Source organism: Eumetopias jubatus, unplaced genomic scaffold, assembly GCF_037043125.1.
Source record: "Eumetopias jubatus isolate StellerSeaLion01/CBP00866 unplaced genomic scaffold, mEumJub1_p1.0 scaffold_8, whole genome shotgun sequence".
Taxonomy (NCBI): domain Eukaryota; kingdom Metazoa; phylum Chordata; class Mammalia; order Carnivora; family Otariidae; genus Eumetopias; species Eumetopias jubatus.
Genome location: NW_028274814.1, coordinates 75793794 through 75865882, shown reverse-complemented (window position 1 = coordinate 75865882; position 72089 = coordinate 75793794). Strand labels below are relative to the sequence as shown.

General features: G+C 41.0%; 1 protein-coding gene across 1 annotated transcript; it reads left to right on the top strand.

The window, feature by feature from the left end:
- The first annotated feature begins 53191 nt into the window (after window positions 1–53191).
- SLC38A2 (solute carrier family 38 member 2) lies at window positions 53192–67124 on the top strand. The gene is made up of 16 exons (XM_028123090.2): window positions 53192–53469; window positions 54572–54770; window positions 55051–55132; window positions 55280–55395; window positions 58258–58331; window positions 58421–58513; window positions 58644–58725; window positions 60136–60218; window positions 60635–60693; window positions 60784–60951; window positions 61353–61432; window positions 61547–61647; window positions 62221–62345; window positions 62718–62862; window positions 62975–63072; window positions 64126–67124. The coding sequence occupies exons 2-16, from the start codon at window positions 54655–54657 to the stop codon at window positions 64231–64233; spliced, it is 1530 nt and encodes a 509-aa protein (XP_027978891.2). The 5' UTR covers window positions 53192–53469; window positions 54572–54654; the 3' UTR covers window positions 64234–67124.
- The last annotated feature ends 4965 nt before the right edge of the window (window positions 67125–72089 follow it).

Below are 72089 nucleotides of genomic sequence, written 5' to 3'. Positions count from 1 at the left end.
ACATTCTTTTTTTTTTTAACGTTTTATTTATTTATTCATGAGAGTCAGAGAGAGAGAGAGACAGGCAGAGGGAGAAGCAGGCTCCCCGCCTAGCAGGGAGCCTGATGCGGGACTCGATCCCAGGACCCTGGGATCATGACCTGAGCCGAAGGCAGGTGCTTAACCATCTGAGCCACCCAGGCGCCCACGTTTAACATTCTTCATAAATAATATTTGACCAAAAAAAATCTCAACAGTAAAACTATTTTTTAGAAAAGCTAAATATCACCATAAATCCTCATCTTACTTATTTCAGTCAATTGGGGGGCTTGAATCAAACCTGAAAGGAAAAGACTTTATGAAATACTGTATAAATAGAAAGTGATTTTGTTTGAAATGCCTCAGTGAACCGAAGTCCTGAGTCATGTTCAAATACTACAGGAGGGGCCTCAACCTGAGGGTCACAGATGGACCATCATCACATCCAGCAGAGTGCCAAAAATATGGGTATACCCATACAGGGACATTTTTTTGATTGCAGGAGCCATAGTTTTCATGAGATTTTCCAAAGGATCTTTAGTTCCACACTTACTTCTCATCCCCCTCCCCCAAAAGTTAAGTGTAATCATTCTCAAGATGTTTGGTATCTTGACTGAACTATGTATCACACCTTTTGTAAATTGAATAGCAACTTCTAATGTGTATAAATTCAGATTTCTATTTTAGGACTTTTTTCATAAAGGCATCAGGTACATTTGGAAAATTTTAAGGTTAGAAAGAACACTTGACTCTAAATTGTTCAATGCATTGTTTCCATGCAAACAGGGATGGGATTAAACCATTTTTCATCTTAAGGACTTAGTTATCTAGTTTGCCACTTACTTGAAGTGATGCTTTTGAATCACCTTAGAAATGCCCTTGGCCCTGAAATAATCAGGATATAATACCTTTATAAAATATCGTTCACTGCAATGTTGTTTATAACATCAAAACGTGAAAAAAAATTTCAGTAAGTGATAGGATTTCTTAGGATAGATTACTATGCAACATTTTTTTAAATGATGCTTTCAAAGGATTTTCACAGCATGGTAAACCTTAATAGGAGTAAAGTAAGCTTAAAACAAAGGGAACAAGGGGCGCCTGGGTGGCTCAGTCATTAAGCATCTGCCTTCAGCTCAGGTCATGATCCCAGGGTCCTGGGATCGAGCCCCACGTCCGTCTGGCTCAGTGGGGAGCCTGCTTCTCCCTCTCCCTCTGCCTCTCTCCCTGCTCATGCTCTCTCTCTCTCTGTATCTCTGTGTCTCGAATGAATAAATAAAATCTTAAAAAAAAAAACAAAGGGAACAAAATTATATATATATATAAAGTATAAATATGTTGCAAAATTACCCGTAATGTTTGTATCTGTATATATTTCACAAGATAAATATGTTATTATAAATAGCCTGAAGGGACAGATAACAAAATGTTAAAGTGGTTATCTCTAGATGGTAGGATCATAGATCCTTTGTTGGTGGTGGTGGTGTTCTCTTCTTTTTTCTTTTTTTTTTTTAAGATTTTATCTATTTATTTGAGAGAGCACGAGCCAGGGGGAGGGGCAGAGGGAGAAGCAGACTCCCCACTGAGCAGGGAGCCCAGTGCAGGACTCCATCCCAGAACCCTGAGATCATGACCTGAGCCAAAGTCAGATGATGCTTAACCGACTGAGCCACCCAGGAGCCCCGTGTTCTCTTCAACTGTTGTTGTCGTCTTTTTTTTTTTTTAAACAACAATACTTTTTTATTCCTGGTTATCAAACAACCATAAAATATTTAGATAGTGCAGAAAGACACCAGTTAAAAAGCGAAAATCACTTACAGTCCCGACACTGGAAAATGCTACTATTAACATTTTGATGTAACCCTCCTGAGTATTTCCACACAGGTCCCCCTATACTCTCAGACTCATGTGCAAACACACACACACACACACACACACACACAGGAAAGAGAATTGTACATACATGATCTTTATAGTCTGTTTTTTTTAAACTAATACACCATTTCTTAGAGCAGTTTTAGGTTTACAGAAACACTGAACAGAAAGTAAGAACAGAGAGTTTATATATATTCATTCCTCACCCTTCACCACCCAGTCCCCCTATAATGAACATCTTGCATTGGTGTGGTACATTTGTTACAACCGATGGACCAATATTCATTATTATTATTATTATTATTATTAACAACTAATGTTTATCTTAGGATTCACTTTTCTATGGGTTTTCCCAAATGCATTAGGTGTCATACAGAATAGCTGTCCTGTCCTGAAAGTCACCTGTGCCCCATCTATTCGTCCCTCCCTTAATTTCCCCCAGCCCCCAGCAACCCCTGGTCTTTTTACTGTCTCCATGGTTTTGCTTCTTCTAGAATGTCATAGAATGTCATACAGTTGGAATGACACATTATGTGGCCTTTTGGACCAGCTTCTTTCCCTTAGCAACATGCACTGATGGTTCCTCTGGGTCTTTTCTGTTTTCCTGATGTGATAGCTCATTTCTTTTTTCTTTTTTTTTTTTAAAGATTTTATTTATTTGTCAGAGAGAGAGTGTGCACACAAGCAGGGGGAGCGGCAGGCAGAGGGAGAAGCAGGCTCCCCACTGAGCAAGGAGCCCGATGTGGGAATCGATCCCAGGACCCTGGGATCATGACCTGAGCCAAAGGCAGAGGCTTAACCAACTGAGCCACCCAGGTGTCCTGATAACTCATTTCTTTTTATCACTAAATAATATTTCATTGTCTGGATATACCACACAGTTTACTTATCTATCCACCTACTGAAGAATTGGTTGTTTACAATTGTGGGCAATTATAAATAAAGTTGCAATAAATATCCATGTGCGGGTTTTTGTGTGGACATCAGTTTTCAACTCCTTTGGATAAATACCAAGAACTGTGACTACTGGTAAGACTATGTTTGTTTGGCTTTATAAGAAACTGCCAAACTGTCTTCCAAAATGACTGCTGTAGTCTGCTTTTTAATTAGCAATTTATTGTAGACATCCTTTCATATAAATAAATAATAACTGCATAGTATTCCATAGTCCACAGATACTGTAGCTTAGCCATTCCCCTATTTATGGGCGTCGAGGTCACTTCCAGGTTTTTACTATTGCAAAGCTAGACTGACATCAACATTTATATATATATATATACATCTTTGATCCCTTGTTCAGTTATATCTGGAAAATAATCTGAAAAAATTTTAAAGGCTTGAACATATTTAGTTTTGATGAACGGCTATATAAACGTGCATTCCCATGAGTACTAACTGAGAATGCTGTACCACCTTTGCCTCTCATAGTTAGTCCAGCTCGACCTCACCAACCCAACTGGTAGGAAAGTGCATCTCAGTGTTGTTTTGGCTTATCTTTTTTTGATTACTCCCAAGATTAAACATGTTTTTACTTTTGTTGGTGATTTGTATTTCTTTCTTTGTGAATTATGTTCATATTCTTTTTACTTTTGTTACTGGAGTCTGCAAGAGAAATTTTTTTTTCTAAAACTCTTTGTCTACCTTATTTCTGGTTTCTAGCAGGCAGTTGACTAGAATGTGCATTATTAACATTTCTTTTTTTTTTTAAGATTTTATTTATTTATGTGACAGAGAGATAGCGAGAGCAGGAACACAAGCAGAGGGAGTGGGAGAGGGAGAAGCAGTCTTCCCGCTGACCAGGGAGCCCGATGCGGGGCTCGATCCCAGGACCCTGGGATCATGACCTGAGCCGAAGGCAGACGCTTAAGGACTGAGCCACCCAGGTGCCCCAATTATTAACATTTCTTAAGAGCAAAGGGAAAGAGACATTACCACATGAAATGTATACACTACCCTCGGAAAGCGTGAAAAAATTAGAATAAGGAAATACAGTGTTTCTGTGATATGTGTTGTATTTCAAAAAAAAATTTAACTTTTGTGGGTGGTGATTTTGATTTTTGTTTATTTTGTTTTATTTTTGCCATATTAAACTTCTATGGTCAGATTTGTGGGCCATTCGTTTGTGTTTTCTGGCCCTGTTATCACACTTTCAAAGCCTGTTCTAGTCACAGGGTATAAGTATAAAAATATTTACTTTAAGCGTCATGAGGCAGTTTAATGTGTGTTTTTTTAACATTACAATCTTTTATCCATTTGTAATCTCTGTCTATGTAAATTACGATCCCAACGTTTCTTTTCCCCCCATATGGCTAGTGAGTTGTCCCAGCACCATTTATAAAAAGTCCATCTTTGGGGCCACTTTATCACATGCTAAATCTCCATATATATTTGGGGCAATCTCTGAACTCAATATTTTGTTCCATCCTTCCATGGCTTTTTGGAGCTAGTGCCACACTGTTTTAATTACTGTAGCTTTTAATATCCCAGATAACCTCATGACTCACCTGCAAGTCTTTACTCCAATACCACCTGCTCTGTGAGAGTTGTCCTGAGCACCCTACTTTCAACCACAACTTCTGGCTACTTCCACCTTGCCCTTCACCCTCCCACTATAGAGTCCCTCCTTGGTTTCGTTCTTCTCCTGAACACACATGACCACTTTTTACTTACTGTCTACAACTCTAAACTAAGTTCTACAAGAACAAGGATTTTGTTCTGTTTTATGCACTTTTGCATCCTCAGTGCCTAGAACACTGCCAAGCACAGAGTAGACCCTCAAAAACAGTTGTTGAATGAATGAATATCTGGTAGAGAAAAAGCATCCTTTATACAACCACTACCTTTATTTGAGAATTCACCAGCCCTTTTTACACGGTGATTCTTCCATGAAATGCAGAATTCATTTGGCCAACTAAAAAAGAAAAATCCGTGGGATTTTGATAAGATTAATGTTGAATAAAGAGATTATTTTAGGAAGAACTGAAAACTTTATAGCATTCTTCCAAGTAAGAACCAGTTGTTTTTCTTTTTTTTTTCAAGTCTTCTATGTCCCTCAGTATACTTTAATGATTTTCTTTGTAAAGGCCCTATGTATTTCATTCATATTACAATGGTTCCTAGTCATTTGTGATTTTGGTTTGTTTTTTAAAGATTTTATCTATTTATGTGAGAGAGAGAGAGAGCACGCGCATACGTGCACAAGTGGGGGGAGGGGCAGAGGAGAGGGAGAAGCAGACTCCCCCACTAAGCAGGGAGCCTGACTCAGGGCTCTATTCCAGGACCCTGGGGTCATGACCTGAGCCGAAGGCTCAGGCTCCCCGTTTAAAGGACTGAGCCACCCAGACACCCCCATTTGTGATGTTTCTCTTACTATTCACTTATTCAATAAATGTTTATTATTGTTTACTATGTACCAGGCACGGTTCTAGGACCTAGGGAAGCAGCAGTAAGCAAGATGGTGTCTGCCCTCGTAGAGTTCCTGTTCTAGTGAAAATGGAACTCTTTTTTTCCTCTTACATTTTTTAATTTGGGGTATAAAAGAAAGCTATTGAATTTTGTGCATTTACTTTTAACCTGTCTTCTTACTAAATTCTCTTGTTGCTTCTAAAAGTATTATGATGGATTTTCCGGCTTTACCAAATAAATAATCACATCCCCTGCACATAGTGATAATTTTGTATCTCCTTTCCAAGGGTATGCATCTCTGGTTCATTTTTCTCCTTTTATCCATTAGCACAGTAAAGTTTTCCAATAGTCCCTGTATTTACCCACACTTGAATTTCTGGAAATTAACTCTATTTTTACAGTAAAAAAAAAAGCCATAAATTTTTTTAATCTTTAGGCCTGTATAATATACCAGAAATTTATTTCAGATGAATCAAAATATCGTATATGATAGAACTGACATCTGTTGTATGCAACTGGTATAAAGGTCATTTTGAGAAAATCTTAATTTTTTTTCTATTTGCTGGCAGATTGTTGATGTAAAATTGATAAAAAAGGAAAGAAGATTGAAGTTGGTTTATGTTTAGGTGGCTAATTAATTTATCGAATCAGCTACTGCTGAATCTAATTGTTTTTTAAATAAAACATAAAACAATGTTTCCCCATTGAAAGTTAAAAAATATTAAATCTACTTTTTTTTATATCACTTGCTATTTACTAATTCCTTGTACTAACTTTGCAATAGCCAAAGATTTAATCTGCATATCTAACCACATTGAAATAAGGCTGCACGAGTAAAGCTTTACGCCACATTTATAAACTAAGATTTTCTGGGGAGGTACAGTTGTCCTAATAAAATAAAAGAGATTCAGGGCCAGGAGACAGTGCCCATTTCTACAGCTGAAGAAAAGGAGTCTTGCCCCTGCTCACACAGTAGGTCACGGAGCTCAGACTCAAATTCTGATTTTCCATTACCCACCAAATGTTCTTTCTACATGCTCTTCTTTTCATTTGGCATTATTCATGTAATTAGAAACATTCAAATGTGTTTCCTCACCTACTTAGAAAATTTTCTCAACTGTTACCATTGCATATTATTTTAGTAGGAAGTTCTTTCTTTTTTTTTTAGATTTTATTTATTTATTTGAGAGAGAGAGACAGTGACAGAGATAGCAAGAGAGAGCACAAGCTGGGAGGAGAGGGAGAAGCAGGCTCCATCCCAGGACCCTGGGACCATGACCTGAGCCAAAGGCAGACGCTTAACCGACTGAGCCACCCAGGGGCCCCAGGGAGTTATTTCTTGTAAAATTCACATGCGGCTTTTGATTTTATGGCACCCATTTCCTGGAGATTCAAATAATGAATGTAGTTTGAAAAGAGTAAATTCTTACAACAGCCCTGTGTATGGGGAAACAGAAATGATGAGTCTTCTATGATATAAATCAACATTCTAATCATTAAAAAATAGATGCATTCATTCATAAGTGTCATAAAACACTCCAAACTGAGTAGGGAGGCATATCTGAGTGCAACTGATAACAGCCAAGCCTGAAGAGGAAGCGCAACAGCCCATTACAAGCTATTGAAAAATTCCATTAAAAAAAAAAAAAGAAAAGAAAAAAGACATACGGCAGGAAATTCCTAACCAGTAGTGTAATCTCTTACATAAATGTGCTGGCAGATAAATGGATTTTTATGATTTGCTTACACCTCTGCTTATTGCCCCGTTAGATATGTCACCTTGCAGATGTATTATAACTTCACTCTAGCCCTATTTAATGTTCAGATTCAATAAATTGTAAGTTCATCTTAATCCCTTCAAGAGACTCTTGGCCTTTAGCCCAAAAATGGGGGAAGGGGTCAGTAAACTAAAATACCAAAAGAAACTTGCTATAAGTCCAGGAAAAGCATTATATTGAGGATTCAATGCCCTAATTTACAATTATCATACATAAGGAATTAGGCAGCGGAAATCTTAACGTACTAATTAAGCCCACAGCTATAGAACTATAAACATGGCAATGAGAATAAAAAGCCAAAAAACAAATGACATAAATTTGTGCTAAGCTTCATGCATACGTTAAACACTGACCGGATGTTTTACCTACATTATCTCATTTCACTTTATAGCAATACTGCATGCAAAATGACTATTGTGCTCATTCAAATATCAAAAAACTGAGTTTCTAAAAGATGAAGTTATATAATCCATGCCCTCTCACTTCCTAGACAGACCTAGATTTAGTCATTGCTGGCTCTACCACTTTCTGCCTACACAACCCTGTCTTTTTTTTTTTTTAAGATTTTATTTATTTATTTGACAGAGAGAGAGAGAGAGCAGGAACACAAGCAGGGTGAGTGGGAGAGGGAGAAGCAGGCTTCCCGCGGAGCAGGGAGCCTAATGTGGGGCTTGATCCCAGGATCATGACCTGAGCCGAAGGCAGATGCTTAACGACTGAGCCACCCAGGCGCCCTGGATGAGTCTTGAACCTCTGTGAGCCTCCCTCTCCTCACTTGTTAAATGAGGGGATGAGACCCACTCAGCACCTCAGGAGGCTACCTCGAAAACACCAAACTGCAAAACAAAGCAGGGGGGTAGTTACTACTATGGACACTAGCAAACAATAGTTAAGCTAAAAAGAGAAAATGATGGGAATTGATTTCCAAACTATTTTCTCGGATACTTTGTTTTCAAACTCTTGATTATGCAATACTGCGCTGTGTTTTCCAGGCAAGGTCTTTTCGGTTGAATATCAATGAATCATTTCCTTCATATTCAGATGAAAGATATGCCTGGATGGGTCAGGTTCCCACCCTGCTTTATCTTAACAGTCCATACATTGCAGGTAAGCAAACAATTAGTATTGTTAAGAATTTCACTTATGGGAATCTAAGATTCCCTCTCTACAGATATTTCCAGCATAAAAGACAAGGACTATTGTATTGGGCCATTGACCTACTGACTCTTGGTCTACAATGACAAGCTCTAGGCCAGCAAAGTGAGAGAGGCAAGAGAACTAAATCCGGAGTTTTCCATTTTCCTTGTCAACCAAATTCAGTTTTCATATTAAATCCTGTGTGGATCTACAAGATAAAAAATAGACAATAAAAGTAATATTTTATTAGAATGTTTTATCAGTCCAAATTTGTCACGTGTTTAAGATAAGATTAATAAAATGAGAACAATGAGTTTTAAGGAACACAAAAAAATTTGAAATTATAGGTTATTTATGGTGGTGATACAGATCTTAACCTCAGTATCCAAATGTCTGATTTTGTTGTTTGGTTTTTACTTAAGTGAGATAAGCCTGATTCACAAGATTGCATATGAGAACAGTTTTTGTTGGCTGGTTGTTTTGTTTTGTTTTTGTGGTTGACTGTAGATTTGGTTGTCTTGTTTATGTTCATATTTAATAGCTTATATTGCTTTTCAGTTAAGCAGTTTGCCAGACTTTGTTGGAAACTATGCACCTAAGTAAGTTAACCTAACCATACAACTTAACATCATCAATAATTTAATATTGTTCTGCAAGTATGTGCAAATAAAGTGATTGCTTAGCTGGAGAACTCAAGAGAATCAGCTGAACAACTATTACAAACAGTGAAAAAATCCAGTATAATAAAAAACATAATATGGAAAAGCAGTAGTCTTCATATATACGAACAGCAACCAGAAGATATAATAGAAGGAATCACTACCCCCCAAAATTAATAAAAAGATAAAAACTCCTCAAGATAAACTTGAGTCATTTTTTATTTTTTTTTATTTTTTAAAATGTTTTATTTATTCATGAGAGTCAGAGAGAGAGAGAGAGAGAGGCAGAGGCAGAGGGAGAAGCAGGCTCCCCGCCTAGCAGGGAGCCCGGTGCGGGGCTCGATCCCAGGACCCTGGGATCACGACCTGAGCCGAAGGTAGACGCTTAACCATCTGAGCCACCCAGGCGCCCTTGAGTCATTTTTTAAAAGACTGAAACAAAAATATTATGTTTTTTTGGCTTAAAAGACTCAGCATCTTAAGATGTCAATTCTTTCAAAGTGAATTTATAAATATTGTGCATCCCACTCCCAAAATTATTAGAAGGAATTTTTTTCAATCTAGACAAGTTGATTTTAAGGTTCTGGTATAAAACTAAATGAGCAATAAGAGCCAGGAAAAAGCATTTAGGGAAAGATAAAAAGAAGAATTAGGAAGGACTGATCATACAATTATTAAAGAGGGAGAGTAGAAGGGTGGGAAGGACCCGAGGTGGAAATGTAAGCCTACATAACTTCTTCTGTCTGCACTGAATGTCTCAGAAGAAATTGGCTATATTGGTTGGCTCCATAGATGTCTTTTGCACCATTTTAAAATTTTATATTATATTCATGTATAAACCATCTAAAAATCAAAAGATAAAACAACTTTAACATGTAGATGTTAATTGGATAAATATAATAATAACTTCCTGTTCTATCAAACCAAGGGAAACATATCAATTGCATTTACATGTCTGGAATCCATTTATATGTAGTAGGTTTACAATCTTAATCAGAGATTAAGATTAAGATTAAGATTAAGATTAAGATTGTTACCTCTATAACAGAAAATAGCTTATAATATGGTATATTTTAAAAATTTCATCCTAGAATCTAGGACAGTTGAGGCTTCCAAAACCATTTAACATTAAGCCTTAGCATTCAGAATAGTCATTAAAAAAAATGGAAAAAGAAAAAGAAAAAGGAAAATACCTGTTTCTATAACTGCTACCTAGAAGATACATTAAAATACAATTTTTAATACAAATGTATTACTTTTCTCCTCCTTTCCACCTCACTAGTGTACAAATGTCTTGTTAGAGACTTCATGGAATAAATGAGTAATTATCTTATAACTAGTTCTTAGTCTTGAATTTCAGCCAAATTTCAATGATACTATGGGGCATAAAATCTATTAAAAGCCTTAATATTGTTCCTGGTACATAGAGACCCTCAAGAAATATTCGTTGAATAAACACTAACTACTAAAGATACTTGGTAAGTTGTCTTTTGGGATCCTAATGCCATTAAATGGATTTTAAAACTATGCTGATTAGGATTTTTTTCAGGTGTAATTGATATTTTTTAAACTCCACTTTGAAAAGTTGAAATCACAGGACTTAGTACCAAAACAATATCAATACAAAAGTAACCAGAAAAGAAAACAAAGCCCATATTTTCCAATATATATAGCAAAAGTATTCTAATTATTCTCCTATGATCATTTGGTCATTCAAGATCCCTGAAATGTATTATTATCAAAAGACACATCACTCCTTGCAGCATTATAATAGTAGTAGCAAAAGTCTGAACACAATCTAAATATCCATCAGTAGAGAACTGGTTTTGAACAAATTCTAGTACCTTCATGTAATGGAATACTATGTAACTATTTAAAAGAATAAGTTAGGTTTCTATGTGCTGGTGTAGAACAAACAAGATATTCTGTTAATTTTGTTAAAAGCACGGAACTGAGCAAGGAACCCTGGGTTCTCAAGTCAGTGGGTAAGCCTGGAATTGCACACAGTTCAAACATCGTCCCTGGAAGATCCCTTGGAGCAGTGCCAGTTTGGAGGCTCACAAACCCTCTCTCAGCAAAGCCCCAAACCCTCTCTCGGTAAATCCTGCATTGAGCTGGTTTCCTTTGGCACCAAAAGGCATTTTAGCTCCTCAGTGACACATCAGATGAAGCTGGCTTCCATGTAGGGGCCATGTTGTGTGATAAACACAGTCTTTAAAAGCTAGCCTCTCTTCAGCCATAAACAAGAAGGAAGTCCGGCAGTATGCAACAACATGGACGAATCTTGAGGGCATTATACTAAGCAAAATAAGCCAGTCACAGAGAGACAAATGCTGCATGATTCCACTTAGAGAAGGTCTCTAAAGTAGTCAAATTCATAGAAGCAAAGAATGGTGGTTGCCCGGGGCAGCGAGGAGAGGAAAGGAAGAGTTGCTAATCACGGGGTATAAAGTCTCAGTGATGCAAGAGGAGGAAGTTCTAGAGATGCGCACTGTACAACAGGGCACCTGTACTTAAGAGTATTGTATTGTGCCCATTAAAATCTGTTGAGAGGGTAGATCTCATATGAAGTGTCCTTACCACAGTCCAATAGAGAGAAAAAGTTAGCCTCAACCTTGGCTCAGGCTGTGCACACTTGGAGGGCAAGCCCAGCTGAAGGAGCAGGACGTTGGTATGTCTATCATGTGGCATGGCAGGTGTGATCACCGGCACTGATTCTCTCCTGCCTGGGTTTCTTTGTTTTGTCTTGTTTTTACTAGTATCGTGTTTGTTGCCTACTACACGCAATTGATTTTTTTCCACTTCAGATATTTGCAGTTGATCTAAAAAATCAAGTTCACCTATAACACACCTCCTCTGTAAAATTCTCCCACTTATATAAAATAATTAAAGTACACATATCCACATCTATACTTACCTGTACATTTAATCTAGAGGGATCGAGAACCTGGAAATGCAGGTTACTTTTGCCAAGAAGAACAGGAGACCTGAAGAACTGCAGTCCGAAGGATACTTTTTTGTATATTTTTGTATTATTTGAATGTTTTACCATGTATAGCATTACTTTAAAAAAAAAAAACCTACAAGTGAAAATACTGTGTTTAAAAATGCACATAACATCTAAGGGTGTAAGAAGATTTAAGATTTAAGCATAGACTGAATAACTATTAACCTCCTGCTAATAACAACTTACTCCTCTACCCCAATTCTTAACTTTTCGGGGGCTCATAGAATTTTTGGAAATTTGATAAGAACTAAAGCCCCTTTCCCAGTAGAATACAGATAGATACACACACATAAATCCATGAGGTTTAGGAACTCTAGATGCAAAGCTGTTATGCCGCAACATCTATCTGGGATTCTTGCCAAAAATGTTTAACCTGAATCTACCCATGAAGAAATAATCAAATAAATCCAACAAAGGGGACATTCTTCAAGATAACCATCCTAAATTCTTCAAAGATTCAATGTCACCAAACAAAGCAAAACAAAAATATAAATCCAAAGAGACAAAGAGACACAGCAACTAAATGGAATGTGGGAACCCCGATCAAATCATGAATTGGGGAGGGAAAAAATATCTGTAAAAGACATATTTTAGGACCACTAGGGAAATTGACATATGGATTCTATATTGGGTGATATTATAGAATCACTGTATATCTCAAGGGTGTGATCACGCCTATTATACTGAGATGCAATATGTCAAGAGGCCTGCAACCTACTTTTATGGTTCAAAAAAATACACACACAGATCGTGCAAATGAATGTGACAAAATGTTAATAATTGATAAATCGATGTAAAGGGTATATGGGTACTCATTGTACTATTTTTCTAACTTTCTATAAATCCGAAATTTTTCAGTTTAAAAAAATCGAAGGTGGGGGGTGGCACCTGGGTGGCTCAGTCGTTCAGCTTCTGCCTTCAGCTCAGGTCATGATCCCAGGGTCCTGGGATCGAGCCCCACATCGGGCTCCCTGCTCCGCGGGAAGCCTGCTTCTCCCTCTCCCACTCCCCCTGCTTGCGTTCCCTCTCTCGCTGTGTGTCTCTCTGTCAAATAAATAAATAAAATCTTAAAAAAAAAGAAAAAATCGAAGGGGGGGTGCCTGGCTGGCTCAGTCACTAGAGCACGCAACTTTTGGTCTCAGGGCTGTGAATTCAAAGCCCCACTATTGGGTGTACAGTGTCCTTAAAAATAAAATAAAATAGGGGCTTCTGGGTGGCTCATTCCATTAAGCATCTGCCTTAGGGACTGGTCGTGGTCTCGGGGTCCTGGGATCGAGCCCGGGGTCAGGGCTCCCTGCTCAGCGGGGAGCCTGCTTCTCCCTCTCCCTCTGCCCCTCCCCCAGCTCATGCACACCCTCTCTCCCTCAAATAAATAAAGAAATAATCTTTAAAATAAAATAAAATAAAAAGTTTAAAGATAAAAATACAAAAAAATTGAAGGGAAAAATTCCCTTCACTCTCTTCTAATACACGACCACCACCAAATTTCCCCTTCCCTCCTTCTTATCCATTTGACTTTCCATCTCCACCCTTCTTGCCAAAATGGATTGTCAGAGCTGTTCAAGAAATCTAGCACTTGATTCATTTTTTCCAAAAGTATTATGAAGCAGAGACAATGTCTCAACCAGAGCCCATGCTTCCTTTGCCTTCGTCTCTCTCGGCTCAACCTGTGAGCGTGGCGAAGTCAGGAAGTACGCTCTTCTCATCTTTATCACCCCTGTGTTGAAGCACAATAAGGGAAGGCAATAAACATGAACTGAACTGAGCCTCTGGACCAGTTCACTGATCTCTAGTACCTATTATGTTATCCTTTAGTACAGTGGGTAACAGATTGCATGAGAAGATGAAAAAAAATGCTGACACCAGATCATTAAAATGAGCTTCTAGGGTTGCCTCTCCTATGAGTACGGATAAAGAGAGCCATGCTTCTGGGAGCTTTGTGCCACCTTAGCAAGAATATGGAAAAACAAAGCAGGCCTGAAGTAGAATAAAGGTAAGGTTTTTGCACTGTCATCTGTGCACGCCGCTGGCTCGATCTGACCTCCACCTGTTAGCTTTTTATTCCCTAATACTGTCCCATTTTCTGTGCCGATGGGGGCTGCAGAGCCTGTCATTGGCAACAAAGCACCATCTTACTTTAGAGTAAATAAAACTATTTCAAGCAAATTGGAAACTAAATGACAGAAAGTGTCACAGATGGAACACACTGGTAACGCTGCATTGTTCATAGCCCCCACGGCCTGGGAATGGAGTGACTCCAAAATGCTGGCAGTGGACCCAAGCTGACTATCACCATGTGTACGTAGAACAAGCCAACAGAATCGTATTCATCTTTGGGAATAAAAAGAAGCTCCTTTATTCTCTGTTACAACAAGAATCAAATCTAACCGATGTGATCAGTTTTTCACTTTTTTCTTTAGAGAGGGGGAGGGGGAGAGGGAGAGGGAGAGAGAATCTCAAGCAGACTCCCCACTGAGCACCGAGCCCGATGTGGGGCTCCATCTCACGTCCCTGAGATCATGACCTGAGCCAAAATCAAGAGTCAGATGCTCAATCAACTGCACCACCCAGGTGCCCCCCCAAAAAGCTTCCCTCTTAACTGCACTCAATGCCCGTTATTTTTCCTTCTCCTATACCTTCTTTTCTCTTCAGAGATGTCTCTAGAAAGGAAGCACATGGCCCTCAACCAGTCGACATTTAAATTCTGCAGAACTCTCTGAAATGTATTTTGTTTACGGTAAGCTTTAAGAGACCCAAGGCAGCTTCTTTATGAAAGTCATGATGATTGGTTAAAAAACAAAATTAAATTTAAATAAAAGTATTGCTTAGGGTATCAGGAATGGCAAAAGTAGGTCTGAGGACTTTTTCTGGAAGAACCTAAGGCTAACACTATGTTACCTGGCTCTAGGAAATTGCTTATTCTTTTTACAACCAAGCACTCCCTTATTTCCTGTTCTCCATTTTTATCTATTAGTCCAAGAAGACATCAGAGGAGAATAAAAGAGGAAAAAGGGTTTATGAAAACAGAAAATGGAAGGCCATTTCTTTCCAAGTAGTGATCAGGCAAGACCAACCCCCTGAAATTCCTAGGAGATCTAGATCTACCAACGCAGGAGGTCTATTCCGCCTAGCTCTGCACAAAACATGTATAATTCCCCCACCCTGGTGTGTGACCTGTTGCGCCACCTACCCCTAATTACACAGTGGATCCTACCTCCTGCGCTTCCTCTCCCAATCGCTACTATCAGTTGTTCTGGGCCCAGGAGATCAGATATTCAGATTTACCATCTCCAGCTCCCTGCTATACCAGAATTCTTAGCCTGGCTAACGGAAGGAAAATAGTGGCCTACCTTTCACTGCTGAATAGTTTCAGCCCTGACTTCTTTCTGATTTGAGAGTCCAATAAAACCTAATCTCTTGATAAAGCTTTAAAAAAAATAAATGAAGGGTCGCCTGGGTGGCTCAGTTGATTAAGCACCTGCCTTCAGCTCAGGTCATGATTTCAGGATCCTGGGATCAAGCCCCACGTCGGGTTCTCTGCTCAGCAGGGAGTCTGCTTCTCCCTCTCCCTCTGCCCTTCCCCCTGCTAATGTTCTCTCTCTCTCTCAAATAAATAAAATCTTTAATAAACAAGCAAACAAATAAATAAAGATATTTATAATGGCAGAGCACACTGACTCAAGACAGGGGTTAGGAACTGTGACAAATAATTGGTGATGTAAAATATCTTCCCTACCCTAGCCTCTTTTGTATCTTCAGGTCCTTTCTTCTGCATCTACCTGCCCTCTCCTCCTTTTTAAAAAATTTTATTTTAATTCTAGTATAGTCAACATACAGTGTTAGATTAGTTTTGGGTGTACAATATAGTGATTCAACAATTCCATACATCACCCAGTGCTCATGATAAGTGTACTCTTAATCCCCTTCACCTAATTCACCCCTCTCCCCACCCACCTCCGCTCTGGTAACCAGCTCTTTGTTCTCTATAGTCAGGAGTCTGTTTCTTGGTTTGCCCCTCTCTCTTTTCTCCCCTTTGCTCGTTTGTTTTGTTTCTTGAATTCCACATTTGAGCATAGTCATATGGTTTGTCTTCTTCTGACTGATTTATTTTGCTTAGCATTATATTCTTTAGCTCCATACATGTTGTTGCAAATGGTAAGATTTCATTCTTTTTTTATGGCTTAATAATAGTTCATATTTTATATATATACATATCTCACATCTTCATTATCCATTCATCTCTCGATTTACATTTGGGCCGCTTCCATAACTTGGCTATTGTAAACAATGCTGCTATAAACATAGGGGTACATGTATCTTTCTGAAATAGCATTGTTGTATTCTTTGAGTAAATACCCAGTAGTGCAATTGCTGGATCATAAGGTAGCTCTATTTTCAACTGTTTGAGGAACCTCCATACTGTTTTCCAGAGTGGCTGCACCAGCTTGCATTCCCACCAAAAGTGTAGGAGGGTTCCCCCTTCTCCGCATCCCCGCCAACATCTCTCGTTTCCTGACTTGTTAATTTTAGCCATTCTGACAGGTGTGAGGTGATACCTCATTGTGGTTTTGATTTGTATCTCCCTGATGATGAGTGATGTTGTGCATCTTTTCATGTGTCTGTTGGCCATCTGGATGTCTTCTTTGGAGAAATGTCTGTTCATGTCTTCTGCCCATTTTTTAATTGGTTTATTTGGTTTTGGGGTGTTAAGTTGTATCAGTTCTTTACATATTTTGGATACCAGCCCTTTATCCAATATGTCATTTGCAAATATCTTCTCCCATTCAGTAGGCTGTCTTAGTTTTGTTGATGGTTTCCTTTGCTGTCCAGGATCTTTTTATTTCGATGTAGTCACCATAATTTATTTTTGCATTTGTTTCCCTTGCCTCAGAAGACTTATCTAGAAAAATGGTATTTGCCCTCTCCCCTTTTTCTCTTCCTTTTGACCTCTTCCCGACCTCATGCTGCTGTCAGTTAGTGACTGCCAAAGGCACCTGACTTGCTAAATTATTTGTCTCCTGGAGTCAAGACTATGAGCTCCCTTCTCCTTTTCACTCATTTGTCAGCTGAGCAGCCAGCAAGAAGGTTTAGCCCAAATTAGTACACACTGATCCACTAGCTCCCTGCACTCTGATGTTTATTGAGCAACCCTCTGTACCAGGTGCAAGGGAAGAGAAGAAAGCCTGTCCTTGTCTGCAAGAAGCCTGTGTCCCAACAAAGGAAAACAAACATACAAATAACTAAGTCTAACACAAAAGAGAATCACAGAGATGAAAATACAGTGGGGAAAGTGATCAGATACTAACGAACAGTGATTTCACCAATCCCTACCAGATTATATTGCAGAAAAAAATTTTTTTTCAGGGCACCTGGGTGGCTCAGTCGTTAAGCGTCTGCCTTCAGCTCAGGTCATGATCCCAGGGTCCTGGGATTGAGCCTCGAATTGGGCTCCCTGCTCAGTGGGGAGTCTGCTTCTCCCTCTCCCCCTCCCCCTGCTTGTGTTGCCTCTCTTGCTGTCTCTCTCTCTCTCTCTCTCTGTTAAATAAATAAATAAAATCTTTAAAAAAAAAAGAAAAAATTTTTTCCAAAAACACTCAAACAGACAAAAGTACAAAACAAAGACTTGTTGGATGTCATACAAAGAAATCTTCAACCTCAAAAAGCGCCTCTCCTCCCAAATTTTTGCAAGGGGTGAGGCATTGCATGGTACAAATGCTTATGCTTTACCAGAAAAGGAACTACATAGATAGAAGAACCAGGGTAACTTCTTGTAATGTTATGTTCCCACGTATAGGGACTCTTATACAAGATAAGCATTTATTTTGCTGCAAGATGCTACAAATAAAGCTGCTTAAATTGAGTAGCACAGTGCAGACAAGCAAAGCCCCCAGGTCTACACAACATATGAAGGGGGGGCGGGATGCCCCACTGGTAGGTTATTCCCCTTCCTTTCTTTTCATTATCCTTATCCGGGGAATTAAGGGAGTTCACAGAGAGTGGGCCTGAGTGAGTAACCTGATAAACATTTTCTAGTGTTGGGTAACAGGACACACGGAAAGGGCAGGACCACTGGGAGAAGACAGGAATGCAGGAGGGAGAAGGGCACCAGTCAGAGGCAGCATCTGAGGCCCCAGAGGCCCTGCCTATAAATAACTGCTTTTCCCCACGTCCTCTCACGTCTTCCCAAAGTTAGAGTCAGATTCCTGGCCAAAGGCTACATCGTACTCCCGCACTCCTGTGTTGTCCTTTCCCAAAAGGCGCCATTCTGACATTCCTGTAATGCAGTGGGGTGGGGGCTGTCTGTGACCAGCAGGGATTTGGGAGGGGTCTGGGAGTCCAGTCCCCCCTTGTTTGATTCCTGCCTCCCATTTGCCAGCTTTTTGAATCTCTGTGCTCGCGCTTCCTCATCTGAAAAATGGGGACAGTGATGATGATGGTAACTATCAATCATAATATAGACACTGTGCTAAGTGCTTACATGCATTACTCATGTACTCTTTTTTTTTTAAGATTTTATTTATTTGAGAGGGAGAGAATGAGAGAGGGCACGAGAGGGAAGAGGGTCAGAGGGAGAAGCAGACTCCCTGCTGAGCAAGGAACCTGATGCGGGACTCGATCCCGGGACTCCAGGATCATGACCTGAGCCGAAGGCAGTCGTTCAACCAACTGAGCCACCCAGGCACCCTACTCATGTACTCTTCAGAGAAAAACTTTGAGGCAGTATTAATCATTATTATAAGTACTAATAACACTTCCTCCTTTGCAGATGAAGAAGTTGCAACTCTGAGAGGGGTTAATTAACTTACCCAAGATCTAACCTCACTGCCTGAACCCTTGATCCCTTGCACTGTTGTGATAATACCTGTCTAAACAGGGTATTGAAGGGGTTAACATTAATGTACACGGACACCAATTAATGCTATTGTCATTATTTTTGGTGCTATTGCTGTAGACGGTGATATTGTTTTTGTTGCTTTTCTCTTTCCAGATGCTGAGAGTTCTGAAGTCTATTAAGCACAAATCATCAACCTCTACACTGGCAAGTCCAAACCAATGCCTTGGGGACATTTTCGAGCACCAAGAAACAAAACCAATATACCTGTTAGATGTTTCATTGTTAAAATATATCTACTGAGGATGAATAAGAGATCAAAAGACAAGGAAATGGGCTTCAGTACTAGTATTTCAACTTACTACCTAACATGGTCCCCAATGCTTATGTTTTCAAAAAGCTCAGAATGACAAAATGGAATGTACACTGTTCTTACACATTTCACTTAAATTTTCTAAGTTAAAACACTGTATCATATGCTAACTTTTGACTACCTAAACTGTACTATTGCTCCATCCTTATCTTTTAATTCACTTTTCATTATCATGAAATAACTACGATAAAGGTTTAAACCTCTGACGTGCTAACATGCCAGTCAGATTAAACATAGCAAGCATTTGGCATACACCTAGAGACTTCCTTAAGTAAAATAAAATTATTGCGTTTCATCATTTCCTTCCTCTTGCCAACTAATGTCCCCGTGTCTGAAAGGGTCATTTTCAAGGCACATATCTATTTATAATAGTGTATTCACTGTCTTCCTTCCTCTGGCACATTGTCTGTGACCTTGACCATTTCAGGACTGATAGAATAGTGCCATCAACATATGTCGATGAAGCTCCAGACATCTCATAAGAGATTTCATAGTTATTAAAGCAATAAAGAGTGACAAGGAGAGTTCTATACTACAATACTGCCTGTCAAGAGAAAAATGTCACACTTACCATAAAGTACCCAGAGGCATAATTAGGGGTAGAAAGAGGAGTGATTTCTTGAACACAGTAATGAGGGGCTAGGGTAAAACATGGCAGCAAGGGAAGATGCCTTCTGCCCAACACGCCCGAGTGGAATCTCCACCCACAAGAAAGGGTCCAGATAAAAGCAATGATTTCACGTCCAAAACGTGGAGCACCAGTGAATGCCCAAGTTAGCAGCACATGAAGACGTGCCAGTAAGAATTTCTGTGAAGAAATAAGATGTTCCAAATTGTCTAACTTTTCCCAACAGCATCAATATGAAAACTAAAATAATGAATCCTCCCAAGCACCTTCTAAGAACATTAAAGGAATTTAAATGTCACAGTTCCTGAATGCTCATACCCATAAACACAAATCCAAACACCCCATAGAGCTATAAATAAATTCTGCCTGAAGGTCTCCTTCTTGTTCACATATGTCTCCATAAAATCTGGTGGGATCTCCTCCCTTTTATCCTAGCCTTTATCCTTGCCATTCCTGTCTGTCAGGGACAGGAGGTTAAAAAAAAAAAAAAGACACAAATAAAATGGGCTCCAGATGCTTGTTCAGTTAACTGAAAAAGTCTGCTTACTTAGGACCAAAAAAAAAACAAAAAACAAAAAACAAAACCCAACGTGTCCCTGTAACCCAGCATTAAGTGCTTATGGCATTTCAGGGCCCCAGGCGAGCTTGGTGTCTCCTCAGCAGTCCTTCCAGTTCATTCTAAGATTCCGGGGCGCATGGAAGGGTCTCGGCAGCAGCCCCACACCCTCTATCCTGGTCCTCAGCCCTTCTTTTCGTGGCCGAGAGGAGCCCGGGGCAAGTCGACATCTCTCCCTCTCCTGTGTTAGCAGCGCTTCAAAGATGCAACAGCTTGTTTCCAAGTGACTTTTCTCACCTTCCAGAAAAATCATTTGTTCCTCACTTTTGCTATCAGTCTCATTCAGCTGTCGGCACCCACTCCTATCCCAGCTCCTCCACTTCTCAGCTGTGGGACCTCTCTGGGCCTCAGTTTCCCCATCTGCAAAAGGAGGATAGCCGCGGTGTCTACTGCTGCGGAGACAGTTAAGTCGGTCTGTGTAGGGAATGTGCTTAGAACCGTCCCTAGGACACAGTCAGTACCAAGTCATGACTCTAGCTTCTTTTTATTTTTTTTAATTTTATTTTACTATGTTATATTAGTCACCATACATTACATCATTAGTTTCTGATGTAGTGTTCCACGATTCATTGTTTTCGTATAACACCCAGTGCTCCACGCAGAACGTGCCCTCTTTAATACCCATCACCGGGCTAACCCATCTCCCCACTCCCCTCCCCTCTAGAACCCTCAGTTTGTTTCTCAGAGTCCATCGTCTCTAATAGTTCGTCTCCCCCTCCGACTTACTCCCCTTCATTCTTCCCCTCCTGCGAACTTCTTTTTTTTTTCTTAACATATATTGCATTATTTGTTTCAGAGGTACAGATCTGTGATTCAACAGTCTTGCACAATTCACAGCGCTCACCATAGCACATACCCTCCCCAATGTCTATCACCCAGCCACCCCATCCCTCCCACCCCCCACCACTCCAGCAACCCTCAGTTTGTTTCCTGAGGTTAAGAATTCCTCATATCAGTGAGGTCATATGATACATCCCTTTCTCTGATTGACTTATTTCACTCAGCATAACACCCTCCAGTTCCATCCACGTCGTTGCAAATGGCAAGATCTCATTCCTTTTGATGGCTGCATAATATTCCATTGTGTATATATACCACCTCTTCTTTATCCATTCATCTGTCGATGGACATCTTGGCTCTTTCCACAGTTTGGCTATTGTGGACATTGCTGCTATAAACATCAGGGTGCACATACCCCTTCGGATCCCTACCTTTGTATCTTTGTGGTAAATACCCAGTAGTGCAATTGCTGGATCGTATGATAGCTCTATTTTCAACTGTTTGAGGAACCTCCATACTGTTTTCCAGAGTGGGTGCACCAGCTTGCATTCCCACCAACAGTGTAGGAGGGTTCCCCTTTCTCCGCATCCCCGCCAACATCTGTCATTTCCTGACTTGTTAATTTTAGCCATTCTGACTGGTGTGAGGTGGTATCTCATTGAGGTTTTGATTTGGATTTCCCTGATGCCGAGCGATGTTGAGCACTTTTTCATGTGTCTGTTGGCCATTTGGATGTCTTCTTTGGAAAAATGTCTGTTCGTGTCTTCTGCCCATTTCTTGATTGGATCATTTGTTTTTTGGGTGTTGAGTTTGATAAGTTCTTTATAGATTTTGGATACTAGCCCTTTATCTAATATGTCATTTGCAAATATTTTCTCCCATTCTGTCAGTTGTCTTTTGGTTTTGTGGAGTGTCTCTTTTGCTGGGCAAAAGCTTTTTATCTTGATGAAATCCCAATAGTTCATTTTTGCCCTTGCTTCCCTTGCCTTTGGCGATGTTTCTAGGAAGAAGTTGCTGCGGCTGAGGTCGAAGAGGTTGCTCCCTGGGTTCTCCTTTAGGATTTTGATGGACTCCTGTCTCACGTTTAGGTCTTTCAACCATTTGGAGTCTATTTTTGTGTGTGGTGTAAGGAAATGGTCCAGTTTCATTCTTCTGCATGTGGCTGTCCAATTTTCCCAACACCATTTGTTGAAGAGACTGTTTTTTTGCCATTGGACATTCTTCCTGCTTTGTCGAAGATGAGTTGACCATAGAGTTGAGGGTCCATTTCTGGGCTCTCTATTCTGTTCCATTGATCTATGTGTCTGTTTTTGTGCCAGTACCATACTGTCTTGATGATGACAGCTTTGTAATAGAGCTGGAAGTCCGGAATTGTGATGCCCCGGCTTTGCTTTTCTTTTTCAATATTCCTCTGGCTATTCGGGGTCTCTTCTGGTTTGTTGGGAGATTTTTGATGACTGCTTCAATTTCCTTAGTGGTTATAGGTCTGTTCAGGTTTTCTATTTCTTCCTGGTTCAATTTTGGTAGCTGATACATCTCTAGAAATGCACCCATTTCTTCCAGGTTATCTAATTTGCTGGCATAGAGTTGCTCATAATATGTTCTTATAATTGTTTGTATTTCTTTGGTGATGGTTGTGATCTCTCCTCTTTCATTCATGAGTTTGTTCATTTGGGTCATTTCTCCTTTCTTTTTGATAAGTCTGGCCAGGGGTTTATCAATCTTGTTAATTCTTTCAAAGAACCAGCTCCTACTTTCGTTGATCTGTTCTACTGTTCTTTTGGTTTCTACTTCATTGATTTCTGCTCTGATCTTTATTATTTCTCTTCTCCTGCTGGGTTTAGGCTTTATTTGCTGTTTTTTCTCTAGCTCCTTTAGGTGGAGGGTTAGGTTGTGTATTTGAGACCTTTCTTGTTTCTTGAGAAAAGCTTGGGTTGCTATATACTTTCCTCTTAGGACTGCCTTTGCTGCATCCCAAAGATTTTGAACAGTTGTGTTTTCATTTTCATTGGTTTCCATGAATTTTTTTAATTCTTCTTTAATTTCCTGGTTGACCCATTCATTCTTTAGTAGGATGCTCTTTAGCCTCCATGTATTTGAGTTCTTTCCGACTTTCCTCTTGTGATTGAGTTCTAGTTTCTAAGCATTGTGGTCTGAAAACATGCAGGGAATAATCCCAATCTTTTGGTACTGGTTGACACCTGATTTGTGACCTAGGATGTGATCAATTCTGGAGAATGTTCCATGGGCACTAGAGAAGAATGTGTATTCCGTTGCTTTGGGATGGAATGTTCTGAATATGTCTGTGAAGTCCATTTGGTCCAGTGTTTCATTTAAAGTCTTTATTTCCTTGTTGATCTTTTGCTTAGATGATGGGTCCATTTCAGCCAGGGGGGTGTTAAAGTCCCCCACTATTATTGTATTGTTGTCAATGTGTTTCTTTGCTTTTGTTATTAATTGCCTTATATAATTGGCTACTCTCATGTTAGGGGCATAGATATTTACAATTGTTAGATCTTCTTGTTGAACAGACCCTGTAAGTAAGATATAGTGTCCTTCTTCTTCTCTTATTACAGTCTTTGTTTTAATTCCCTACCTTATTAAGTTAAAAGAGGGTGGGCCTCCCTCCTAGCTTTGCATTATATTTCAAAAAGCTGCCTTCAGTTACCATATTACCCTAGATAAAGTAGCTGTCCCAACCATCTCTATTCTATTAATTCAATTTATTTTATTCTTGGCATTTAACATTAGATAAAATTTGTATGAACATTTTTACATCCTAATTGTCTCTGTGCCCATCTCCCCCCTGACCTCAGCCCTCCTAGACTATAAGCTCTATGGGAACATGGGCATCACCTCTCTTAGGATATTCACTGTTTTATACCCAATTCCTATAAAGGTGCCTGGCACAAAATAGGAAAATTCCAGATCTGTGTTGCCAATTATTTATTGGTTTATCATATGGGCACCTCAATTACAACTTGGAAAAAGCTGAATCCTGGGAAGAGTTCCCAGAAAATTGACTCTTCCTCCTTTATTTTTTACCATCTACCATTCTCCCCAACTAGAAAATTCAGTCATCCTAGAATTAACTTCTTTCTCTTCTTTCTCCACCTCCCCACATTCCTATCCTCTTCCACCATTTTCCTCCTTGCTTTCCCTTCGTGCATCTCACCCCCTCCATACCCTCACCCATCTAAAAGGCTTTCAACTCAAGCCAGGTTTTCCTCCTCAGTCATGGCGCCTTCCCACCAATAAGTGTCACCACCTCCGTGCAGCCTTTTCCTCACCACTGCAGTAGGCAGCTGTCATCCCATCACACCCGTTTGTCTCGTGATTCGGTGAGTGCTTTCTAGGTCCTTTTAGGGTCGCACACCTTCTTGAGAATCCGATAAAGGTCACAGCCCCCCCCCACCGCCAAAAAAATCCACATGCTCTTAAACTTCTATGTAAAATGTCAGGACTCTACATTTTAAACCCTTTACTATAACAAGCATCATGGTTATTTTGTTGTAACTCTCTACTTACACACCTGTCTTCCTCACTAGAGTGTACACCATTCTAGGACATGTTTGTATCATGTTTATATTAGTTCCAAAGGAAGCTCCCCGGATGTCAGAAAGGTATGAAAAATACACCAGAAGTAAACGGGAACTCTCTCTTTGGTGTAAACTGGACTGGAAACAAACAGAATGAAAATAGCAAGCTCATTCATCCTGAAATGTGATATTATTTATCACCAAACTCATTATTGTGCGGCTGCCGGTACTAGATAATAACAAAGGTGGTAAACAGCCACGGCAAAACTGAGGAAGTTGCTCAGATGATGGACATTTAGAAGCTGCTGTATTAACGTAACACCTAAACATTTGGACGGGCAGGCAGTCAACACTTCTTTTAGTACCTTCTACACAACAACTCAATGCTAAACAGAGAGGGGTTTGAGTGAAAGATAAAACATAATGCAATCCTGTCCTAGAAATACTGATAGTCTACTGGAGGACACAAGAATGTGACTAAATGGTGACAACTCATTAACCATGATAAATGTAACTGTATTAGTTTATTTAAATTTAATTTAAATGTATTTAAATTTAAAGCCCGTGGACTCAGACTCCAAATCTCTTACATTTTGTGTACAAGTTTGAGGGTAGATGGCTATTTTGCTGCCCATAACTTTCATCAGATTCTCAAAGGAGTCCACTGGAGTCCCATGCCATAATTTGGGAAACACTGGATTAGATAATATGTATTATTGTTCTTGGTTCAACTGCTTCTACCTCAAGACTTTTCCAGATTGCCTGGACATTCTTTTTTAGTTTGTAACTCTGAAATCAAAACTCTGGCCTTCCCTTTTCCTCTTTATGGTTTTGTACCTGTCTCACATAACTATACAAAAGTTCTCTTAAATTCCCCGATGACCAAACTCCCCTAAAGATCTCAACTATATTTTTAAGCTCTTTGAAGCTAGAGACATGTCCTCTAACTTCCTGCCTTCTATTATCAATAAACATCTGTTAAATGAAGAATAAACCTCCTAGAACTCCTGCAGGAAGTTTCTCCTGCTGTCTAGGACTGATTAAAAATGTGTTTTCTATTGCTCAGACTACGAACACAGAATGTGTGTTGAACTTTTGAGGGAAAAAAAACCACCGAGTTCTTCCTGCAATGTGTGCTGTGTGTACATTCATAAATGTCTGCCCGGACTAGCATTCTGTATCCATGTCTGCTTAGGCCAGTGTTGAATATTATAAATGGTGTGGGGACTGTGCTTGTTTACATACTGCACGAAGCAGCTCTTGCCATGTTATTCACACACAGGGCCCTGGGACCTCTCCCAGGCATGAAAGTCCTGCTGTTGACATTTATGCTTTTCTCAGTGTTTCTTCTTTTACCCTATTGCTCCAACATAGCAATTTTGTTTCTCTCTGGAACTTAAATCAGTGGAAAATATAGACCTCTAAAAGTTGAGTACTCTCATCAGAATTTTTTAAAAATGTGAGCCACGTTGGGAACAGAGTGAGCTGAAGTCCCCTCTGTTCAGAGACCTTGAAGGTTTGACATTTAAATTTATTCTAAAATAGTTTTTGCATGAAAAAACAAGAAAGGGAGGATTGTGGTTTGTACCTTGGCATGGAATTTTATATGAGTGGGATAGAAACAGAGTGCTGGTGTTGGAGCTGTCTGCCAGATTTACTGGCACTGATTGGGGCAGGAGTGGCCCAGTGTCCAAACAAGCACATAATTCATATGACTAATTTTAGCTTTGCCTAATCCTCTACCTCCCCCCCCACATACACGATTAACATATATGGAGATGTTAATAAAGCTATCCTCTTATTCTCTTCAAAATGATTGATTCTCCATGATTCTCCAGGCCTGAACTTTCCCACAAAAGAAGGGTGCTTTCGGGGCAAGAGATTACAAAGGGCAGCAAATCAATGGCAGAACTCCTGCAAAATTTTCAGTGAGGGGACAGAATGAAACATCTTTTATTCCAAGAGGTTTTCAAGTGGGTATGCTTCTGAGCTATGGGAGCATCTGAAAATATGACATATATATATAATATTATAGTTTATATGTAACAATAATATATTTACATACATAAATAATAAAGTTTATATATATATATGCTCTAAACTTTATTATTTTTTTCTAAATACTTTTTAACATAAACTTTCATTTTTAAGGCATGTTTAAGTACCCTCTAAATATAGTCCTTAGTACATGTGTTAAATTTTAGTTCTTGAAACATCCTTGTCATTCATCTATATCCCTGAATTTTTTAAATAATAACATTCCTTATAACTATGAGTTTGAACTGATTAGCTATGACATGACAGGGTAGTTTACAAAGACTTAATAATACATATCATGTATGTGTTATAGAAAACACCTGCCACTTGGAATGTACAGCTCACCTAACACAAAGTAGCAGATTTTGAGGAAAATGCATGGTCCGTGGAGTAACTGCCAGATGCACGTTAAAGCCCTCCCTCCAGGGCCCCAGATAATGATTGCAGTGACAGTCCTTGAAATAGCAGGGACCAAGCTGAACTCTCACATCTTTTTTCTTAGAGCTTCTTCCAAAAGAAAACAAAGGTGTGTGTGTTTGTGTATGTATGTTTTCCTGTGTTGAGGGTAGAAAGTTCTGGAAGTAGATTTTAGGTGGTGCCTGAGATACCAACTTAGCAGATAAAGAAAATGGGGTGCCTATGGAGAGGATTAAACCAGAGGTCCTGGAATGAGTCCTTCCAAGTTCAAAAATCTTTTATCCTCTGGTTCAGGGCAATTGAATGAGCACAAAACTCTGCTTCTCCCTAGACCTAAAAGAGCAAAAAGAAACAGTGGAATGTTAACCGAAAGATGGTTGGAGAATGAACAGGTAGGAAGGTGCAGCCCACATAGCCTGTCAAAGGCTGTGGTGAGTAGAGCAGGCTCCCAGGTGCTTTAAGCCTCTGCTCAAGTGAATGAGGTAACAAGGCCATCTGTACCTGCATGCATCTGGATATGCCCTCCACCTGGTGAAGATAGCCCTGTGCACCTGAATGGATTGTGCATTCATACAGTCATCCCTGTGGTGGGCTCCTCTGTACACAAGAGCAGGAAAAAAACATTGCATCTCAATCTTGGGAAGTAAAATATCCCTTCCTGTTTCCTGGGGTTCACCCTGACAACAGTGTGGAAGAACCCAGAAACACTCAAAATGTCTAGATTCAATTTCCTGCTCTATCGTTTATCAGTGTGTGACCTTATGTTATGGGCTAAACTGGTCTGAGCCCAAGTTTGGTGTTTGTTTGTCTGTTTGTTTGTTTGTTTGTTTTTAGAGAAAGAGAGAAAGCTACACGCATGCGTGTGTGGGGAGAGGGGCAGAAGGAGAGGGAGAGAGAGACTCTTAAGCAGGCTCCATGTTCAGTGTGGAGCTCCACGAGGGGCTCCATCTCATAACCTTGAGACCATGACCTGAACTGAAATTAGGAGTCAGAGGCTTAACACACTGAGCCACCTAGGCGCCCCCCTGAGCCCAGGTTTTTTTAAACTGCACAATGAACATAAATGTAGTGCTTGCTTTACCAACACTAAGTGGTGAGGCTAAGGACAGCTCTGGGGACACCGCCTGCAGGTGTGTGCCAACAAGACAAGAGGAAGAGGTTGGCCTTTCATGGAGAGCACCGGTGCACGTGGTTCACCCGATGTATGGCAGATGGCACCTTTGTCAAATATGCTAACTGCCGGCGGAGTCCAGCTGAGCCAACCTGAGTGGATGTCTATCCTCCCACCCACATAGGTCCCTCTGTGCCCACAGCCCAGCCTCCCTCCTATAGCCACGTGCGCATTCATACGCCTGCCCCCTGTGCTCTGGAGCCCGTTTCTTCCCACCCAAGACCGTTCCAGCCGTTGTCCACCCGTCCCCGCATCATTGAGTGGTTGTTCTCTATCGGATCATCCCTAGCACACAAATGTGCTGTGATAACTTCTTCCATTAAGAAATGTTTTTAAGTTTTCCTGGCCCCACATCCTCCTCCAGCTACCATTCCATTTCTCTTCCTTTTAAGAGTAAAACTCCTCAAAGAGTCGTCTGCCTCCTGTCTGGCTCCTCCCACAACTTCTGGAATCCATTCCAAACAGCTCTCCCCCTCATTAGTTCATTGGAGTAGTTCGAGGGAAGTCACCAGTGACCCCCATGGTGCTACACACAACGGTCAGTCCTCAGCCTCCCCCCACTCACCCTGTCCAAGACTGCACACACTTGCTCACTCTTGGTTCACTTGGCTTCTGGGAGTTTATTCTGCTCAGAACCCTAGAACGGGATCCCTCTCACATGGAATAAAAACCAAAAGCTTTAAAATGGCTCAAAAATGGCCCTCTTTGACTACGCCTCTGGGAATGTTCTTCCAGATAACCCAAGAACTCATTTCCTGAATTCCATCAGCTCAAATATCACCCTTTCGGTCTGCAAGTCTTCCCCTGACCCCCTCTATAAAATAACTGCCTCCCTAGCCTCCTATCTCCCTTACTTGAAGCTTACTATTATAATCTACGTTATACAAGTATAGGTTTACTTATTTTATATAAGCTTGTTTTGCTCACCACCCTAGCCGCGGCACCTACAACAGTGTCTGCACAGAGTAGGAACTCAGATATTCATGGAGTGCTCCAGTGAAGGAATCCTAAGCCCCAGAAACCAAACAGAGGCCGTGCACATAGCCAGCCTTCAATGCCTAGTTCAGAAAGGAGAAGTCAGAATAGAAATGGGCAGTGCTGAGGATGTTCTGTGCACCCTGTTTATGTTGGGTTGGGTAAATTTCTCCCTGTGAGAGCGCGAAACAGGACAAAAGCAACATGATGCCTTTGGAAAGATTCTACAGTACCAAAGAAAATGTGGATGTCCTGTGGGTGTCCTAAACAGAGGTATATGAACATATGATCTCCATAAAATAAGAGGAAGGAAATTTGAGAACAAATAGGTGAAGGTGAAAGGAGAAAAGAGAATGAAGCCACTAGTGTAAGAGAAAAATGCAAGGAAACTCAAAATGCAATATCAGAATTAAAGCATTCCTTTGAAGCAATAATCATAATGGGTACTGCAGAAAATTAACTGTTGCGTCGATAAATCACCTGAGTAGCCCTTCTAAAATGCCGAACAAAAGTGAAAAAAATGCATTAAAAAGACAAAGAAGGGGCGCCTGGGTAGCTCAGTCGTTAAGCGTCTGCCTTTGGCTCTGGTCGTGATCCCAGAGTCCTGGAATCGAGCCCCGCATCGGGCTCCCTGCTTCGCGGGAAGCCTGCTTCTCCTTCTCCCACTCCCCCTGCTTGTGTTCCCTCTCTTGCTATGTCTCTCTCTGTCAAATAAATAAATAAAATCTTAAAAAAAAAGATAAAGAAATTATTAACAACATTAGTATTTTCAGTGATTTTTGTTGTTGTTGCTATATTTTTTTAAAAGCTATATTGCTTTTTTCTATTTCTACATTTTCCATAACGTATGTGTGATTTATAATCAGGAGGAAAGGGAAAGGAAAAAATTAAGTATATATCTTAAATGATTTGTCTATAGTTTTGTTTTTGGTTTTGTTTGTTTGTTTGTTTTGAGAGGACAGGAAATTATTCCCTAGCCTGCTGTGTCCCGGCAGGCTCACAATGCTGTTCTTTCCCTCCAGCACTCAACCACCTGACCCAGAAATTCCCACAAAACTTATTTCGTTGGAAATCACTGTAGGATTTGGCTTTTTTGATATGACTAGATCTCAGAAGGATCCCAATACTTTGGGTAAAATTGGGAGTATTGAGAAACAAACATGAAACTGAGAATACGGTTTTCTTCATTTTCCTCTGTTTTTTTTTAAGATTTATTTAATTACTGGGGCGCCTAGGTGGCTCAGTCATTAAGTGTCTGCCTTCGGCTCAGGTCATGATCTCAGGGTTCTGGGATTGAGCCCCACATCGGGCTCCTTGCTCCTCGGGAAGCCTGCTTCTCCCTCTCCCACTCCCCCTGCTTGTGTTCCCTCTTTCGCTGTGTCTCTCACTGTCAAATAAATAAATAAAATCTTTTAAAAAAAGCCTTACTTAATTACTTAGAGAGAGAGAGAAGAAAAGTGAGAGGGGCAGGGAGAGGGAGAGAGAATCTCAAGTAGACTCCGTGCCGAGCGCCAAGCCCCAAGCAGGGCTGGATCCACCACCTTGGGATCAGGACCTGAGCCAAAATCAGGAGTCCGATGCTCAACCAATTGCACCACCCTCTATTCTCACAGTGATGGGTACCCAGCCATTTTGTTTAAATGCCTGTTAGGGCAGAGTGCCAATTCCACTTAAAAGTACATATTTGGGGGCCCCCGGGTGGTGCAGTTGGTTGAGCGCCCAACTCTTAGTTTAGGCTCAGGTCCTGATCTCAGGGTCGTGAGTTTGAGCCCCAAGTTGGGCTCTGAGCTCAGCAAGGGGTCTGCTAGAATTTCTCTCTCCCACTCCCTCTGCCCCTCCTTGCGCTCACTCTCTCTCTCTCTAAAATAGGTGAATAAATCTTAAAAAAAAAAAAAAGTACATATTTTGAGTAAAGGATACGAAAATGTGCTTGGGCTTCTGGGCCTATGTGATTGTTAGTGTTCTGATGGAAAATCTGCCTCAGGACCCTACAGCCATAATGTGGTGGCCTTGACTGTTTTGCACAAGCTTCCAATACTGCAGGTAGGGCTTTTAAACTGCAATTGGCCCAGCTACTATGTAGTGTTATTTCTTTCCCGCCTTCCCCAAATTTGCAAGCTTGTTTCTTCTTAAATGCTCCATGAGATGATGCATGAATGCATTTTATTTCCTCAATGGAAATGTAGATGCTGCACAGCTGTTAGACTTGAAACCACCAGGTGGTACTTGGAAGCAGGAACTAAGATGCTGTTGCCAGGGTAACCACACATTCTTCCAGCTATGGGAAGAGCTGCCATGTTTTCTATGCATTTAGGAATATAGTTATAAAAGGGTTGGCTTAGTGCATATGAATATTTACTATTTAAAGAGAACACCCATTTCTTGGTAAACCAGTGGAATATTTTTTTAATATTCATATGCCTGAAAAGGACATTTTATCTTTTCAGGGCATCAGGTCTCATCTTTCTTTGCCATTAGGATTGTAAGGATCCAGTAATAACTAATATTTTATGCTACCAGTAACATACTGGTACATCTCATTTTAAACATTAGATTCATTTTAAATAAGCAGTTAGAGCTTAGCATTTATACCACTGTGAATTCTGTAAGAAAATACATTTATGGAATGTACTTAATTCATCAGTCATGAAAACTGTTATCTCCCTAGAATCTGGGAGATGCAGAGGATAATCTTCTGAGATTCTCAAAATTGCAGGCATTTGACAAACCTGTAAGGTGGTTTGGGATCACCCTGGCAAGGAAGAAGCAGTCCCACAACACTCAGAACAAAGCAGAAATGAAGCCAATGACACAAATATTCTTCCTTCCTCCCCCACTACCTTCTTTCCTTTTTTAAAGATCTTATTTACTGAGCCCCTGCTTTGCACTAAGACTGTGGCTGGAGTTGTGAAAGTTTCTCTAGAGATTAAACCCGGCGGAGAGGTGCAGGTAGTTTGGCAGGCTCATCCACAGTACTAGATTTTGTCAAATTGTTCTCCAAAGTGGAAGTGCCAGTGAAATTCTCCCATGAGCGATGCATAAGATTTCTGTTTGTTCTACATCCTCACTAACACTTGGTCTCTGGTGGATGCAAAATCCTATCTTCTGACAGTTTAAACTTTGCATTGCCCTGATCACTATGTTCTCATGACTACTGGCTATTTGATTTTTCTTTTCTGTGCACTGCCTGATCATATCCTTCACCCATTTTTTTGTTGGGTTGCCTTTCCTTTATTGATATTTCTAGGGATTCTTTATATATTCTGGGCATGAATGCTTTTTAAAAGTTTAAATCTCTTTTTTATTTGCTCACTGGTCTTACACTTGTTTAAGCGTCTTTTAATTACCGAAGTTTCTAATTTTAATATTGTCAAGATTATTTGTCCATGTTTTTCTTTATGGTTTTTGTACATTGTTAAAGAAATCCTACCTATTCCAAGTTCATAAAAATGTTTTCTTTAGATGTTTAAAAACTGTGCTTTTCACATTTGTCTTTAAGCTATCTATAATTGATTTGTGTGTATGGTGTGATAAAGGAATTTAATTTTCCTTTTTTTCCTATTGTACCAAAATCCATTAATGAACCATCAGAAATTTTCCCCAGTCTGGCCTCTCATATATATCATGTTTTCATATATGTGTAGATCTGTTTCTAAACTTTGCCAGCACTCTTCTGCCTTGATTACTATAGCTTCATAATAATTCTTGATATCTATTAAAGTAAAATTCTGCACCTTGTTCTTCTTCAAAATTATCTTTAACTATTTTGGGCTCTTTGCTCTTCCATGTAAAATCTAGCAAACTTTGCCCACCCGCTATTGTCATCATGAGTATTTTATGCTATGGATGATGCAACTGATTTTTACATACAAAAGTTAATCACATAATATACAACCTGATCAGTGGGAGCTTGGCTGCTAATTAAGTTGCATATACAAATTCTAAAAATGCCATATCCCCAAATCATATCAAACAGTGATTGCTGAATGACTTTGGTTGATTATGGATATTGGCAGACTTTGGGTCTTTCCTCAGAAAGAGACTTGGCCATCTCTCTCTACTTTGTATGACGCTACCATCAGCCATCAGTGGCTCACTGTCCTCTCCGGATCAGTGTCAGTCACTAGCAGGAGCTTCCACGATTCCTAAAGGAGGAAGAAGCCCTAGCATCGGCTCAGGGCCAGTATGGGAGGGGAGATTGAAAAATGTCCCACTTCATCTATACTACTGCCCTAGCACCTCCATGCCGCCTGCCCCTCAGAGTCCTCCGCATTAATCACACTTCTAGGATAGGATTTAAATTCGTCTTTGTACATTCAGAAACGTCAGGCTTGTCACTGCTTCAGTAGCAAATGTAGGAATCTTTCAGAGCACAGATAATGTTATATGGATCTTTACATTCCTCTCACGTATTTACTATATAACAGCACTCAGAAATATCTTTTTAAAATTATACTAACGTATAATAAACTTAGAGCTACTACAGCTATCTCTCTTTGTCAAATGCTGGGCATGAACTTTGAGCACATTTTATGCATCAAGCAGAATGCTGAATACTTTGCAGATGTCTTTCCAGATTATCTTTACAGCACTCTTGCAAGGTAGATAATATAACCCCAAACTGACAGGTGAGGGGATTGAAGACCAGAGAAGTTATTGCCTAAGGAAGGTGCAGCAACTAGCAGTAAGTTATAGAGTGAAGATTCAAGCCCAGAATTGTTCAGATTTCAAAGTCCTTGATTCTTCCTACAACACTTCAGACTAAGTTAAAAACTTCTGGTTTAGAACAATAAGCATAACCCTGAGTGCCTGGTTGGTTCAGTCAGAAGAGCATGCGACTCTTAACCTTAGGGTTGTGATTGAGCCCCACATTGGGTGTAGAGATTACTAAAAAATAAATTTAAAAAAGATTTTTAAACAACATAACTATTTGCATTTTAGGGATACTAAACAAATTGCCCTATGCCCCTATGATGAACAATTCAATCATTCGTTTGAAATGCATTTAGTGCCTATTATATGCTAGGCCCTAGACATTCTCTCTTTTTTTTTAAGATTTAATTTATTTAGGGGCATCTGGGTGGCTCAGTAGTTGGGTGTCTGCCTTCGGCTCGGGTCGTGATCCTGGGGTCCTGGGATCGAGCCCCGCATCAGGCTCGCTGCTCCACGGGAAGCCTGCTTCTCCCTCTCCCACTCCCCCTGCTTGTGTTCCCTCTCTCGCTGTGTCTCTCTCTATCAAATGAATAAATAAAATCTTAAAAAAAAAAGATTTCATGTATTTATTTGAGAGAGACAGAAAGCAAGAGAGCACAAGCAGGGGGAGTGGCAGATGGAGAGAGAGAGAAGCAGACTCCCCACTGAGCAAGGAGCCTGATGTGGGGCTCCATCCCAGGACCCTGAGATCATGACCTGAGCTGAAGGCAGAGGCTTAACAGACTGAGCCACCCAGAAGCCCCTAGGCCCTGGATATTCTTGAAAGCAGCTCAAAATTAACCCGAGTGTCAACACACCCTAAAAAAAAGTTTAAAAAAGGTGAAAATGTCAAATTAGCTGGGACACATGATAAGCACAACAGAACAGGAAGTCAAGGTTCTCTGACTGATTACTTTGAGAAGCTGCAGATATGCTAACTACTGTAAATTTTGCCGAAGAATTGTGCATTGTCCTTTTGTCTAGTCTGAGTTGAAAACCCTAAGAATTTTAAACCATTCCAAAATATTCTGTAAATAAGTTGGGACAAAATCACAGGCTAGCTACCAGTGTAGGTATTTCCCACTACATCACTGGGCTACACATAATCAAGTGAGCAAAAGATGTCTTAAAATTGTATTATTGGTTAATCCTATAGAAAATATGGGGGGGGATCTCTCATTTTAGTCAATAAAAAGTGAAAAGCCTGGTTCTCTTCATACCCTGTGGGTAGCAAAGTATGTAGATCTCTGAGCTTTAGTTTTCCAGTTTGTAAAAATGGAGAAAATCATAAAAGCCATCTCAAAAGCTCAGGTTGATTAAATGTGATAATGCATTCAGAAAGTACTTTAGAAAGTATAATGTGTTGCATGCATGTGACTTATTATTAGATAGAAGTTTGATCATCAAAACACCTGTTTCCAAAGCTATGTTTGTACCATGAGTGAACTAAAAAAAGCAGAGTTCCTACTCAATTTAGAATGGAAAAAAACCCAGGGCAGGAGATGGGAATGGAAATGAAGGGCTTCTAAATGAAAAGAGATAAGATTCGAACAAAAGAAGTTATTTCAAGTTTCCCTAAGAATGAGAGTAAATACAACTGAAACAATAAAACTTTTTATAGGTGGCACTGTCTTTGTGGGGGGATAGTAGAGATATTACCTGAGCCACACCTTCCAAATGTCAGGACCACTGAAACTGTAATAAAAGAATCTGGGGAGGTAATGTCAAAGAATCAAGACTTTCTTCTATGTTTGGTTGAAGTGCAAACTTCAATGGGATTTTAACCTACAGCATCTCCAATGAAGAATTTGACTGTGGATAATACTGAAAAGAAATATTTGATGAGAAACAGGAGAGGCCAAAACTCACAAATCTTGCGAGGCCACTCCTGATGTGATGCTATGTCAACAGACTGGTTTACCCAGGGCCTTTCCCAAGCTTTCAATCTTTCAGTTACAGCTTGCAGACCATTGGAAATAAAAGAAAATGCATCATCTTAAATCACAAGTGCAGGTAGAAAAAAAGAACCAGTGGCATTGCAGAAATAGGATTTATGGCTAAAAGGATCTAATACTCTGGTGTGTCTTTCTCTTTGTTTTCAGATCCTAAAAGGTCCAGTGGCACCCTAACCCTAAATTGAGTGCCTTAATAAAGCCTCTGATAGAAAACAGCCGTGGACTGTCAGCAAGATGCTTGTGGATTATCTGAAGTAGTGATTAGCAATTGTCCCTTGGATTCAATGACAAAAACCACACACCTTCTCTTCCCCAACTCCAGCTATTTAAGTAGACTAAGATGGAACAGAATGAACAACACAGACTCTCAGCTGAAGCATAGGAAGTGATATGCAAAAACCAGGGGCTCCTGGGTGGCTTTGGGGCTACGGCATTCAATGTGCAGTTTGTGGACTGCACCAGATGCTGGATGGACGAGGAGGTGGGGACTGCAATCCAGCCTGTCCTCCACTCATTGGGCTCTACCCTCTGGGACCGGCTGTGTCAGCCAGCAGGAAGAAGAGCCGTCTCCAGGCGAAAGGCCCCATCCCTCTGAAGGGCTGGAGTAGCACAAAGCTAACTGTCACAAAATCGTCACACAAACTCGTGGGCCCTGCCTGGCTGACTCAGCAGTGACTCCCTAAATGACTTAGGGAAAACCACAAATTTTCCATTTCATCCAGAGTAAGCCCTTCGTATTATTAAACTACAAATGCTTGACAATCCACACACTGACTACGTCCATCCATCACCCACTGATGAGTGACACCAAGGGTCTTTATCTTTCATTGGCGATAACATAAACAAATCATTATCTAGAGTGGTCTCAACCTGAGGCTTTACGCAAGGGCATGATACTCTGCTATAATTTCCTCACCTTCTTATCCTCCAGCTTTAGCCCCAGTTGGATGGAAGCACCTAGAAGACGTGTCTTCACAACAGGGGATTAATCCCCAAATCCCCAGGATCATCTTTCTTTTAGCTTTAACTAGTAATGTGCTGCTTCCACTGGCACTTACTATTAGCAGTTACGATGTGGCAAAGACAAAGTCTGAGATTTTTTATTTGTTTAAGCGAACACTCGCATGGTGTTTAATATGTATGAGATATGGTTCTAGGTGCTTTCTTTACAAGCAAGGACTCCTTAAATCCTCACCAGTTATTATTCATTCTTTACATTTGTGAACACAGAAGCACACAGCTAGCAAAAAGCAGAACCAGCAATCAAGCTTGGCAGTCTGGGGCCAGAATCCATTCTCCTATCTAGATTGCTCTGTGGTTGCCACTCTAGCAAAAAAAACAGGTGCCTCTGAAAAGCGTGGTTGCCAATATTTCCACCCAGTGAATAATGTCCTCGGTTAAAGTCTTCGACAAATAAATGCTGTGGTCCTTAAAGCCGGATCTAATACCTACATTTTTAAAAATATGTTTAATATCATATCAAAAGAGCATATCAGAATGCAACGTTCTCAACTACAGTATGCAAAGGCCAGGTTTGCTTTGTATTTAACAACAACAAAAAAAAAACCCCACATATTTTCTGCAGACAAATCTGAAATTATTTTTAAAGACTGATTTATTTATTTTAGAGAGGGGGGAGGAGAGGGATGGAAGGAGAGGGAGAGAGAATCTCAAGCAGACCCTGCGCTGAGCGCAGAGCCCAATATGGGGCTCAATCTCACGACCCTGAGATCACGACTTGAGCAGAAACCAAGAGTCAGCTGCTCAACCAACTGAGCCACCCAGGTGCCCCTAATCTGAAATATTTTAAAGCAAAGTGAAATGCTCACCCTCAGCTCCCCACTTTCCAGAACCAAGTGATGCAAAAATCCCATATTCTTAACAATAATCTGACTTGTCAGAGAAGACATTCAGCACCTTTTCTCTTCAATTCTTCTTTGTAAATTCAGGTTACAAAGTTTATGAAGTGAAAAATGTCAATTGTGTTTAAAAAGGCAAAGGAGGGGGTAAGTCTTTAACCAGGACTTCCCATGAAGGTGGTCTTCAGAATCACAAGCAGCTTCAACAGTCAGAAGAAGGAAACTGAAATATTACTTCTTAGATGGACGGAGGAATTTAATGATCATCAAACCAGTACTCAAAATGAACTTCTAATCCGTGTCAGATACATGTATGGGTGAATACATGTATGTTTGTGTAAATATCTATGTTTTATATGGTTATTATCAACTAGCTTAAAGCATACTGCAAATTATGGCCAATCTAGAATCAACTTTATAAAGTAACTAGGAATGACTAGTTAATTAACTTCTGGTTCCTCCAAAATTCAGAAAGGTGGATTTTAGCCCTAATGGATTAAAAACATAAGTACTAGGTACTTGCTGAGAGCACATCTGGAATCACTTTATCCTGAAACTCTTGTATAATGAGGTGCTAACATAGCCAACTATGGCTCACCCCCCCACTGAAATGAGTGTGTGTGTCCTGGACTTAACCCCTTTTCAGTAGCAAGTTCAAATTCCAGAACAGCTTGTCCAGGGATCATGTCGGCAGGAATGTGCTTGTCTTGGAAACTTATGGACCAAAATATGCTCATCCTTAAGGAAAGTAGATCCTGCAGATAACAGGGACTGGCCGAGCCACGTTCTCAGATGTCTCAGAACTGCTGGTTCTCCTATTCCTACCCTCTCTCTAACATCAAGCCCACATTCTCTTTAGCACTCCTTGGGAAACAAAAGACAATAAGCAAGAAGTTGTAACGAGTCCTAACAAAATATCAGACCAAGACATTTGGGGAGAGGCAATTTTCAGAGGAGACGAGCAATTTTTCACAATGTCACTGATGAAGTGTGTGAATTAACCATAGATTTCATGGCTGTCAATTCACAGTTTCCAGTGGAAATAGATTAATCTAATGGCTGCATAATTAGATTTATTAATTCCCATGACATCACATTCAGAAGTGGAATGAGAAGACAGGGGACCTGGGTTCTACCCCCAGTTTGCCCACTAACCAGTAAGTAGTTCAGCCAGTAATGTTATTTTCTTGCCCTTCATAAAATTAGTCAGATAAATCTCTAAAATCCCTTCCAACTCAGAATCTATCTTAGACTCAAAGTTTTTTACTGAACCTCAGATACATATATATGTGTATGTGTGTGTAGATGGGGGGGTGGGGGGATCCCAAACAACCTATTGAAGAGTAAAATCGGCATGAAAATCCAGATGCTGCTCTATCCCATTCAGACAACTCTTTAGTTATCATTTCTTCCTCATACGGGTCACATGGGGTGCTCACGGAAACACACCTTGAGTTCCCATCATTTATACCCTTCAGTCTCTCATTTCCTTCTCACTTCTTACCCACCATCATACCAAAAGGGATATAGTATAGTGCAGAAATTTGCAAAACTGTAAAACAATGCTACCCTGTAACACAATGCCATCCTTCTCCCTAAATGTTTTTCTTTTGAGAAATAGAGCTATTTTCACTTTAAAATATTATGTATATTAGCACATTGTTGGTTTCTTATTTTTTAATGACTTAAATATGTTTAAGTTTTTAATACGGCAAATATTAATAAATAAAAGCCACCTGAACAAACCCTTTGCAGTCCTCAATAATTTTTAAAAGTGCAAGGTGGGGGTCCTAAGACCAAAAGTTTGAGAACTTCTAGTGCAGTGGTTAAGATCACAAACTCTGGAGCCAGACTGGCTGAGTTCAAATCCCATTTGTACCACTTGGAAGCTGTGTGACATTGGGGACTGTTGCTCAACATCTCTGTGCCTCAATTTCTTCATCTCTCAAAGAGGCGTAATAATATTACAGCTCGCCTCACAGTGTGGCCACGAGGCTTAAATAAGTTGGTACATGTACTGTACTTAGAACTAGTGATGTTACCCATCGCTCTCTTTGGTGTCCTTCCCTTCCTCTTCACCACCTCCATTCCCCTGTTTTTTCTCTCTCTCAATCTCTCTCTCCCTGTTGTTTGTTTGTTTTTGCTTGGTCTGGTCTGGCCTAACTACAGCCGCCTCTGCCTTAAGCCAGCAAGTAGCTGTGACAAGCTTTGCTTCTGCCAGAGCGAAAGATGTAGCTGCCCAGGTCCCCCCATCAACCACCGCTTTCCTGCCCCTGTGCTGGGCAGCCAGCTCTACTTTGAGTTTGCCCTTCACAGAAGCTCCATCAGCAAAAGACACCTGGAAAATCAAAGCAAGCAATGCTACATTTTTAAAAACATGCTATGTCAGATGAATTAAAACGTAAAGGAGAAACTTTAGCCTTAGGAATAATCAATGAAACAGAAGAAGGAAGTAGAGAGAAAATGCAAGCAATTACATTCATTCTTTAAGAGAAAACGTGGTTGGGGGGCACCTGAGTGGCTCAGCTGGTTAAGTGGATGCCTTTGGCTGGGGTCATGATCTTGGGGTCCTGGGTTCGAGCCCCACGTCGGGCTCCGTGCTCAGTGGGGAGTCTGGTTCTCCCTCTCACCCTGCTTGTGCGCATTCTCTCAAGTAAATAAATAAAATCTTTAAAAAAATGTAAAAAGAATAAATGAAAACGTGGTATGTACCCAGCCTCCTTCCAATTTTTGAACTATTATTTTTCACTGCCTTCCAGCTCCTTTTTTAAGTCTCTCTTCCTCCTCCCAGGAAACCTTCCCTCCCCAAGAAACTTCAAGCCATCAGCTGGTTTAAACATTTCTGATGAACCTGATTCCCATCATATGCAGGTGACTAATAACCATTTACCCTTGGGGGGGATGACTTTGAGCTTTATTAATATATATATAATCATAATGCCTTGTTTTATATTAGTTTTCTAATCTACAAAGTATTTTCACATAAATTTTCCTTTAATTCTTGACAATCGGCATTTTATTATTCCTATTTTAGAGTTTAGGAAACTGAGGCTCAGGGAAGCTGGCAAATTTGCCCAAGATCACAAAGCTTTGGACAGAAATTAAACTGGGGTACAGATGAAACTGGATGATTTTTTAAACCCTGGGGGAGTGGGATTGGCTGAGGGAAGAGGGGCGGGGTCTGGTGGGGAAAAGTGGAACTGGACTATTTTTCTCAGGGGGTTACCACTTAAGCAAGTCTTCTCCACTGCGGAAATAACCTCTACTACCCAGGGCTTTTCATAGCTTTTTCATTGCCTCCACAACTCAAGCTATACATTCTCTAAGAATTTCAAGATTTACCTTCATTTTTTTATTTACTAATTTGTTTCCACAATAGCTACCTTGGATACCTGTTCTAAGGAGGATTTTTAAAACCCCATGCCAGGATGCCTTATATTGGGGCTGCTTCTAAATAGAGTGTTTGTAATTGGACAACTGTCTGTATCGCATGTGTGATGTCATTAAACATATATTTGGTCATTCCAAAACTATCTAGCATTTGTCCTTTACCAACATTACTGAGTATTTTAGTTTCTCAATCATGTGAGCTTAAAATGTACAGCTGAATCTAATGAATGTCAAACTTGGGCAGTGACTCAAGCTGATTAGAGGACTTTTACACACATAAAAAATTAAGATTCACAAAGGATCGTTTAGGGGTGAATAGTCACTTTATTTTTTTTTTAAAGATTTATTTATTTGAGAGAGAGAGTGTGTGAGTGAGTCACGGGAGGGGCAGAGGGAGAGAGAGAATCCCAAGCAGACTCCACTGAGTGTGGTGCTTGATGCGGCGCTGGATTCCAGAACCCTGAGATCATGACCTGAGCCAAAATCAAGAGTCGGCTGCTTAGCCAACCAAGCCACCCAGGCAGCACCCCCATTTTTTTAAAGATTTATTTCAGAGAGAGAGAGAGAGCACGGGAAGGGTGAATATTCACTTTAAAGGAAACAAAGAGGAATCCTTTTGAACCATCAATCCTTCTGAATATGTTTAAATTTGCATTAATTTAAACACAACTGTTAAGAAATTTTACCTATGTGAAACAACAGACATCTGAAATATAAATATGATGTTCTTTGCATGTAAAAGAACTAAGCAATCTGAAATATTTTTTAGCAATAGTGATATGTTTAAGCCAATAAAACCGTTCTTTTACCTATTTTTTGTAACTTACCAGTTCTGTCCAGAACTTTCTGCAATAATGAAAATGTCTATTTCAGTGCTGTCCAATAGGGTAACCATCAGTCACATGTAGCTACTGAGTACTTGAAATATACCTCATGCTATCATGCTATAAGGACCTTGAATTTTAATTTTATTTAATTTTAATTAATTTAAGTTTAAATAGCTTTGTGTGGATCATAGATATGTATTGGACAGAGCAGTAATAAGGTCCCCTTTCAGCAATAAAAAATCCTATGGTTCTATCATTCTAAGTAATTTACATTCTAAATGTAAGATCAGGATTAAATCTGTGGTTATTAAACCTCTGAACAATAATTAGGTACTAAAGTAAAACTGGCTAACCAGACACAAAATTTTTCAGTTGTTTTTGTTCTCATTTAATACCCTTCAAAAAAACTGTGCAAAATAACACCTGGGGCAGTAGCATATATACACACTCAAACAAAATCTATATCCCTGGCCTTGGGTAGTCAATATCTAGTGGAAAAGATAGGCAGACAAATAGACAGATAGATTGACAGATGATAGATAGATGACAGATAGATAAATAGATAAATAGAAAGAAAGAAGGAATACAAGGAAATGTAAGAAAGAAGGGAGGTTGGGGGAATTCAGTATGGACCAAGAATGGACAGAGACTATGTTCCCCATGGGTACATTGGTCTCCTGGTTTGTGTTAAATCCCAATTCGGTACATCCTTACAAGACAAGACTGACATAAACTCACCCTTTTAACTAGTACTGCTGAGTTCCTATTTTAGGACAAACAACTGTGCTGAGCTCTGGGGACACACTGTTGAGCAGGACAGAATGTCTGCCTTTCAGGAAACTGATGGATCTCCTAGGAGACAGAGCCAGGTGAACAAGCAATGAGAATAGAGGGTGCTTGGTTGTAAGTGTCACCACAATAGACTCTGGGTGGCACATGAGCACACAGAAGAGGCTTCTAAACCATTCCTGAAAGGTCGGGGAAGGTTTCAAGGACAGAAAAGAAGGTTCCAGAAAGAAGGATGGAAGGGAGAGAGGAAGGAACCTATAGTATCATATTGAATGTATCCAATATTCATGTTTCTTTTGGAAATTTCCTTTTCACTTTACATTATGTCATTGATCATTTCAAGGGTGTTCACTTCTTGAGTACATTTCAGTCAATATATATTTATCCAACACTGACAGTTGACCAGCCTCTTCCTCATTTTCCTGGAGGTCTCACCACTTACAAGGGGCTAAAGGTATTTGAAGACAAATATTTCTGAGGAAAATAAGTCCCTAGGTCAAATATTTCAATAGTCTTCCATGTATGAAATATGTAATACTGCCTTGGAATGCATTTCTTCATGAGTTTCTTTTTTAAATTGCGTGTGGTTTTCCACCCAAATTAATTTAGACATTTCTCCAAAATAAACCTCAGGAAGGCTAAATAAATAAAGGGGGGGGGGTAAAATCCCACCAAAATGTAAATTTAATATTTCAATACAATTATGTTTGTTAGTAGGAAATTTCCATAGCATAGTGACCACAGCATGGGATTTATCTCCCAACAGTCTGGCTTCAAATTCCAGTTCCTCCACTTACAAACTGGATGGCCTGAGGCAAGTTATCTAATTTAGACATGCCTCAATTTCCTTACCTGTAAGGAATGAGCTAAAGGTGTATAATGGGACCGAAACAGCCCCCACCTCACACAGTTGATGAATTAAATATTCACATATTTATAAAGAACTTAAAACAGCGCCTATCCCAAGCAGTACACGAATATTAGCTATTCTTTTCAGTTACAATAATTCTAATTGCAGAAACCCATGAGAAGACAACACACATAGTTCTGGCGCAAAAGTTGAAACCAGTGTAGAAATGGCATCCGGCAGGCTCAGCAGCTTTTCTAGTCTGTGCGTTTGCCTCCAGGGGGAAATGAGAGAAAAAGGCTCCAGAAGAGGCTGTGAGGAACCCTGAGCAGAGCAAACCCACAATGCCTTCGCAGGCAACGCAGCTGATAAACAAAGATCTTAACTTTCTAATTCAGGCTACTATTTTTTCTTTTTAATTTGCTTCCAAGTCTTTGATGGAATGACTTGAGGAAAAGGAAAAGGTCACAATTACTAGAAAGAACCTGAAAGGCCACGAGAGATGAAACAGTTGGAATACTTCTGTAATAAATGTTTCCTTACAAGAGCCGCGATATGGGCGGAGTGTCTGTGCAATGTCTACTCAACACAGCAGAAGGATAAGAGGAAATCTTTGGAATGCCGATTTCCAAAAGTCTTAACGGGGGAACCATCTGGAACCAGCTGCACAAATCCCACGTTCACCGAAGCCTCAAGGGTTGCCTCGTGGGCCTGGGGGTTTAATCGGACAAATCCCAGTGCCTGTGGGTCTCCCAGGGCACAGATGATGGGCCAAGGCCGCACCCTTCCTTCCGTCCTTCCGTCGGTCCGTCCCTCCCTCCGGTGCGCGCTTTCCACCGCCGCGGTTCTCCACGTCAGGAGCCACGTACACAGGCACGGACAGATGCCAACAGGGCGTGACCGTTTCCCACACTGCAATCTCCCAAGCAGGGCATCCTGCCGCGGCCTGGCGCCTTCGCGAAAACCCCGCAGGACCTCCAGCCCCCCTCCCCTCTGCGGCTTTCCTCAAAGCACCCCGGGATTAGCCCCACCGTTTGAGGGCTGTCTAGGTTTCCCCGTCGCAGGCGGGCGCGGCCCTCGCGCACTCGGCAGCCGCCCAGCAGGCCCAGACCAAACGAGAGGGGGCGTCGGCGGGGGCCCCCCGCCTCCCTCCCTCCTCCTCCCCTCCCTCCCAGCGCCGCGGGGCCTCTGCACCTCCAGCGTCCTCCCCTCCTCCTCCCCTGCGCGCCTCCCCCAACACATTCCTCCTCCCCCTCCCCGCCGTCCTCGGGCCCCCCCCTTCTCCTCTTCCACCTCCTCCTCCTCCTCCCCTCACTCGCTACTCTCCCCGCCGCTTCCCCCGGGGCTCGGGAGGCGGCGCCTGGTGAATCACCGTCACGTGGGCTCCGGGTGCGCAGAGGCGGGCTGCGCCTTGGCGGCTCTGGCGCTCCGCGCCTTAGTGGAAAATTCCCGGAGACCTACTGGGGCTGCGCGGCGCCGGAGGCCCCGCCCGCCGCCTCCCCCCCACCCCCACCCCCGCCATCGCCTCCCTCCTTGGTGCCCCCCCCGCCCCCGTCTGCCGGCCGTGGCCCGGCCCCGCCACTGCTGAGGTTCCTTGTCCCTCGGGAGCGGCGCTGGGCACGCCCCGCCCGCTGCAGCCCCTAGGCTGGCGCCGCTCGCGCCGCTCGCCCTCGGTTGGCAGCCCTCGCTTCCTTCGCGCCCCTCCTTGGGGCTCCGAGCCGCCGCGCGGCCTTGCCCCCGACCTTGTGTGTAGCCCTCTGGCATCCTGAGAAGCGAGGAGCGGCGTCCTGGCGCCTCCGCCTTCGCCTCTGGGGCGCCGCAAGCCCCCTCAGTCCCGCCACCTCAGTCCCGCCACCCCAGATCCGCAGGACCCGGTGGAGGGAAAGACAAAGGGAGCGGACGGTTCCGATCTTGTCTTTCACTCAATTAACGCACTGCGTCGTCGCTCCAACAAAGCACATCCTCGGCCCAATTTTATTTTACTTACCCCCACTTAACCACCAGACAAATAAACAAGTTATTTTCCCTATCCCATAACATTCCTCACTTCGTTTTTCCAACCGCGAATGAAATTTATTCCTGAGACAGCAACTTCGGGGAGTTTGTTGACCTCATCCACCCAGGGGTGACAAATGGTTACACAATGACATTATTTCACTCAAAAGGGGTGTGTTATGCTCGTGGTTCCCCTCAAGAAAACAAATATATTTAACAGTTTCAGCGACTGGCTGCTTCTGGACTGCCCCTCTGGGTGGATGTCTCTGACTGGGGACAGGGGTTGAGAAATGGCACTATCGCCAGATGTCCCCCCAAAAAGTTACTTGGAACTAGGATGCTGGCATCTTAATCAGACACAGGGTGCCCAAGATTTCAGCTAAAACTGGGAGTTTTACTTGAGTAAGGATTCCAGAACCAAGCTCAGATATTAAAATGCTTTCCATCTAAGAACCAGAATTACAGGTATGTTAATTTTAATAAATCCCTATTTGAGTATCTTAACCCCAGGGCAAAGAAAGATCCAGAAACTGACGGAAGGCCGGGAATGTAAACCCATTGTGGCCTAAGAGTGGTTTGAGTAGAACACATCATGCAGTTACTGTCATTTCTTTTTGAACAAGAAAACAGACCACTAACAATTAAGCATTAAAAAAAAGGGGGGGTATTTTAAATCGCCTTATTTTGGAAAATTTTAAGAGTCTGAAAATTCAAATTTTCAAAAGAATGGAGCATACTATACTATTCAATAAAACATAAACCTTCTCTTTACTAAGTTTATACACATTTTGTCTTCTAGCTTAATTTGCGATTCCTAGTGAAAATTTGGCGCGTTCTGAATAACCTGGAAGCCTGTACGTGACAATTCAAGTCTGTGATTTTGCTTTCACATTTCTCTTTCCAAGCACTTATTGCTAATTAGCAGGTATCAGTTTACCCAGTGAAAGAACTATGGTCAATAAATCCTTCCTCTCTCTGACACTGTTTTCGTTCACATTAATTATTATATATCACACCTAGCAAAATAGACCATCCCAGGGTCAAATGAAAAGGCCAATGGATAAATACCACAAAAAGGTTATTATTCAAGCCGTTCCTTCCCCCTTTACTTGGGGAAGAGACGAGAAAAACAGAGTACTGGTACTCTGGAATGTTCTATAGTCCTGACAGAACTGAATATGTTGATACTAAAATATCTATAAAATTACCTAGATATTTTTTCTTTTATTTTTAAAGTTGAGCTTCTGTGGACACCATGATTTTCTTTTTTCTAACTGAGAAATGAGGTGTGCACTTACAGAACGGTAATGCTTCCAAACATATGGCTTCACAATATGCATCTTGTATTTTTTGTGTATGACTATGTTACCTAATTCTGGCCAGTAGGACCTAAGACATCTACAGTAGTACTTCCAGGAAATGTTATCTCTCATAATAAAATTGATTCACAGAATTGACATTCCTTTCTTTGTGGATATGGCCCTGTCTGCATGTGACCCCTGAAACCACTGCAGCCAACATGTGACCATGATAGGAGACATCTCGAGCATGCCAAAGATGTCAGAGTGAAGAGATGGTGAGCTCTTAATCTTTGAATAGATTATCAAGGCCAAGAATTAACCCTATGACTGCCCTATCTATGGACTTCCTATTATATGAGATAGTATATGAGTATATGAGTCCTTATTACTTAAACCACTTTTATGGCATACTGTGTTTCTTGCAATACAATATTTTCTGCTGCTGACAACCTCTCTGTGCTGGCCTGCCTCCAGGATAGCGCCCAAAGATCCTCACCTCCTGGCATTCACATCTTTGTGTAGTCCTCTCCTAAAAACTGACTCAGGGCTTGCCAGGCAGGCCATCAGATAACTACAGACCTAGCTGTCAGCTGACTGCAACCTCATAGGAGACTCCAAGCCAAAACACACAACTGAACTGCTCTTGAATGTCTGCTTCATAGACTGAAATTTTGAAGTTTCAGCCACTAAGTTGTGGAATAATTTATTACATGGCAATTGCTACCTAATGGAGTATCCTTCAGCACCAGAAAAACATGCTAAAGTCACCAGGGTGCTCAGACCGTTAATATTATTGCTTTGGGCTCGCGAGCTGTCTTACAAAGATACAGTACAATCCTTCCTTTGTTGAGCACCTACTAAACATAATGCCAAGAATAAAAGACATAAAATGATAAGAAGAGAAAAAAAAAGAGCAGAGAGAGGAATTTGTTGAGGAACTTGGGAGAGACAAATGCTAAGAAATATGTAAGTCATTGGAATAAAGGGACAGCTGTGGTTGGGAAGGGAAGGGTAGGATTTCACTATTTCTTCCTAATGCCAGTGTCCATACTTGAATTTTGAGTACCACTGTCCCGACAAGAATGTCGGGCTCTGTACATTGCAAAACGTCATATTAACTAAATGAAATGAAGCCATTAGAAAGCAAGTCTTGGGATCAGTTCTCACACTCGTAGCTTACAGAACACTGGGTTCAGGAAAAACTTGTCCTTTTCCACCATCAAGCCATCGCAACAGACATTTATTCAGTGTATTATTGGCTATGCACTGTGTTAAAATCACAAATTCATAGAACTCTTTCTATGTATCAGGTGCTGTTGCAAAACAAAGGACTTTTCCTTTTGGAGTTATTCCACAAAGGGGTCTGGCAGAGAGGCAGGAAGGTCATAAGGAGGTCATAAACAAATAAACAAATGATTAAATAATATGTTTTCATACCATGAAATCAATGCAATAAAAAACATAGGACAGTGGTGAAATGGAGATTGCATGCAAGGGACAACTTTTGCCAGAATGATCAAGGAAGTTTTTTGTTTTTGTTTTTGTTTTGAGGAAGCAACATTTAAACTGAGACGTAAGTGATAAGAAACCCTCATACAAAGATCTAGGCAGGGAGATTTCTAGGTGGAAGAAAGAGCAAGTGCAGAGCCCTGAAAAGGGAATAACTTAGAGTGTTTTAGGGAGAGAAATAAAATCAATGTGGATAGTATGTGGAGAAAAGAAAAAGTGGTAGATGAGGCCGGGGAGGTAGGCAAGGGCACAACCAGGTCATGCCATGGTGAGTGAGGAATATGGATTTTATTCTGGGTGCCATGAGCAGTCACTGGAGGGGTTTAAAGGAAGGGAAATAACTTATCCCTTTATTATTTAAGGGATTTTATTTCTCTTCTGAGGTCTTCCTGACGGCTGGGTGGAGAATGGAAGCCCAGCGATGAGTTAGACTGTGGCTTTTGCAGTGATCTAGGAGAGAGGTGACAGTCCCTTGTACTAGGACCAGAGCAGTGGAGATGGTAAGAAGTGGCAGGATTCTGAATTTGTTTGGAGGCAGAGCCCTCAAGATTTGCTGATGGATTGGATATTTGAGGAAAAGAAGGGCTCAAGATGACTCCGTGGTCTGGGGCCTAAGCTTCCTCATGAATGGTGGTATTATTTTTCGAACCTGTAAAAAGTAGGAGAGGAACAGTTTTGCTAGGGAAATCAAGAGTTCTGTTTTGGCCAGGAAGGGATAAGATAGATGTCCTTTAGATAAACTAGACAGCATGTTTCCTCTGGTCCTAGAGAAGCTCAAAACTCTTTACTCCTGCATGTATTCACTCAACTAAAATGTATTGTCAGGCCCTGTTCTAGGTGCTGGAGCCAACAGTAATCAAAGCAGATTGTTACTCTTAAAAATACAACTGCCAGTTAAGATGGGTTTATTTGGGAATGGCAGAGAATTACAATTTGGGTCAGGCAAGCCAAGGAAAAACCATAGGCAAGTCCAAAAACAAAAGAGGGGAACCTTACTTTATGGAGAAGAAGGAGGAAGTTGGGAGGGGTTGTTTTGAACAAGAGTCCATTGGAGAGAAGCAAGAGTTCAAGCGATGACAGTTTCTCATCCACTGAGTTACAGGGGTAGTTAATTTCTTGAAGAAGATGCAATGTACATCTCATGTTGGGGCCTGTTGAGGATTCTTCTGTTGGGTCTGTAATTGACAATTCTTTTCATAATTGACGTTGAGCCGTACCAACACCCCCTACCATCCTCCCGTTCTGGCATCCCAAACCCGTATTAGTAAGGTTTCCCTTTATTGATTTTCACAAGATTAAATTCCAGCCTTCACGGAGCTTACATTCTAGTGAGGGAGATAAACTATTATAAACACAATCCAGGTAGAGACAGGTATCATAGAGAAAAAACTTATTTAATTCACCCATCTACTCAGAAAGTACCTTCTTTTTACAAGCGACTAGGCTGGGTATGATTAGTCAGATTCTACCCTGAAAAGACACTAACATAAAATCTGTTACATAGACAACACAAAAAGAAGTGACAAAAAGATACTTACAAAGCACTAAGTTCAAAGCAGAATGAGATCAGTTTCAAATGGCAGCATCTAATCAAGAAAAATTAATGAAAGGTGTGGTATTTAAACTGCGTCTCAAAGGAAAGATAAAGTTTAGATATACAGTAATGGCAGGCAGCTGCCTACCACAAGGAAAACTAAAGGAGAGGGATAGAAATATAGGCTAGGGCCAGATCAAAGAAAGCAATGAAAGCCAACCTGAAAACAGAATTATTTAGGGGCGCCTGGGTGGCTCCGTCAGTTAAGCGTTTGACTCTTGATTTCTGCCCAGGTCATGCATGATCTCAGGGTGGTAAGATTGAGCCCCACATCTGGCTGCCTGCTCAGCAGGGAGTCTACTTGAGATTCTCTCCCTCTTCCTCTGCCCCTCCCCCCCAAATTAAAAAAAAAAAAGGAAGGAAGGAAGAAAACAAAAGTATTTGGTTGGAAATGGAGGATAGAAAGAAGCACATTTAGTATTTAAGCCCACTTTGGGCAAAGTAAAATGCTGGATAAATAGAATTTTGAAGAACATCCTAAAGACCAGTTGTTTAACAACCATCTGGGAATATCAATTCCTTATGCCCCCAGGAAACAAAACCCCTATATTTGATTAGATGATAATGGTCAAATAATTCTACAGAAGAAAACTATCTTCACTAGAAAGTTCTAACAATCTACCTTGACTGCATTTCTGAAAATCCAAAATTGACAACTGATATCTGTGATTATTTTTCTGTCGTAGGATAGGTTTGCTTTCAGTAGCTTTCAAAATTCTTTGATCCCAACCCACAGTAAGAAATACATTTTACATCACAACTCAGAATATATGCATATGTATAAATCAAAATTAAAGTTTTATGGAACAGTACTTAGCATTACTGTATATAGAATAGTGGTATCTTTTATTCTATTTTGTTCTACGGCACTCAAGAAAAAAAGCTCATAGTAATCCACTGAATTCATCTCTATCTGCCACTGGGTTCCATGCTGCAGTTGGAATAACATTCTTCTAAAACATTAGCTGGAAATTAAGCAAAACTGTAGCACTTCCAACCAACAAGCACTGGGCAGCACAGGCTCCCAGAAACTGGGAAAGGGCACTGTGTCCCACGCATTTTAGCCAAAGCATATCAGGCCTCAGTTGGAAGCCACTTGAGTTAACAAATGCACCTCAGATTGGCCTTTGAAAAACGGCAAAAGAAAAGCAGATGTTTCAATACCTCCCCCCCCTTTTTTTTTCACCATTTACCGTTCAGGTTCTAATACAGAGGTCAGAACAAGATTACAGACCTTCCCTCAACACACAAACACACACACACACAACACGCATACACACCCCCTTAATTTTACAGGTTCTCTGAAGCATGTGTTGCGATACAAACCACCAAAAAGTCCAAAGGACAAGAGATCCAGCTGTGAGGGTGCAACCTGCCAACCAAAACCATCAACCCTGAGGGCTTCCTTAGCACATCTGACTGGGCAAGGGGACTCACCTGGATGAAACAGCGGTTTAAGACCTTCTGATTTTTATCAGTTGAAACCTGATATAAAGAAAATTGCAGGGAGTCCTCTCTAACCCACCACTAAGATTGCTCTCCTAACAAGAGTTGATTGGTTTTATTAGGGAACGAATGTGGAAGAAAGGTAAGTTTTTTCAGCTGATTGTGTGTCAAATGCCAAACCTACCTTGGGAAAGTTCACAATCTCCCTGGGGAGACCAGACTACAAACTGGAACAATTTTGAATACAAGACAGCACAGGTTTAAAAAGCCCAGCACCACATGGTTTAGAAAACAATTCGTGCAAAAAAAGGGGGCCGACCTGAGGCTCAGTGACTAAGCCTCGAGGGATGGTCAGGGGAAAGTTGGGCACAAAAGCAAGAAAGAGTATTGTTTAGGTGGGACTGGTCTGACCAGCACAAGGGGTGGGGACCCGAGGAGGGCAAAGGGGAAATCAGGTCCTCTCTTGTCAATCATGAACACTGGTGCAGGCCCAGGACACCCGCAGCCTCACGTGCCACGGAAATAGAGAGCTGTACAGATTTCCTCAGGAAAACATTGAAAGCAAAAATTGTGATCACACCCAACCCTTTCCTCTATGCCCTGCCCAATCTCTCCCACGTCCCCAAAAGGAAGAGAGCAGTAGGTCAAACTCGTTTGTTTATTCATTCATTCAACAAGCATTTCTCCTAAGGGCCCTTTGTTTCCAGCAAGGGAAGTTCTCGTTTCCTTTCCGCAGAGGATTCCGCAGCGAAGGGGCCCCCTAGTTGCCTGGCTCAGCAAGACCACATCACCACTGGAAAGGAAGGACCGGCTCGGGAGAAAGTCTCCCAGACCAGCATTCCAGTGGAGCCAGCGCCTTTGTAAAAGGCGAGGAGGGCGAGAAGAGCTCTCAAATTGGGTCGGGGGTGGTGGAATGAGTGAAATTTGTCTGCAAAAGGAAAACTGGGCACTCCTACATCTCCTCAAAAGAGAGGGTTCCCCCCAACCCGAGGCCCAACCGGGATCTCCTCTCAAGGGGTCTGGCTTGCTGGTCAGGATGTAGCATTTCCCCTAGTAGGGTTTTCCACGTTGGTACAAAAAGGATAGACCGAAATGCAGCTGCCAACTGATCCCGCCAGGCTAGTTTTGAAGAGAGCAGGTCTAGTTGGAGAAGAAAGAACGAGAACGGAAACCGACCATGGAGACAACGTTGCTGCATTAGTCCAAGTTTGCGAGAGAAAAACCCCAAGTAAGTCACAAAAATAACAGGCAGGAAAGGGTTGGGTGGGCGGGATGTGTCCCCAAAAATCCTTGAGGAGAAAGCAAAGACTGCTGGTAACTCGGACGTAAGGGATTGAAGGAGAAGGCTCCGGAAAGACAACCGCATGTGTTGGGCACCTATCGAGGTTGAAATGAACTTGCCAAGGGAAGCATGGGGAGGAGTCTTTCGGGCCTGACCAGGAGACCTAAGAGAGCAGGGTCTGGCTTTGCCCGAGGGTGGGGGACGCCAGCGGGCGGGGCCGGCCGCCCGAGTGGGCCGGGTTGGGGGGGAGGAGGGGTAGGGGGGAGGAGGAGTGGGGGGAGGAGGGGTAGGGGGAGGAGGGGTGGGGGGCAGGGGGCGGGGTCTACGGGCCCCGGGCGGGCCGGGGGCGGAGCCCAGGTAGTGTTGATACACAAAGAGAAGGCACCCGGGCGGCCGCGGCCCCGCCCCCTGACGCGTCCTCCTGAGCTGCCGCTATAACCCGCTGCCCGGCAGGCAGCACCATAGCCGCGCGACGCCGCTGTCCCGGAGCGCCTTCCCCCACAGCACCGCCCGCAGCCGGGCCACGCGTTCCCGCACACTCGCGCCTTTCCCTAGAGACGGCGGACGCCGGACGATTGGGGTGGCAACAACTTGCCATTTCTTTTTTTTTAATTAAAATTATTTTTCCTGCTTATTGTTGGTTTTTGTTTTTGTTTCACGATTTTTGTTAGCCGAGAGAAACCCACCGAAGGCGTTTACGTGACGTTCCCGGGATACAGGAGCGGAGACCACCGAGGTAACGCGTGCGGGGGCGTCTGTGCGAAGGGCGCGGGGCCCCGGGCGGGAGTGGGGGAGGGGCGTCCGGGAGGGGCCGCGGCGGGAAGGCAGCTGCGGAGGTTGTTTCCTCCCGGCCCTGGCGTGTCCGGTCGGCTGGACCCGCCTTCGGTTCCGGCCCGTACGGGGGTCGCCGCTCTCCTCGGGCGGGGTAGGGGCGCGGCGCGGGGGCCGCGTACCCGCCGGGAGCGGAGCCGCATCTTTCCGTTAGGGGGAGGGGAACCAGCCCGGCCCGCGGCTCCGCTGCGGCAAGTCTTGTGACTGGTTTGCATTAATTAAAATATTAGATCGAGGGGCCCTGCAATATGGGGGCAGCGGAGGAGGTTTCGGGCTTCTGGTATACAGAGGCCACGATTGGGGAAGACGGGCCAGGAACGTTTGATAATCGGAGATCGATATTGCATCAGTTTCTTTTCCGGGCATAGGAGTGGCCGGCCGGGCGAAGCGCTCGCGAGCCAAATGCCTGTAGACGAGTGTGCTCGAGGGTACGGGCGTGCGCGTGTAAACAAACCCTCGGCGCCTCTGGTCGCCGAGGAACGGGCGTTCTCCCCTTCTTGGGAGAGGCCCCATGTCAGCCCTTTCTGCCCCCTTTGAGTCCTCTCTGCCGCAGAGGCATTTCCGCATGTGGGGACTCCGGGCATGAAAAGACGGATTACGCGCATTGCCGTTGTAAATGCTAGAAACTGGGTGGGATGTGTGCCCTGCATGCCTGTGCACGACCAGAGAGGCTGGAGGAAAGCCGAAACAGAGCCCCGGTGCACCCCTCCCCGCAAACTTGAGATAATGGAGAGGGTGCAATACTAAAATTCTCTGGAGAGGGGCCTGGGGGTCCGGAGGGCGCGGGCCTCTGCGGGCGCATAGCCGCGGTGGGACCATCTTTGTTCTCCGCGGCTCCGCTGTCTGTACTTTTCCGCCCCTCGGCGCGCCCCCGCCCCTCGCGCTCAGCTGGTACTTTTCCACTCGCCTGGCCGGGGATGAATCAGCCGCGCTGCGCCTCCCGGAGGCGTCACGTGACCCCGGCGGGCGGGCGCTGCAGTCTTGACGCGCCGCCTCTACCTTCGCAGGCAGCCGCGCGGGCCGGTGCACCGCCAAGGACAAAAGGAACCCAGTGTTCATCGCTGCACCCTCTATTCCTCCTGGTGCCAGCATGAAGAAAGCCGAAATGGGAAGGTTCAATATTTCCCCGGATGAGGACAGCAGCAGCTACAGTTCGAACAGCGACTTCAACTACTCCTACCCCACCAAGCAAGCTGCTCTGAAAAGGTGGGAGAAGTTGTGTGCTTTTTTTTTAAACTAAGCCCTGCGGGGGTCAGGGGTTCTTTACCTAGGACTCTGCTTCGGTTGCGGTAATTTACCGTAGTATTTGGAGAGTGTATAATCTCTGAGAGTATCCGATTGTCGCAATGACAGTATCTCTTGTGAAAGTCGATTCCTACTTAAACACGCATTTCACGGAAGGTGTGTGACAACTAAAGGGCTGTTTGTGTTAAAGCATTCCGTTGTATGTTTCAAAACGACTTAGAACTCTTTTTTTCCCTCACAGCCATTATGCAGATGTAGATCCTGAAAACCAGAACTTTTTACTTGAATCAAATTTGGGGAAGAAGAAGTATGAAACAGACTTTGTAAGTTGAAAATAATAATTTGTGTGTCTGTGGCTTTATGGAGTAAAAGAATAGTTTTACTTTTAGATTTCAATCTAAGTTGGCCAAAGCTGGTTTTCTCCATTTAATTATTGTTATATGTTTGGTTATCGTTTTCCCTCTATGTAGCATCCAGGTACTACTTCCTTTGGAATGTCAGTATTTAATCTGAGCAATGCGATTGTGGGCAGTGGAATCCTTGGGCTTTCTTATGCCATGGCTAATACTGGAATTGCTCTTTTTATGTAAGTATGTGTAAGTAGTGAGTCTGCCATGCAGGGCAGTTAATACGATGATAAAACATAAAACTTTTGGCTCCAGAGACGGAATTTACAGTCGAAATAGTTGACTTAAAAATCATTTGTGTGAAATTTAAAATGAGAAATCCAAAAACCTCCTCATTCTAGTATCTAACTGCATGATATCAAGAAAGCCAATTAGAAAGAAATAGGACAACACTGAAAACTGATAATTAAACCAAAAGTATTTAAGTCAATGGGAATAGTTAAAACAAAGTTGTAACAGGGGTTGGATGTTTAAAAAGAACTATTGATAAATCCAAGGTAGTTATTTGTTCTGGGAAAATGGGAAGAAAAAATATTAATAAGCATGGTACATCCAGGTCAGTTTATAAATTGACATAGTCTCCCCAAGAACCTTTGCGTAGGGCAAACAGACTTTTTAGAATATATAGGGTGTGGTGGTATTTGCTTAACCTAGAACATGTTTGTTCTAAGAAATGTGAGTCATAACTTTCTGGACACTGAAAAGAAACCCATATGTTGGTTTTTTTTTGTTGTTGTTTTTGTTCTAATATTTATTTCTTCCAGGTCTGTGTGATTGCCACATGCCATAGCAAAAAATACATATATATTTTAATAAGTACCTGCTTTTAAATGTTCTTTTCCCTAGTTGCCCAGTCAAAATGATTTATTCCTGTGCTTTCTAGCATAAATGCCTAGAATAGGATTTTGGAGCAATAGAAGACTTTAGAGCAGTGGTTCTTAAACCACTGTGTGGGGTCACTGATTCTCAGAAAATATAATAAGAAAAGCAGGAACCCTATTTCCAGGGGGAAAAAGATACAAAATAAAAATACATGTGAATTTGAATATACATTTTCAATGATATTTGTACTGTAGCTGTTAATTTTAAGTACCCAGGGGCCCCCGGTAAGGCAATTTCTGTGGAAGATAGTGTGACTTACTGCACAGATGAAGAAACCACACCTTACAGGGAGCAGGGAATTGTCCCTTTGTGACAGATGTGTTTTAGTTAGCTGACTGGTGCCATCTACTCAAGTGATTTTCTCCAGCAGAACAGAATACTCATGAAAAGAAAAGCAGACCATTGCAAAGTTCTGCTTTGTGGGTGAAATTCTGTACTGAAGTTAAGCCTGGCTTTGAACGTTGGAAGCTAGGATTCCAGCAGTTTGCTTTATTAGCATGAAGCTTTCTGAGATCTTTTACTAAGATGAAGGAATTTACATAGGAAGGACCCTAGAGTTTTAAAGTTTTTACTGGGGAACTTGAATGGCCTCATTGTTAAATATTCCAAAATCCTTCCTGACTCTTACTATAACAACTGGAGACAGTCTTTAAATGCTGCCAGTGTGGTTATAGTTAACATGAGATAAAATGGCACCTGTTTCATAAGTGACAGCAAAATTCTAATGTTACCCTTGCAGCTTTGAAATTATACTTTAATAAGGTCTATGTGTTTGATTAACCCTTTGAATAAATGGTTAAATAACATCAAAAGTGCGGAAGGGAGTTTTTAATCCCATCGGTATTTTACAAGGTATATTTAGAGGATGTAGAGATAAGTGGGCCAGAAGCCATGTGGCTGTCACAGTGTAGTTAAACAGCTCTAGTTAACCTTACTAGGCAGACTCAGCCTTGAGCTTGAAAGTGACCTCAAAGGTTATGAAGTCCCTTTATGCCTCATTATAATCTCAGTGTAAGAAAGGAGGACTGAATTTGTTAGCATACTTTGAACACTGTTTTTGGTTAAACTAACAACTTTGTTCAGTTAGAGGTAAGGCCGATGGTGTCATTTTTCCACCTTTGACTAGGCCCCATAAAGGTTTTGGCATTAGAATGGCAGTTCAATGCCACCACCTGTGTTTTAACTAACAGAGCTCAATTCCTTTGCTAGACCTTCTGTGGTACCGGATTCAGTTTTCTTGTACAGAATCAAAAAAAGGAACCATTTTGTTTGCAGATTTTTCTATGGGTTTCCCTGATATTTTTCTTGTTGTTTTTAATAGAAAAGAAATCCATATTTTCTTTGGCTTGCCCAGGAGGGGAGGAAAGGAAATCTGAAATGAGAGAGAATTTGTATCCTTAAAGGAAAACTAAGGGACATTAGGGAACCTCTGGTTCCCTCCCTATCATATGGAGCAAAGAGGTGCTCCAGTCAGACTGATGGGCTCCTTGTTCTAGCACAGGCATTGTTTAACTTTGTCATGACCCTGGGCCTGTATTCCACACCATGGCGTGCAATATAGTCTTACTTCTCTGACTTGTGCCCAATTGTTTGTAAAGCTGTGCCTGATGATTCCAATGTTCGTATCGCTCTCCCTTCGTAGTCCCATTCCTCTTCTTATTTATGTAGTCCAAGCGATCTCAAGATCTTCCCTGAACCTGTCTCAGTTGGATTTCACAAGTGCCTTGTGCGCTGGATTTTTACTGGCAGACATTACCATCATTTTACAGATAAAAGGAACTATTAAAATGCAGAGAAGTGGCAAGAATACAGTTAAATATTATGGTGCCAGAACCAAATTATAAGTCTCATAACTCCACCACCTTAAAGTTAAGCTTTCCTGGGTCTCCTGACACATTGGGTGCAGCGGGTAAACCCCAGCTCTTAACCAGTACCGTAGAACTAACACCTGAGACATGATGGAAGTTCTTAGTACCAGGCTAAGAGAAGATGTTAACACTCTAGCCAGGATGGTAAACGCCAGTTCTTAGGGGCTTTCTGTCTAGCACAGGAATATTAGGACATGTTCCATATTTAATGTTTTGTTAACGAGCAAAAGAATTGTCTTTAAATATAGCAATGCTTATTTATAACCCTGTGCCTTTTCCTTCTCTCATCAGAATTCTCTTGACATTTGTGTCAATATTTTCCCTGTATTCTGTTCATCTCCTTCTGAAAACTGCCAATGAAGGAGGTATGGTAGCATTCTTGATATTTCTAAAACAATTAGGCCTGTCAGGATTTTCTTCCTTCCCTCATGCTTCTGTGTTCTTCATATTTTAGGGTCTTTATTATATGAACAGTTGGGACATAAAGCATTTGGATTAGTTGGAAAGCTTGCAGCCTCTGGATCAATTACAATGCAGAACATTGGAGGTAAGAATTTTTTAAAAGGTGATTTGGGTAGACTTTTTGCTCTTTATGTAGCACAGAGTGGTGACACGTTACTTTTGGTGTCACATGCCACATTTTGCACTTGTAATGGTATAATTTTGTTTTCCTCCAGCTATGTCAAGCTACCTCTTCATAGTGAAATATGAGTTACCTTTGGTGATCCAGGCATTAATGAACATTGAAGATACAACTGGGTAGGTGCTAAGTAAGGTTACTCATAAGAAAAATTATAGTCTAAAATGGTTAGATACATTTTATCAAAGTTGATACAAGATAATTATCAATAAATTATTTTTTGTAAATGTTCCTCTTGAAATTGACCAAGAAGTCCCTCAGACTGATTTGAAGTCTTAAGAATGAAAGACCAAAGATCGAAGCTTGTGCTGTAATTCTGGATAATAATTTCTCTAACCTGTGTGTGAAAGCAGGTTTTCTAGAGCTTAACTTTTCTCTTGATATTTATTCTCTAAGAAATTGTAGCTGAGTAACACAAAGTCTAACCTAAGTCAGGTTGAAGCTTTGAATTACATTTCAAATCAATCCTGTCTGATTTTTTTTTATAAATTTGAAATTCTTAAAACTTAATCTGTTCAAATGCATAAGACCAGAAAATGTATGGCCACGTTGTAGAAACCTTATCCTTGTACACAGTTCTTCCTCCCAGTGGACTAACAGGTTTTTATCTAAAGTAAACACAGGGAAGGGCAATTTACTTCCCCACTTACTTGCAGCTCACTATCTCTAAATAGAGAAGTGTGGTTATCTCGTTGGCTTTAGAAATTTAATAAGCTGATCTTTAAACATTAGTTTTCTGTGGGGTCTCTGTTGCTGAAATAAGTAAGTGAAGTGGAATTCACAGGACAATTAATTTGAAAATAGTGATTTAAAAGGGTATGGTTGATTACCTGGAAAGGAAAAGACATTGGTAGAACTCGTAGAGGAGACATGGGTAATATTTTCTCTTAAGGTCAGAAGGGATCTTTTTGACTATTTTTGGAGTCAAGGTGGGTCAAGGTGTCAACATACTCTTGACAACCTGGAGTAAATCCTGGTTTTGGGGGATTGGGTTTTGTTGTTTGTCTTTGCCTATGTGTTTTACCTAAGTACGAAAAAATTTCCTTGAGTTTTTAATAATTATATTTGCTAATGTCTGAAAGAAATTTGTTTTAAATTTCCTTGTTTCTAGCATTAAAAATTGGCAAGTTAAAGCTATGACCGAGTTGGTGTACAATTCTCCTAAAAATGCTTCAAGATAAGATTACTGGCTTAACAATGCTGCTTTGTTCCCTACATTAGTATCAAGCCTTTAAGAAGCATTTTATGTTATGAATCAGCTGGCAGCCTTCCCAGAGCAAACAGTGGGACAAAAGTTACACTGTTCATACCCCATCTCTAACCTGAGTGAATATTCAGCTAGCGCAGAGTTAGACATTTATTCCTGTCTGTAGGCTTTTTGTGAATAAGCAGTGCTTTTTCCAGACCTGCCTTTTTGTGTGTTTATTTTTTATAGTATCTCTATGAAATGAGTCCAGTAAGAAGATGTGTATAGTATTCTGGGGATTTTCATGATTGGTTTGACCTTGTGTTTCTTTTCTTTAATTCAGATTGTGGTATCTGAACGGTGACTATTTGGTTTTGCTGGTGTCGCTGGTGCTCATTCTTCCTTTGTCACTGCTGAGAAATTTAGGTGAGTAAACCCATCTCTGAAGAGAACTGAAATGAGCCTCTTACTAGCTAGTTGGCTTTCTCTTAATAAAAATTGAAAGCTTTTTAAAAAGCCCCAAAAACATAACTTTGGGAGTTGCTGCGTACACACCTGTAGGCCTTTCAAAATCCTAGCAGATGGCTACCAGGAGAGGCCAGAATATTTTGTTGACACTTGATAATATTTGCGCTTTATAAATAATACAAAATGAAAGTGTCTTTTAGTTATTAGCAAATATTTTAAAGTAATTCTATACCTTAGTATATAAGAATTAGAAATTCAGTATTGTGTTCATACTAAAGTCTTTCAGGCAGAATTGAGTTATTGCCTGAAAGTTGAGAAAATATATTTGCCTGAAATTTGTTATATTAAAGTAATAATTTCTGCCTCCCTTACAGGATATTTGGGATATACCAGTGGCCTTTCCTTATTGTGTATGATGTTCTTCCTGATTGTGGTAGGTATAACTCTTCTTTAAAGCTAGAGATTTGTTTATGAGCCCAGTCATGTTATTTAGTTTAACAAATGCAAAATAATATGTTTTCAGGTGATTTGCAAGAAATTTCAGATTCCTTGCCCTGTGGAAGTTGGTTTGATAATTAATGAGACACTAAACAGCACCTTAACACAGCCAACAGCTCTTGCACCTGAGATGGTATTTAATATGACTGACGACGATTCTTGCAGACCACATTATTTCATCTTCAACTCACAGGTAACTAAATACAATTTTTATTTTCTTAAGATTTTAGGGAAGAAGAGAGGGATACTATCCACTGGAAACTTAAAAATAACTCCCAAGGTAAAAGGAAGGAGGGGTAATAGCTACTCTTCAGAAAACATGAATTATTGAAGACTGAGAAGAAAGCATTAGTTTATATCTTAAAATGGATGGAGAACGGAAATGAAATAATCCTATGATGTTAATTGACACATTCTGACGTTAGCATGTTGATCACACTTAGTGAACAGATTAAAAGAAGGGAATCTAATTATGCAAGGGAAACTTTTAGGGTTTGATTCTAAAATTGGTTACTATAAAATACACAGTGCAGAACTGTGATGACCCAAGTGTGTTACATGAGGATTTTAAGTAAATTTTTACATTTTTTGCAGACTGTCTATGCTGTGCCAATTTTGACCTTTTCATTTGTCTGTCATCCTGCTATCCTTCCCATTTACGAAGAACTCAAAGGGTGAGTGCTTTACCTATTTTTATATAAATTTATTGGGAAAGTTAGAAAAATATAAGATTATTGCTATAACTACTGCTCAAGTGTATATTTGTACTTTTCTTTGAATTTACGTAGTCGCAGCCGTAGAAGAATGATGAATGTGTCCAAGATTTCATTTTTCGCCATGTTTCTCATGTACCTGCTTGCTGCCCTCTTTGGATACCTGACATTTTACGGTAAATAATGTCTAGGTTTCAGAAAAAAGCACTTCGTGAAATAAAATTGATACTTGCACATGTATAACTTATCACTTAAATTCGATCTGTTTCGGTGTATTTCCTACTTGGGATGAGAAACTGAATTTAGAGCTTAGAATTTGCTATAGTCTCTTTATTTAAATCAGTAATTTCTCAAGCCCAAGTTCATATAATTAGTCACTTGGTGGCATTTTATATGACGTGCTTGCATCTGAGTTCATGAGATAGCTGTCTATCTCCTCTTCCAGTCGCCTTCAAATTCTACAACACAAACAGTAAGCCAGACCATGGGATTTAGCTATTGAGCTCCTGTTGTTTTTGATGGGGGTCATGTGGCTAAATCTCTCCTTGGTATTTAGGAAAATTTTCCTTCAATGTTACTTTAATTGCATTAACCCTAATTCCAAATTAATCTTATTAGCCTCTTAGTTTATAGTCGTTCTGTGAGTAGCTAATAACTTTGGTGCAAATTTGCTGTAAGTTAGATTTCCCCCCTAATCTCTAGAGGAAACCGCTCACTTGAAGCTTTTTTTCCTTTGTCGTTCCCCATAGAACACGTTGAGTCAGAGTTGCTTCATACCTACTCCACCATCATGGGAACTGATATTCTTCTTCTCGTTGTTCGTTTGGCTGTGCTGGTGGCTGTCACCCTGACGGTACCAGTAGTCATCTTCCCAGTGAGTAATCACCCGCCCTGCTCCCGCTCACCAGGAATGAGTTTTTAAACATGTGAAGACTTGTGAGATTTTCCTCTTTTGTGAGAAGGGAAACACTACTAGAGCAATACTAAGTTGATGGTGGTTTTGAAGGGATTTAAGTACTTTCTAGATTTTCAAAACATCCTGGGTAATTTTTTCCATAATTGAAGACCTAAAATGATCTTTCACTGTTCAGATATTAAGGAAATAGCAGTAGAGGAAGGGGCATAATTTACGTATTTAGAAAGTTTTTTTTTTTTTTTTTTTTAAGATATATTCCCTATTATTTGGGAATTTTTTCCCCCCATTAATGTAAAGCTCGAGTTTTCATTTCTCTGTTTGTATTTGCAGATCCGGAGTTCTGTAACTCACCTGTTGTGTGCAGCAAAAGATTTCAGTTGGTGGCGTCATAGTCTCATTACAGTGTCTATCTTGGCATTTACCAATTTGCTTGTCATCTTTGTCCCAACGATTAGAGATATCTTTGGTTTCATTGGTAAGTTTTAGAAAGTGTCAGAGTTCTTTCCCGTATCAGCGATTTTAAAGTTTAAAGAGGAGGGACAAGTGATCCATTGAATTCTCAAGAAATGGTCTGTGTTCTTTTCCAGGGGCGTCTGCAGCTGCTATGTTGATTTTTATTCTGCCGTCTGCCTTCTATATCAAGTTAGTGAAGAAAGAACCTATGAAATCTGTACAAAAGATTGGGGTGAGTGAGCTGTTCTGACTTACAGGAACAATAGTGATCTTCTAGTACTAGAATTTCCTCACCTGATTTTAGTCCCTTAGCTCTCTTCTTCTTAGTTTCTAGTGAATATTTCTTTAATGGTATACTTCACAGGTGGAAGGTTGGGGCAGGGAAGGTGAAAGACAGTTTGCTTTCGAATAGAGGCCTAAGTAAATTGCAAGAAAGCATTTGACATATTTTAGTGCTAGGAATAGAGATAAAGAGCGCATGTGCACTGTGGAGATAGTGACTCAACTTTCAACATTAGTCGAACTGGTATTTGTCAGACTGCCCGCTTCAGCAGACACTTAACTGGGCCTTCGAACTAACTGTCTTCAAAGCAAAGCTCAGGGGGGCTGTCAGTATACTTTAAAGTAATAAAATGTACTTTTAAAGTGTAATAACTGATTTCACAAAGAATATGGTATGTTAATTACAGAAGATCCTTGTGGTGAGGTTATCTAAGAAAAGGACTGCCTCTGAGTCCTTCCGCTGCTACAATTCTAGTCTGATTAAAGCACTAGAATTGTTTATAAACAAACAGCTGTCATCTTGTTTTATTCAAAATACATAGTGTCAGTAATTGAAGGGTAGAATTAGGAGTAAACTTACTTGTGTCTCTTTGAAAAACCTCTGGCTTTGACTCAGGCTGCATTTTAGGGTGACTTTGATTTGATTTTGTGACTTGAATTTTTGAAATTTTAGGAAATGCAAAAAACAAAACAAAAACAAAAAACCTAGTCCTGTTCTATTTATTACATGAAGTAGTTTGTTCAGCAAATAAAAGTTATTTACTTTTCCGTTTGAGACAGAGGAATGAAAAAGCAAAATTTTGGAAGGTTTCAAAAACTTGAGTTACTTTGTACTATAGGTGAGCCCTTGGTAACTTCAGGCAGTTTTAAATCTCTTTAGCAAGGTAAAACCGTAGCTCTGTGAAGCGCTCAACATCATTTTAGTGATTACAAACCCATTTTTTAAAAGTAGAAAGGAATGTTTTTTTGCTGGCTAATCATTTTCTCTTTGTGCTCATTGCAGGCTGTGTTCTTCCTGATCAGTGGCATAGTGGTGATGACCGGAAGCATGGCCTTGATTGTTTTGGATTGGGTACACAATGCCCATGGAGATGGCCATAGGCGCCGCTAAAACTCCACTAGTCCACTTGATGCCAGTGTTGAGTCCCAACTCTCAACTTCCAATGAAATTTCACCTAACGTTTTCAGTTTCACTTCCTTTTGAAGTGCAGATTCCTCGCTGGTTCTTCTGAGTGCAGAATAAGTGAACTTTTTTTTTTTTTTTCATTTTAAAGAGACTATTCTGTATGATAGAAATGGATATTAACAACCAAACCACGAGTCTCGGGTTAATGGAAGTGACAATTTTATTCCATTCCAGAGAATGGACGAACTCTTAACTTTTATCAAGCCACATGTTTGGCTGTGTCATTGTTTAACTTGGATATTTTATGATTTTACTTGAATGTGCCTAATGGAACCATTCGATGTGAGAAACAATTCTTAATTTACAGCAAAGTATTGAAATAACCAATGAGAAAAACACTATTATTTTTTTGTACCAAAAATATTTTAAGACCTCAGAAGCACTATTTTACTTTTAAAAAAATTGCTTTCTTTCTAACTTTATCCAAAAACAATTGTCAACAAATTCCATAAGAAAAAATCATTGGTATTTAAAAACAAATATTAGTATTGTGAAATGATTTGCCTTTTTGTAGGCATAATAAACCAAATACTTTTTTTAACCCAAAAAAGTTTTTAGAGAAAATGATGTAACAAAAAATTGTACCATGAATAGGAGCATAGTTTTTTCCATTCAGATTTCACCATTAAAGAGTAACTGGTTGATTATTGCTATACCAAATCAGATGAACTCATTCATCATCACTTTTCTTCTCTGGCCCCAAATAATTTGCTTCATTCAGACTGAAATATTTATGGTTTCAGTCTATTAGAATGGAAGATACAAAGCAGATATTTCTGTGGGAAGTAAAATGACTAATTTTGAGGTACCAAATAGTGCAATTGGGTAAAACAGGGTTTATTCAGTTGCATCTGTCTCCAGAGATGTATTGACAGCTCTGGGTTTTTTGGGCCAGCCCTTTTTTTGGACATTGCTTCCAGCAGTGGAAAGTGGGCATTTGATGGCTATAGGCCAAAACTATTCTATCCAGAGTACAACTTTTCAAAATGCTCATCTCCTACTGGAAGTGTGAATTACTTGATAATGTATGGCTTAGTTGTGTTCATGTTTTGTCTACAGTAGAGGTCTAATTCACAGGTTTCACCGATATTTGGTATAAGTTCTCTTCAAATAGGCCACTGGGTTTCTCATGCAGTAAGTTTTTAAAACTCATTTGCACTGGATTGTCATCTCATTCTTGTACAACACAGAATTATTTGTTTACATCCAACAAATGGTTGGCTAGGGAAAAACAGTGCAACCTGAGTGTAAGTAGTTGGTCCAACTGCATGTTCACCCTTCCATTTCAATGCCAGTTAGAAGCAAAAAAATTACTTGGCTTTAAGAGCACATTTATTGTACGTTAATGGTGTATGGTGAATATATTAAATAATGTGGTACTTTGCTCTTCAGGCATAATGTCTAAAATCTAATATACATAATTCCATTAGCGGTTGAGGGAAGCAAATATTGGAATTAATTGGTCCTTTGGCTCTAAGGTTTCCTCTTAAACTAAGCATTTTTAGTTTTAGGCAGGGGCTAGAAATGTGGCAGACATGTTTTTTGTTACACATTCTTGTATTATATGTGACTAAAGTACAGACAGGGTATGTCTGTGAAGACCCTTGTGGAACTGGAAGACGTCTTGTAGTGCTACATTGGGTGAAACCAATGGTCCGTTTGTGTTTCTACAAAAATAAAGTGATTGGGGACCATCCAGAAAGGCAGTGAAAAGATGGATTCTACAGCACTGCTTTCATTTAATTGGGCTTTGGCACTCCCTTCAAATCCAGAACCTCACCTCTAGTTCAGACCAAGAATTGGCACTTCTGCTTGAGTTCCTGGAAGAATTGCTGATTTTGTATCTGAGACCTGCCAGGGAATACCAAGTAGAGTTGTTTTCTACAGTTTACATCCTTTCATGTGGGAGAAACTACCGTGGCAACCAGGAAGGAATGGAAAAAATAATTTTCTTCTCACGGCAAATTGATGTGGGGAGGCTCCTTCAATCCTCTTTTGGCTGTTTGAGGTTCAAAACGAACTGCCTGGGGTAAACTCCTTTGCATGATTTTCTTGGAGCTATCTTGTCTGCCTTGAGGTTCCTAAAACAGTGAATTCCCATTAATGAGCAGTCTTCAGTATTAAAACCACTGTCTTGACACCTCATTTTGCATTACTGTCTTCCGTGGATGTTTCAGTTATAACTAATGTTATTTATAGAACAGCATTAATCCATTAAAGCTAACCTATTTTTCAATATTTATGATAATCTGTACATACATTGTCTGTCCATATGTATTTGTAATATATAATGTATATAATGTCAGGTTTGGGTCTTGGGTTCAAGTGTATATATTCCTGTAAGTTTCTTAACTGCATTTTGATGAATTCACATGTATCTATAAGAATTGTCCCAAAAGTACCTGTACAGAGATTTCAATATAAACAAATTGACTAATTATGTAAACACTAAAAATTGAAGATATTGTTTAAATTGTATTTGCAATAAACAGACTGGATGAACATCACATTTTTTTTCATGAAAACTTGGTGCAAATTCAGATCTCGTATTTAAATTTTAAATAAGGTCTAATTTTCAAAATGCAGTAGTTTCAAAATGTGATCTAGTGTAATGGAATCAAATGTGATCTAGTGTAATGAAAGCTCTTTGAGAACCTGGGTGTGTTAGCTTTCTGTATATAGTGTAAATACCCCCACTGTATTGTTAGAGGCCAACGGTTCCACTAGGACTTGTTGGCAGAGAGTGCTACACCGTTTCAATGAAACAATGTATGTTTGTTTTAACTGAACTAAAATAAATACATGATTAATCCTGAGTAGCTGTGTTTTTTTGAGGTAAGGGGATAAGCCCTGTCTGATGCATTATACCATCAGAGCTTAGTGGGTCTCTCATAATGGTAACGATTCTAATGAAGAGCATGGTCAGAAAAAAGTTTTTCCATTCCTAAAGTTTACTAAGTGAAGAGGAATAAGAAAAATGCTAAAAGGCACCTCAAGGACCCAGGGTTGGGCCTGCTGTTGGTGGGCCAGTAGTGCGTCAGGATCATCTGGGAGCTCTCTGGAGAATGTGACTGTAGTCTGATTCCATAGATCTGGAAGGCAGCCCACAGTTTTATCCCCACTCCACCTGACCCAGAATCCTACCCAGGCGATGTGGGGGCACACACAGGTGAAAGGGGCAATGAAAAACGGTCTAGGAAGAAGTCCGAGGAATTCAGCTCAGGTGCACCAGTCCAGGGAAGATGAGGAAGCACCATGGCTGCTGAGCAGTCTGTAGACAAGCTGAGGTTTATCTGACCGACACTGGATATGACTAGCTATGAGGGGGCTTGCTAAGACACACAGGGTAGTTCAGGTATGGCCTACCGAGAGCCTTGGAAGCTTAGGGCAGGTACAGTGAAATATCCAGGGCTGAAACAAAAAGGAAGATACCTCAGAACAGCAGGTGTGCTTGGGAGTGGTTGCAAAGGCAAGCGAAATCTCCTGCAAGAGAATAATCCAGTCGCAATGACCAAGTGGGAAGGAGTTATTTGTGGTTAAAAAGCCCAGCAGGGGGGCTCCTGGGTGGCTCAGTCGGTTGGGCGTCTGCGTTCAGCTCAGGTCATGATCTGAGGGTCCTGGGATCGAGCCCCACATTGGTCTCCCTGCTTGGTGGAGAACCTGCTTCTCCCTCTCCCACTCCCCCTGCTTGTGTTCCCTCTATCGCTGTCTCTCTCTCTCTGTCAAATAAATAAAACATTTAACTGACAATTTCTCTAAGCCTTTTGTCCTTAAATTCAGGTGTGTCGCAAATTCTGCTGGACTTTTTTACTCTTCTGAGAAGTTTTAATTGAATGCCTGCTGCATACAATTAACATGCCCATGGGAAAGAGGGTGGGGTTATGCGTCAGACTCCAGTTTTAACAGAATCCATACACTTTGAATTAGCCACTCGAAAGAAACGATATTGAAATGAAGCAGAATGCCAATTAATCTGAAATAAATATATTTGGTGGATGGGTCTACTCAAGGGATGAAGATACAGTTGCATAACCAGGGAAATAGCAAAAGATATTTCCAGTAAACCTGAGGAATATTCTAGGAATGTTTCTAACTAAAGAAACAAGAGTAGTCTGTCCTGACTTGGAAATACTCTTTCCTGGACAATTGGCTTAGTTAAGTTTCTGGTAACAGTAAAGAAAATCCACTTAAATTAGCTTAAGCAAAAATGGTGGCAGAGGAAAAGAGAACTTAGCAGGAGGTCAGATACCACAGAGAATTAAAAGATAAACAGGCCTCCCAAAGGTCAAATGCTGGATTTGTCCAAGAGACCTTAAGGACAGAAACTGATGAGAGCTCACTATAGAGCTCTGCAGTTAGATTCTGAGCAATTTCTTCAGCCAACTTCTCAAGATCAACACTGGCTAATAATGGGTCCTGATCTCCAATACAGTTAGGTGGGCAGGGTGACACAACACAAAAACATGGCTGCCAAGACCCAACCCTGTGGTGGGGAGAATAGTTCTCAGAGGAGGAGTGACATGGTCATGGGCTGGAAATAGGGTCACCAACTGCCATAGCTTTAGAACTGGAAGTACTACATCCTGGGGGACCCCTCAGTCCATGCAAACTGGGATGGTTGGTCACCCTAGTTAGGAAGGCACACAGGAAAGTGTCTGATAAAACAGCCTCGTGATACCAATAAACTCATTTTCTCTGAATTTCCTTTTTCTAGACTTCTAGGTAGAACACCTGTCTTCTTTTATGACTTTGCCCCAAGTCAATGGATTATATCTTCCTTCAATTAAATTTTTTTCTTCTTTAAATTTTTTTTCTCATTTTCCCTACATGAGTTGTAAGCTTCATAAGAGCAGACAACTGTCTTTTTATTAATTTATCCCCAACATTCACTCACAACAGTCCAGCAAATAGCACATTAAGTACTCAAAATAATTGTTGAATGAATAAATATGCCCTGTATTTCTTATAGCATAGTTGAGGTGAGGCTCAAACTTTTAAGTAAAAATTTACTGAATAGTTATAAAATAAATACAGTGAGTACCATGAAATTAAGCACTCCGACTTAGTTCATTCATCTTCAACGAGAAGCCTCTGTCTGACAGAAGGCTTTCTTGCCTAACCTGTGATCTGCCTCCAGGTGGCAGAAGCCATCTTTAACCTCTACTCCATATAAGTGCTTTTGTGGCAGTGAAATCCAGTTCAAATGCTAGCCAGATCTGGTTGTGCTCCAGGTATCATTGAGGGGAGAAATACACGCAGCACGTCTGGTTGTTCTGGTTGCTTACTACTTATGTCTTCAAGGGAACCATGAATGTTCCTTGGCCAACTCCTGGCAATGTGGGCCTCAGAATGTTTTTTTATGTTAGTGATTGATGGTTTTGTTACATATACCCAAAGCAACGGCCCATGCCATACTGGCTTTTCAGGTTGCTCTACACAGATACCAAGATTAATGATGTGCACCTGGCTTCATTGTTGGGGTCCTGAGTTTTGGTTGCCAAGACCGGTTGCCAAGCAGAATATGCCTACGTAACCAGTTCATAAAAGCCATGGACCTTGGGACTCATTTTGGCTTCCCTGAGCAGAGACATTCCCCAGGAGTGCCTGTAGTGCACTGCTAGAGAAAGAGCACTCATTCCTGTGTGGCCTCGGACAAGGAAGTTCTTGGAACCCTGTGCCGGACCTCTCTGGATTCCCCTGTTTCATATCTTTTCCCTCTTCCTTTTGCTCTGTATCCCTTGTAATAAATCTTAGCAGTGAGTATCATCTGCTTTTGAGTCTTGGGAGCGCTTCTGTTGAATCACCAAATGAAACGTGTATGGTATCTGTTTTTTCTCTACACTATCAGTTTGCAAACCTCGGTATCTCTTGCCTTCTCCAGGGAGAATCTATTCACAATGATAACCTTGAAGCCTTACTGAGCAAGTTTTACTAAATACTGTTTGGGGTGTGGGGTGTCAAGAGGGTTAGATAGCAAAGAAAATTTTTTACATTGCACATCCCACTGTGTGCCACTTTATAAAATCCCATTTGACATATTTCTTCTCCCAAGTCCCTTTGTGCTGTGAACTAGAGATTTTCTCTGTCTGTCCGTCCTCCCACAATGTTGTCCAGCCTGTCTTCGATTCCCACGAGTAATTCTACTCTGTCTTCAAACCTGTCTAAAAAGTTCTTAAGTCATTGGGACTCACTTTCCTCAGATGGCTTTTTACTGAACTCAAATTTATTGGACTTATCTTAGTATTCTTCTTAACTACTTACTTTCCCTGAAAGGAGTTCTGGTAAGTTCAACTTCCTCATCTGACTATGTTAAAAATATCTGATGTAGAGTCCAATCTATAAATGAGATAAAAGCAGAGCTGTGCAGGGGCTGAAATGGTGAGGGGTGAGGTCTACAGCCTAAGAGCTCCAGCTCTCAACCTCCTTCCACCTGATTCATCTCTCCACAACGGCCCATGAGGTGCTACCTTAATCTAGAGCCTTATGGAACATGGTTTGAAAACATGGCTCTAAATTCTTTCAGGAGAACAAGACCCCAGGAAACCAAGAATCCTGCCAGTCTGAAGCTCAGCTACTGAGTCACCATTTTCAAACAGTCTCCTTCTCTCCTTATTGACAAGGTGGTGGCGCCCTAGCATCCTATCTATAACCCAATCATCTTGACATCAGTACAACCCAATGACCTCCAGATTGACACTAGGGTCATAGAGAGGTCAAGTCTCCTTGACTATGAATATGTGGCCGAGGACATACTCAGGTCCTTCCAGGTATCTATCCCTAAGGTAGAGCAGGTAAAGAAATCAAAGTAGAGAATCAATACAGATATTGAATAATCTATTTCCTGCCCCCTAGTCAAAGATGATGCCATTGCCAAGAAGTGCCTTCAGTTTGCTGGAAGAAGCCATAGTCTTTTCAAATAGACAGGGGAAGAAATCTTTAAGAAAAACTGAACTCTGGTTAGATCTAGTCTTTAGTTTTAAAAGGACAAGGGATCACAAACTAATCCCGTGAATCATCTATTTCTCAGGGGTTTCTGGAATTATTCCCAGGTCCTCGACGTATAGCTTTAAACTCCCAAAGTTATACACATTCTTACTGGAAATGTGGCAAAATCACACATTGTTATAATTTTTTAAAGTAAGGCACCTGGTCAACAGGCAGTAAAAGAAACCATATATATTGAAGATGCCTATTTTAAGGATGTAATTCCAGTATTTTTCTTGAGGGGTGAAAAGCACCCCTTAAGTTTTGGTAAATGATGGATTTTCTTCCAGGGTCTCCAATCGACTGCAGCCTATCATGGAATCGTGCTGTTTTCTAAGCCAAAAATAAGCTATATTTCTTTTTTATTTCCTTTCGTTTTTTTTGTATTTCTCCTTGAAAGTGACTGAAAGTCTCAAGAGATGTGGAACTTGGAGTTCACAACCCTTTTGCTCCAGATAGAGGGATTGTATTTTTAAACTGATCCCTAAATAGAAAGATCCAAAGAAGGAAATATGTGGAATATGAAAATCTCTTCTCAAAATGCATGAGAGCCTCATAAATTTGAAAACATTCTTCTCTCATAAACTGTTCCAACAAGAAATGTTTAGTACTTACTGCCTGTATTGGAGGCAATGAAGCAAGCAAGAGAAACTCCTTCTTGCTTGTGAGAGAAAGCATAGTGAATTGCATTTGAAACAAGCACCCTTTCTTCTTACACAAACACACACACACACACATCATAATACACTGAAAAGGTCTTGGGGAAAAGCATGACCTTGTCATTGTGTTGTGCAAAG

What these genes read in the sequence shown, in the direction of transcription:
- SLC38A2 (XM_028123090.2), top strand. Translation starts at nt 54,655, where the DNA reads ATGAAGAAAGCCGAAATGGGAAGGTTCAATATTTCCCCGGATGAGGAC. An exon ending in ACTGGAATTGCTCTTTTTAT is followed by an intron (nt 55,396 to 58,257) that starts GTAAGTATGTGT and finishes TTCTCTCATCAG; the next exon opens with AATTCTCTTGACATTTGTGT. An exon ending in GAAAACTGCCAATGAAGGAG is followed by an intron (nt 58,332 to 58,420) that starts GTATGGTAGCAT and finishes TTCATATTTTAG; the next exon opens with GGTCTTTATTATATGAACAG.